This window comes from Mauremys mutica, chromosome 1 (genome assembly GCF_020497125.1).
Source record: "Mauremys mutica isolate MM-2020 ecotype Southern chromosome 1, ASM2049712v1, whole genome shotgun sequence".
Classification (NCBI taxonomy): domain Eukaryota; kingdom Metazoa; phylum Chordata; order Testudines; family Geoemydidae; genus Mauremys; species Mauremys mutica.
The window spans coordinates 364,901,491-364,973,274 of record NC_059072.1 but is presented as its reverse complement, the minus strand read 5'-3'; the positions used below and the strand labels follow the sequence as shown (position 1 = coordinate 364,973,274).

The 71,784-nt window shown below is 46.3% G+C and overlaps 5 protein-coding genes across 5 annotated transcripts; all 5 read right to left on the bottom strand.

Annotated features, from left to right (window-relative positions):
• Nucleotides 1-16,315: 16,315 nt before the first annotated feature.
• On the bottom strand, nt 16,316-17,251 carry LOC123361761 (olfactory receptor 51G2-like). Its single transcript, XM_045001887.1, has one exon. The coding sequence runs from the start codon at nt 17,249-17,251 to the stop codon at nt 16,316-16,318; it is 936 nt and encodes a 311-aa protein (XP_044857822.1).
• Nucleotides 17,252-21,006: 3,755 nt separating this feature from the next.
• LOC123362624 (olfactory receptor 52E2-like) lies at nt 21,007-21,978 on the bottom strand. The gene has a single exon (XM_045003025.1). The coding sequence runs from the start codon at nt 21,976-21,978 to the stop codon at nt 21,007-21,009; it is 972 nt and encodes a 323-aa protein (XP_044858960.1).
• A 13,037-nt stretch (nt 21,979-35,015) lies between these two features.
• LOC123367822 (olfactory receptor 52N2-like) lies at nt 35,016-35,972 on the bottom strand. Its single transcript, XM_045012121.1, has one exon. It carries the CDS (start codon nt 35,970-35,972, stop codon nt 35,016-35,018), a length of 957 nt encoding a protein of 318 aa, XP_044868056.1.
• Nucleotides 35,973-49,236: 13,264 nt separating this feature from the next.
• Nucleotides 49,237-50,175, bottom strand: LOC123361895 (olfactory receptor 52N4-like). Its single transcript, XM_045002093.1, has one exon. It carries the CDS (start codon nt 50,173-50,175, stop codon nt 49,237-49,239), a length of 939 nt encoding a protein of 312 aa, XP_044858028.1.
• A 13,117-nt stretch (nt 50,176-63,292) lies between these two features.
• On the bottom strand, nt 63,293-64,243 carry LOC123362616 (olfactory receptor 52D1-like). The gene has a single exon (XM_045003015.1). It carries the CDS (start codon nt 64,241-64,243, stop codon nt 63,293-63,295), a length of 951 nt encoding a protein of 316 aa, XP_044858950.1.
• Between the last annotated feature and the right edge of the window lie 7,541 nt (nt 64,244-71,784).

Sequence of the window (71,784 nt, the reverse complement as noted above, 5' to 3'; positions counted from 1 at the left end):
CACTGTTCCTTCCTGTAGAGATTCCAACAACTCTGCTGCTGGCTTTCAATATACAGGCATGTCATGAAAGTTTAGTTTGCAATATTTGTATTACAATGAAAAGTTTTGCCATAACATTTACACATCTGTACTTTAGCACACACACACGTCAACCCATTCTTTCCTCTCTGATCTGCTTTCAGAGATGATTTCTCAGGTTAGACTGGGAGTTAAAATGTTGCTTCTGTCATCGGGATTTCTTCAGAACCTGAAAAGATCCCAGCGTCTCACCCATCAGTCAGTCACTTGTCAGCAAACAAAAGTGTAGTAGCTCCTCTGTCCCTGGGTTAATAGGTGACTGGTTCTCCTCAGGTTCTGGTCTGTCAGTCTGTAGCCTGTATCCGGAGTGGTAACAGGCATTGGGATCAGGATATGAAATATTCATTCCATGGGCTCTCACTCTCTAGTACGAAGTAACCCCAGCACTTGCTACTGAGGGTTTGCAGGAAGAGGATTTCAAAGTCAAATGCATGAATATTCATGGAAAAGGAACTTCCTTTCACACAGGAAAGTCGTCCATTGCTCTCTCTCTCTCTCTCTCTCTCTTTGAATGTCTCTGCCCTGTATTCATAAAATCCGTAGCACCCAGAAATGGCATTGGCGCAGACATGGAGCTGAGATGCCATAATGAATGTGTCTGTTAAACCCAGTTCTTGGGATGTTTGCTGTAGAGCTACATTGGATTAACTATTGGGATGTTTATGTTATGGCTGTACTGAGTGAAACCTGCACGGCTCATCTTAGTTTAGTAGCAGGATTCTGGAAAACAGGCAAGAAGAGAAGAAACAGCTCAAGAAAAGCCATCGCTCAGTCAGCACTGAGATTTAACAGTCCGAGCTTGCTTTAAAAGTCAGATTTCTGTGTAGCTTGAATAACCCCTGTGGAGCAAGGGCAGATGTAGGGGAGGGGTTCCCAAGCTACCTAGTGCTGCCTGCCCTCCAGCCACTGTCACTGAGTCACCCTGACAGCCCAGCTGAGTCCTCTGCCGCTGCACAGAACATCTGCAAATGGAAACAACTTGCAGCCATTTCCCTTCCCTTTGCATTTTAAAGATAGTGGAACCTGCCAACGTACCCAATTCCTGCTAGAAGGGGAGCAGCTGACACCAGAGATCTTCACCCTAAAGGACAAGGAGTCATCAAACAGGTAGCACGGGCAGCAGGCAGTGTCAGTTCAGATAGGGAGGGAACTGTCTTTATGAAGCATGTCTGCACATTCCCTTGGGGCCACTTGGCCATAAGGGAACTTCAGCTGCTTGGCTTAGTTGGCACCAGCTCTAAACGGCATTGCAGCAAATGGCAAATTGGAGGAGGCCAAATCACAGCTAAAGGCTCTCCTCCTGGACTCCGGGCTTGTCATATCTGTTTGCATGGTTCCAATTAGTCATATGGCTACCATGAGGGTGGCCAAGTGATAACAATGATGTTTTCACAGCTGTGATTTTGCTGAAAGAAAATAAAATAGAATAATAAATAATAGAATAATATAGGACCCATTTTCTACCTGGCAGCCCCCTTTTCTGCATCACCAACCCAGAGTGCAGGCCAGGGGAGGAGATGTTCATGGAAATTTCCCTTGGATAGTTCCAGGAGGGAAAGTCCCTTCTCTTCTCCCTGAGGAATGAAAAGGGACCCAGGATCCAAAGTTATGCACAGATCTCAGTGATTCACTGGTACCTAGGCCCACCCACCATCTCAGTAACTTCACAAGTGCTCTAAGACCCTCTCCAGCTCCCTGCTAGGACAGGTTCAGCAGAGATGTGCTACCAGGATCTATCACAGAAGCTATTGCCCGCAGGATCTGCTGAAGGGGGCATTGTGCAGGGACCTGCACAGAGGGACTGTAGCAGGGTGGACCCTGCTCCTGCCCAAAGGGGTTTAAAAAGTGGCCTGGCAGGGCTTGAGAAGACAGCCTTCAGGCTAGGCTGATTGGGGAAGTGGCTGCAGCTGGGGCCACGCCCAAAACTGAGCCACAGGCCTTATAAAAAGGCCAGGGAAGCCAGAAGCCCAGACAGTCTCTCTCTGCCTTCAGAGAGAGAAGGGCCTGGCTGCAAGGGCCTAAACACTGGATACCTGAGTGAAGCAGGGCTGGGGAAGGATGAGGAGCTGGGGAGCTCCAGCCTAGAAAGCCCCAGGCTGCGGCCTAGCAGTGGGCCAATAGGTACTGGGGTTTACAGGGGGCAACCTAGGGGTAGGCCAAGGCAGCAGGTCCAAACCCAACTTTGCCTGTGATGAGTGGCTGATACTGCAGTCTGCCCCAGAGTGTGGGGCTAGACAATGACTGGCAGTAGCCAAATACTGAGGCAAGGTGGGGATAGAGGGTGGGGGTTCCCTGAGAGAGAAAGGGAGACCCAGAGAGAAAGGGGGTTGCTGCTAGGGGGCACCGCCCCATGTAGAAGGGCACCGGGTCCAGGGAGGGACACGGGGGCCTACAAACAGGTGGATCACCAGCCTGCAGAGGGTGCTCCAGGGCTGGACTGAGCTAAATTCGCAGAGCAACCAGTAGGAGGCGCCGCAGGCGTGAGTCCCACCCGTTTACAGGGACCTAGACAAATTAGAGGATTGGGCCAATAGAAACCTAATGAGGTTCAACAAAGACAAGTGCAGAGTCCTGCACTTAGGACGGAAGAATCCCATTCACTGTTACAGACTAGGGACCAAATGGCTAAGCAGCAGTTCTGCAGAAAAGGACCTAGGGGTTACAGTGGACAAGAAGCTGAATATGAGTCAACAGTATGCCCTTGTTGCCAATATTCGACATTGGTGAGGCCTCCTTTGGAGTACTGTGTCCAGTTTTGGGCCCCACACTACAAGAAGGATGTGGAAAAATTGGAAAGAGTCCAGCGGAGGGCAACAAAAATGATTAGGGGGCTGGAGCACATGACTTATGAGGAGAGGCTGAGGGAACTGGGATTGTTTAGTCTGCAGAAGAGAAGAATGAGAGGGGAATGGATCTAGACTTTTCTCAGAGGTAGCAGAGAACAAGGAGTAATGGTCTCAAGTTGCAGTGGGGGAGGTTTAGGTTGGATATTAGGAAAAACTTTTTCACTAGGAGGGTGGTGAAGCACTGGAATGGGTTACCTAGGGAGGTGGTGGAATCTTCTTGCTTAGAGGTTTTTAAGATCAGGCTTGACAAAGCCCTTGCTGGGATGATTTAGTTGGGAATTGGTCCTGCTTTGAGCAGGGAGTTGGACTAGATGACCTCCTGAGGTCTCTTCCAACCCTGATATTCTATGATTCCATGATTCTATGATGTGGAAAAAGCTGAAGTACTCAATGCTTTTTTTTGCCTCAGTCTTCACAGACAAGGTCAGCTCCCAGACTGCTGCACTGGGCAACATAGTATGGGGAGGAGGTGAGCAGCATTCTGTGGTGAAAGAACAGGTTCAGGACTATTTAGAAAAGCTGGACATACACAAGTCCATGGGATCCAGAGCTAATGCATCTGAGGGTGCTGAGGTAGTAGGCTGATGTGATTGCAGATCCATTGCCCATTATCTTTGAAAATTCATGTCAATCGGGGGAGGTCCCAGACGATTGGAAAAAGGCAAATATAGAGCCCATCTTTAAAAAAGGGAAGAAAAAGAACCTGAGGAACTACAGGTCAGCCTCATATCAGTCCCCGGCAAAATCATGGAGCAGATCCTCAAGGAATCCATTCTGAAGCATTTGGAGGAGAGGAAGGTGATCAGGAACAGTCAAGATGGATTCACCAAGACAAGTCATGCCTGACCAACCTGATTGCCTTCTATGATGAGATAACTGGCTCTGCTGATATGGAGAAAGAGGTGGATATGATATATCTTGACTTTACCAAAGCTTTTGATATGGACTCCCACAGTATTCTTGCCAGCAAGTTAAAAAAAGTATGGATTTGATGAATGGACTATAAGGTGGATAGAAAGCTGGCTAGATTGTCGGGATGAACCAGTAGTGATCAATGGCTCAATGTCTAGTTAGCAGCCGGTATCAAGCAGAGTGCTCCAGGGGTCAGTCCTGGGGCTGGTTTTGTTCAACATCTTTATTAATGATCTGGATGATGGTATTACTTGCACCCTCTGCAAGTTCGAAGATGAGACTAACCTAGGGGGAGAGGTAGATATGCTGCAGGGTAGGGATATGGTTCAGAGTGACCTGGACAAATTGGAGGATTGGGCCAAAAGAAATCTGATGAGATTCAACAAGGACAATTGCAGAGTCCTGCACTTAGGAAGGAAGAATCCCATGAACTGCTACAGGCTGGAGACCAACTGGCTAAGTAGCAGTACTGCAGAAATGTCCGCAGTATGCCCCTGTTGCCAAGAAGGCCAATGGCATATTGGGCTGTATTAGCAGGAGTATTGCCAGCAGATTGAGGGAAGTGATTTTTCCCCTTTTTTTGGCACTGGTAAGGCCACACCTGGAGTATTGCATCCAGTTTTGGGCCCCCCACTACAAAAGGGATGTGGACAAATTAGAGAGAGTCCAGCGGAGGGCAATGAAAATGATTAGGGGGCCTGGGGCACATGACTTATCAGGAGACGCTGAGGGAACTGGGCATATTTAGTGTGCAGAAGAGAAGAGTGAGGAAGGGTTTGATAGCAGCCTTCAAAAACCACCTGAAGGGATTCCAAAGAGGATGGAGCTCGGATGTTCTCAGTGGTGGCAGATGACAGAACAAGGAGCAATGGTCTCAAGTTGCAGTGGTGGAAGTCTAGGTTGGATATTAGGAAACACTATTTCACTAGGAGGGTGGTGAAGCACTGGAATGGGTTCCCTAGGGAGGTGGTGGAATCTCCATCCTGAGAGGTTTTTAAGGCCCATCTTGACAAAACCCTGACTGGGATGTTTTAGTTGGGGAATGGTCCTTCTTTGAGCAGGGGATTGGACTACACGACCCCCTAAGGTCTCTTCCAACCCTAATATTCTATGATTCTATGATTTTTTATCTGAGACCCCACCCACTGTTCTTCCTCTTCCACTGAGGACTCACCCCTCTGATCAGGCCTGAGATTGGTTTTGGTAAGATTTGCCTGGGGAGCCCAGGCCATGGTGGGGAGCACTGAACTCATGAACTTTCCTGGGCTGAACATCCTGGGGGATGGGGAGACAGAGTGGGGGCTTCCCTTGGGCCACCCATCCCCTGTGGAGTATCTGGGGCACCTCACAGTGGTTCTAGCTCCCTGGGAAGCTTTTATCATGGCCCGGCTCTGGCTTCTGGCCTGGACAGCGGTTGGAGCCTCGGGTAATGAGGAGGAGCAAGTGGTGGGGTCTTGGAGGAAGAGGTGGGGCACAGGAAGGGGCCTTGGAGGAGCAGGGGGTTGGACCTCAAGGGGGAAGAAGAGTAGAAGGGTTGGGTCACAGATGGGATGGGGGTCTTGCATGTGTCCTGCTTTTACCTTTTGAAAGGGGTTAACCTACAATCAATGGGCTGGGCTGGGATCGGAGATAGTTGTGCGTCTTTTGGGGAGATGAGGACTGTTTCCCTCCTTTACATTCCTGGGGCAGAATAAACCGAGGGGAGGAGGAGGGAATCTGAGCCTGAGTCTCTTGCCAGGACTCCTGAGTGTTAGATCCTCACTCACACACGCAGCTCTGCCCTGCCTCTGTGGAAAGTGGGTTCAGCAGGTGTGCTGTGTGCAGATTCATCAATGGAGAGCGGGGGTTGCGTGAATGGCTCCTCCTGCGACTCAGTCACAAGCACCTGGCTGAGGGCATAGGGGAAGGGTGGGTGTTCGTGCCCCTTGAATAGCCCCTGTCCACAGTAGCTGCAGCCCCCATAGATCATGCAGCATCCAGAGCGCTCAGGAAATACTAGAAATGTGACTCCACAACAGCTCTGCAGCTTATTTTCATGGCCCGCGGATATTTAACCAGAGACAGGACAGTGCCCAGGCAGACCGTTAAGAGTTTAATAGACAAGCTATAGATGCTGTTGACTGTGATGTCTGAACAAGCCATCTTCATGACCTCCTGGTGCAGGCAGAAGGAATGAGAGAGGACATTGGCTCGACAGTATCAGAACCGTTTCAGGAGAAAAGGAAGTGGGATGTTAAGGGCCACCAATCTTAGCACAAAGAAAAGTCCCATCCTGGCTATTCTCAGTGCGGTTAAGATGGAAGCATATCTCAGTGGGTTAGAGATCGCGACAAAACGGTCAAAGGCCATTAACAAGAGCACGGAGGATTCAATGTATGAAAGCGAGTGGATGCAGAACAGCTGGGCAAAACAGGCATCGAGGCTGATCTCCCTAGAGTTAAATAAGAATATGCCCAGTGTCGTCGGCATGGTGGATATCGATATGCCAAGGTCTGTGACAGCCAACATGGAAAGGAAAATGTACATGGGCTCATGGAGGGTTCGATCTGTTTTTATAATGAATAGAATGACTGAATTTCCTAATATTGAAATAACATATATTAGGCAGAAGGGGATAGAGATCCAGAGATGCACACCTTCCTGACCAGGTGTCCCAGTGAGAAGGAACACTGCAGAGTTGAATTTGGTGTCATTGACAGCTGACATAATGTACTGGGCACGTCTGAGGAGTTTTGAACTTTCCTTCCTGAAAGGGAAAAAAACAGGAGACTAAATATGTATTTAAAAAGATACATTTCTGCTTTCAGTGCAAGTCTAGAGACTCCTGGAAGCTCGAGGAAAATCAGCAAAAACACAGTCTTGGATTTACACCACCAACAGGAAGATAGGCACTACGAGACTGGATCAGACCTGCAGTCCATCTAGCTCCAGTATCCAGTGACCAGTACCAGATGCTGCAGAAGAAGGTTGGAAGAAGCCCTGAAATAGACAGCTGTGAGATAACCTGCTCCCAGGGAAAATATCTCCATGACAGCCACTAGTTAGACATGTTTAATGGTGTAAATCAGGAAGGTTTAGAGCCCTTCCAAGACTTTTTAAAACAATCCTCACTACTATAATAGGATTTTCTGGTTGCCCATATAAACATCCCGTCCCTCTTTGAATCCTGCTAAACTCTTGGCCCCCTTGATATCTTGTGGCCGGGAGTTCTGCAGCCTACTTGAGCACGGTGTGATTTTGCAGTTATGACCTTCCCACAGACACCCTTTCTGGCCCTCCAATTCTGAGTGTGGCCCTTTGTTGCAGCGCAGGCGTGCGTGGACAAAGCTCAACAATCAATTTGATTTGAAGCAGAGTCATTTTATTTCTCTCCAGCATACATCTTTATACACTTAAAGCAAGCAATCAAGCAATTGCTAATTGGTTAATAAAATACACACAGGCAGCAGCTGTAACTTCATTGGGTAACATCATCCTAGACAGCTTTTTAATTTATTATCCTATTACTGCCTACCAGCAGATAAGAACTAGCCTCATCCTAGAAACTTGCATATCAGTTTCCCACACTCTCATGCACAACAATCCCACACTTCCCCCCTTTTCTCATAATAAAAAAGGGAAGGCACAGCAAAACATTCCCAGCTCATAGCATCACATTACTACAATCTATTACACAGCAAAACTAAAAGCAAATCTAAACACCAGCTGCCTAACTAAACCGTAACAATATCTTCCGCAGTGCCCTACTTTTACCTAAACATCCCTCCTCCAGGTAACGCAAGTGGCCCAAGGGGCCAGGAGGGTTCTGCCAATGTGCAAACAGCCACAAAGCAGATTTCCAATAAGGGCTTCCACTGCAGCAACATGGGGCAAGCAAAAGGCCGTAGTATTTATGGCACTCTGCGCCAAAATCAGCCAAGGCCGGACCCACTTCGCCGGAATCCACCTTGCTTACTAAATTCCCATTTCCCATGCAACTTATCTGATCCCAGTTAGGCCACCTGGCATTTGCCTCGCTCTGGCAGTTCCCTACTTTCTCATAACAACTTTATCTCATCCCTCTGTTCTTGTGACCACGCTGCTGTAATTTTCCACCAAGGCAGCATAGGGAAGATGCAACCGGACATCTCCCCCCTATTCTTAAACACAAAAAAATTAAAAACATCCAATAAACTACACCAAACTTATAACAAAAGGCATACAAACAAAACAAAAAAATTAATATACCTTATGCTACAAAGCTCACCTATAACCATGCAATTCATAACATACAACACCAACAACATCAAACAAAACAAAACATAAAACATCAAAATACAACAACAACAAAAAATAATAAATTCTGCAGGATTCCCCCATACTCTATTGCACACCAAATTGTGACAAATTGCTGTTACCAATTCATCCCTCATATGTCAGGTGATCAAACTGACACTGAGGGAGGGGGGGTCCTAAAAAAAAAACACAACATAAACCACATAAAAATCTTAACAACACAACAATAATTCTGGCCAAAAACAAACATAAAACATAAAACATAAATTTAAACTCCATAATAAATGCATGGTCCTTATTAAATACTATGCAACTAACACCAATTTTCTTTAATATCTAAAAAGCAAAAACAAAACTACCCCTACTGGGCAAGCAATCATTACATACAATATACAAATACCCTCATTACTATCAAGCAAAAAAAAATTACATCATCCATTAAATCATTTACAATAATACAATTGCATCCTAATTTACTTCTAAATTCAAAGCTATTCACAGCTTAAGGGTTCTTACTAATAACTTCTACTTTTAAACCCCCCCCAAAAAAATTCACCACTTATATACCCTTAGCCTAATACAATTACAATAACATAGCACAATATACAATCTTCAACTAATACAACAAATTATTTATGACCAAACAATTGCAAACTAATTTCTTTGCCTAAATTTATATACAAACATTTCAAAAACACCAAAAACTTTTCTCTTTAGCATCTTTACAAAATTCAACTGCTATTCCCTCCAGCAACCACAGAGTTAACTTTGTACTCTGCCTAACATTACTCGCTAGTAGTTAATTACCTGTTCTATCAACTACACCCTCAAGGTTATCAACCAGTATTCCAAGCTTGTTGTCTGTTGCCCGCCGTCTGGGCCCGATCCTTTTTTCCTCTTCAAGTTCTCTATCTATTGCGTGCCTGCCTGGGCCCGATCCATATTTCCTCTTGCTAAACCATACTAGCCCCTACCTTTCTGGTATCTTCTGTGAACAACTATCTGTACTTTCCCACCATGGGGGCTACATCAAATATCAAACAATCATACAACTGCCAATAATCAGTACATAATACAAAATTAACAAAAAGTCTAAACAGACTAACAAAAACACTTTACATAAAAATTCTTAGGATCACATAAATTCAAAGCCATTCTCCCAAATTACCTAAATTTATGCCTAAACAATCCACAATTCCCCCCTTTGAGAATACTCAACAAACCCGTTGGCTGAGTTTTCTCAAACTTAAAAAACAACAAACAATTAAACTCTAAAAAGCTGGGGTAAATAATTTCACATTCATCCTCCCCATGAACCCGGCAGGGTTCGATATGTAAAAGCCCTCACCCCCCAACTCAACTGGTTTACATGCTGGGGAGGGGCACTGCAAATATTTACACTTTTACTTAAACAGTATCTAAATATATTTTTACAACTCCAAATCAAATGGTACTCCTAATATATTTGTAAGGGCAGTGGGCTATCCTGGTGCTCAAAATCACTCCGAATGGCCATCAGCTGGCCATTCAAAAATTCAAACATACTAGCTCCCACGGCAATGCTTTCTCAGCCTCAATAAAATAAGGACATATCATTTACAATCCAATTAGGGTGGGCTATACATACTAAAGGATTTATCCAAAACACAGGGCGCAGCCTGTAGAATAAACCCCGAAATTCAATTAATACCACAATTCCAAACATAAGTCCCACAAATTTCGTCCTGCCAGTGTGTAATTCTTTGTTTCTTCACCAGGGTCAGTTCTCAATGTCTTTTTAATCAGGAATTTCTGGACTTTGGCAACATCAACAACATAAGTGTTTTTCCTTGTTTTCCACCACCGGCATGGTTCAGCTTCTACGGGGGAAATTTACCAGGACATCATCCCGTAGTAATTTTGCTTCTTTCACAAAACAACAAAAAAAATTCCAAATAACACAATGGGGGCTGCCAAGGGACACCTTGTCCCTTTTTCATGCTGTCCAAAAACACAATAGGACTAAAAAATTACATAGGCCAATCATCAGTAGAAAAATTCTTCTGATGTGGAGGGGTCTTTCTGCAGTAAAAATCATGGGTCCAAGCAGTCAGTCTTTTTTGTAGCGTTTCTTTACCCATAAGAAAAGAAATCTGACACATTCCGGTAATGCCAGGCCGAGTTTTGCAGCTCTCATTAACTTTTTTGGGCCCAGTCACGCTCTCTTTAGTCTGGGCTGTTCGCCAAGTCTTATCTTTAGCTTGCTTAGTTAACTCATGCTGTTCCTTTTCCTTCCCTGCTTGGCTTCTTTTAATCTGTGAATCCTATGTCAGGACACCCAGCTATTGCTGCTCATACCGGAGAAGCACAACGGTTTTCCCGGCACTGTCCCAGGCTCAAACCAGCCAGTGTAGGACGCCTTCTCCAGGCTCCTGCCAGAACAACTTGCTTGCTTGTAGGTCCAAACGACCTCCGGGGCCACGGCACGAGCCTCTACCTGCGCCGTGCACTCCAACGTCTTCCCGTCCAGGGCTTGCTTCCAGCGGAGCACCTCCTCGTCCTGTGCCCGAAGGCCGGTCAGGAGGAGCCTCCACAACTCCCCCTCTCTTCTTAATAAGTAAGAGAGTGCAGCAGGGGAGATTCTTTTCCCCTGTCGGTTCATAATGTACAACAAAGGCTTCTGTGTTATCTTTTCTTCAGCTGATACAGCGGTACTCACGTTAGCTGCTCTGCCCTTATCCACCGCGGCTTATAGCCGCCCTTCTCCTCCGCGGCTTGTAGCCGCCGCTTATCTCCGCGACTTATAGCCGCCCCTCTCCTCCGCGGTTTATAGCCGCTCTCCTCAGGGCTCAGGTGCATCTCTCTTTTCGGACGCTCGCGGGCTTCTCCGGCACTCCCCGCCGCAGCTCCTCCCCGCCTCTGGGCTCAGGCTCCCAGCCACTCGCCTCTGGGCTCAGGCTCCCGACACTATCATCATTCGATACGAATCACGTCGGGGTCCGGGGGCTTCCCAAGCACTCCCCGCCGCGGCTCCCAGCCGCCCGCCTCCGGGCTCAGGCTCCTGGCCGTTTGCCTCTGGGCTCAGGCTCCTGACACTATCATCACTCGATACGAGTCACGTCGGATAAGCACTCCCCGCCTCTGGGCTCAGGCTCCTGGCCGTTCGCCTCTGGGCTTCTCCGCCTGGGTCAGGCCACCGACACTTTCATTCGATACGAATCACGTCGGGGTCACCATTTGTTGCAGCGCAGGCGTGCGTGGACAAAGCTCAACAATCAATTTGATTTGAAGCAGAGTCATTTTATTTCTCTCCAGCATACATCTTTATACACTTAAAGCAAGCAATCAAGCAATTGCTAATTGGTTAATAAAATACACACAGGCAGCAGCTGTAACTTCATTGGGTAACATCATCCTAGACAGCTTTTTGATTTATTATCCTATTACTGCCTACCAGCAGATAAGAACTAGCCTCATCCTAGAAACTTGCATATCAGTTTCCCACACTCTCATGCACAACAATCCCACAGCCCATTGTATCATGAAATGAGTCTAAACACATGGCCAGTTCATGGTGAAAATGGTTCTGTACCTATGTGTCCTGGAGTGAAGCTATATATATATATATATATATATAATTTTCTCCACTGCCTTGCAGTACATGAGGAACCCAAGAACAATTCCTTTTCCTGATTATAAGGCTGAGTCTTGCTTTCTCCTGAATCTGCTGAGGGACAAATCCATCGACCAGTGCTCAGAGCAGGGCCATAGTGGACAAGCAACTCCACAAGAGCTCCCAGTGTCACTCGTTAGGATATAGATTCTAGGGCTGGAAGGGATCTTGAGAAGCCATCGAGTCCAGTCCCCTGCGCTCATGGCAGGACCAATATTCAGACCTGCCTGCCTATACTTTCAGAACTTAGGTGTATTTTTATCACTTAACTAGTTACAGGGGTATAAAAACAAAGAATCAAAACCACATCTGCCTGTGTCTGGGCCTTCTCTCACTAGGATAGTCTGAGGCCTCTGAGGCTAAGCAGCAGGGGCAACCATAAGCTGGGAAGTGAACGGTCATGTCCTCACATCCCAAACCCGTCACACTGAAATAAGGTGGTATTGGGCTGTTAGGAAGATGATTCTGTCCTAATAATGCCCATCACCAGCAGATTTTTTAAAAAAAAGGCGATTAAGATGGATAAAGGAAACTTAGTTTGTTAGCATCCTGTCTGGCAAGAAACCACTTCTCAATGGCTGTGGTTGTGAAACACTGTATTGTTTTATCTTTATGGCCCCCACTTGTCTATAATTAATCTGTCTGGTTCTCTAATTGTTTCTCTCTGCTGTATAATTAATTTCCTAGGTGTAAGTTAATTAGGGTAGTGGGATATAATTGGGTAGAGTATTATTTTACAGTATGTTAGGATCAGTTAGTTAAATTTCAGAAAAATGATTGGTTAAGGTACAGCTGAGACTATTACTATATAAACTGGGGTCGAACAGGAAGTGGGGGGAAGGGAAATTGGAATCATTTTTGCTACGGGGGGGAATGGGAACAGGGGATGGGGTATGGGGACACAGGCAAGGCTTTGCGGTATCAGAGCTGGGAAGGGGACGTGGGGTAAACACTTTGCGGCGTCAGAGCTGGGATTCGCACACTGGGGAGCAGACTCAGCATACAGAGATGAGCCCGGATGGTGTGAGGGGTCGAAATATGCTTGCTTGGAAACCAACTCCAATAAACATCGCATTGTCTGCGCTTCGTACTTCTGGTCTTTTGCTGCTTGCTGTCTGCGTGACAAGAACCAGGGAAGTGGGAGGGTTGAGGGAAAGCCCTCTAACAACACAAAATGGGTGAATGTGACCTATAGGGACAAAGGCCTGGAAGGGACCACCTGGGTCAGTGACTCCAGACCTCGGCTATGGCAGGTGATCCCGACGTATCATCCAGTGTATAAACCTGTCAAGCTCCATCTTAAAACCAGCTGGGTTGTTTTCCTCCCACTGCTCCTGTTGGGAGACTGTTCCAGAACCTCCCTCCTCAGATGGTCAGAAACCTCCTTCTCCTTTCCAGACTGAGTTTAGTCCTGGCCTGTTTCTACTTATTTCTTCTTTTGCCAGCACTGTCCTTTAGCTTCACCCTCCCTGGTGTTTACTCCCTCGTCCCCCAGTGTGTTTATAGTGCAATCCCTGCTCAGCCTGTGTTGTGTTAGGCTAAACCAGACAGGCTCATTAAGTCTCCATGTAAGCCCGGTCCTCCATTGCCCTGACCATCCAGGGAGACCTTCCCTGCACCTCTTCCAGTTTAAATTAACCTTTCTGGAATAGGAGTGACCAGACTTTTACACAGTTTGCCAGAGGAGGTCTCCTCAGTGCCTGGTATAAGGATATTAACACTCCCCTATCTCGCCGGACACATTCTAGGATCTCATCTTCAGGGCCGGCCTTTGGGGTGGGAGGTATGGTTGACTGCCCAGGGCAGCCCGACAAAGAGGGCGCCATGTGCAGGGTTTGTCTCAGGACTGGATTAATAATGGTGCCAATGGTGCCATGTCTCTGGGCCCACACTCAAAATGAGTCCTGGCCTGCTGGCCCGGCCCGGCCCGGCCCTCCACTTGCTGCTGGTTCCTCTCCACTCCCAGCCCCTCTGCCCCACTCCTCTCGGCCAGCTGGCATGGGGCATCTCCCACACCCAGCCGGCCAGCTGAGGGCTCCTGCCAGTGACGGGGGCAGAGAGGAGCCCTCAGGCACGGCGGCTCTGCTCCACCCTTACCTCCTCCCCCCAGAAGCTCCTACCACTTGGCAGAGTGAGTGCAGGGTCAGGGGCGGGGAGGGGGGGGCTCGGCCCAGGTCAGGGGTTTCTGGCTGCTGCACGTTGTGGACAGCTGGGCTCCCCAGTTTCAGCTGTGTGCAACCCCTGCCTCCTCCCTGGGCTCTTGGTCCCCTGCCTGGCCTGGGGCAGCGCTGGTGGGAGGGTGCTGTGCATGCAGCTCCCCTACCCTGTTCGCCTGCCCCAGCCCCGCCACTATTCGAATGCGGAGGCCTGGGAGGGTGGGGGTCCTGGACCATGCTGGGCCGGAGGCAACACTGGCACTCAGTGAACGGGCTCCCTGACCAGTGGGTGCTCCTTGCTGCAGGTAACCCCCCCTCAGCCTGGGCCCCACAGAGCAACCGGAGTCTTTTTACCTCATCCCCCCACCAGGGCCCCTGTGGGAGACTTGAGCCCCGTGCTCCCCTGAGATGCTCCAGATCACCTGTGCTCCAGGCCCAGTGAGGAGCTGCATGCACCAAGCTGCAGCCAGGTGTGGAGCAGCCTGATCCAGGTTGGTTTGGAGGAGACTGGGGCAGATCAACAGTAGGGGGTGGCTCTGGAGTTGCGGGAGGGCAAGAGTGGTCTGGCTGGGGATTCGGGGGTTCTGGTTTGGGAATAGAGGTTTGGGAGGAGCCCTGTTCTGGTAGGCCGGGGGTTCATCAACAAGGGGGTGGGAGCTCCAAGAATGGCTTCTCCTGGGTCTCTGGCGATAATCACAAGCACCTGGCGCAGGGCGTAGGGGAAGGGTGGGGGTCTGTGCCCCATGAAAAGCCCCTGTCCACATCTGGTGCAGCCCCCATGGATCGCACAGCACCCAGAGCGCTCAGGAAGGTCCAGGACTGCGATTGCAGAACAGCTCTGCAGCTTTCTTCATGGCCCATGGATGTTTAAGCAGAGACCGGACGAGTAACAGGCCAGGTCTAATGGGAACCAGCATTCACATTCCTTCTCTTTACTGACTGTATAGGCAGGAATTTGGAGGTTAGAGTGGCCACCGATACAGCTTTTTATGGGCCAACGTCCTATCGGTGCCCTGGCTATGCACGAACACAGTCACTTTCAGCCTTAGTCTCCTTTCCCCAGTTCACTGTCCTTCCTCACCAGCGTGGGGTGGGGGAGGCAGCCCCTCTCGCATGGCTCCAGGCCTTAGACCCCTTCGCAACCTCTGTGTACAAAGTGGAGATCAGTAGCTCATGTCATCTCAGATGTAAGTGTCCAGGATGGAATAGGTGGCCTGTGTTTGTCATGGCCGTGTCACCAGTGCTGGAGCCAGGTGACCCTTTGTGATGTTCCCCTCTGGTGTTCTCTGGACCACTGATCTGCTAGGTCACTGCAGTCCTTGACTCTGGGAGCCAACCTTACCCTGCTCTGCTGTGAGAACCCCACTCCTGGGCTGTTCACGCACAGCCTCTGACTTGTAAGCTGCTCCTTGGATTGCGCAACTGAATGACACTAGTCAGTATCTCCAGTCCCAGACACAACCCTAGGAACCTCCGTCTTGCAGTGTCCTGTTATGCCTGCTGGACGCTGCAAGCTTATATGAGTTCATCAATTTAACAAAGAAATTGATATGCACCAGGCTTATTATCCCCAGGGGAGTCTCTGACACACTTCAAACCAAGTGCACTGCTTCAGGTAGAATAAACAAACAAATTTATTAACTACAAAAATAAATTTTAAGTGATTATAAGTCAGTGCATAAGAAGCCAGATTTGGTCAGATGAAATAAAAGCAAAACACATTCTAAGCTGATCTTAACACTTTCAGTGTCCTTACAAACTTAGATACTTCTAACCACAGCCTGTCTGGTCGCTCTTCAGACAGGCTCTCCCCTTTGATCAGCGCTTCAGTCGCTTGGTGGTAATGGTGTCTGTAGATGTAGGTGGAAAAGAGAGGAAGAGTATGGAAAATGTCTCTCCCTTTTATCATGTTCTTTCTCCCCTCTTGGCTTTGCCCCCTCCCCCTTCAGAGTCAGGTGAGCATTACCCCATCACAGTCCCAAACTGACCAAAGGAAGAGGGATGTCTCACCTGAGAGTCCAACAGATCCTTTCTTGTTGCCTAGGCCAGTGTCCATTGTTCCTGTGAGGCTGGGCTGGGTTTGTCCCATACATGCCCTGATGAGGTGTGAACTGCCCTTCTGCTCTTGGGGAGTTGTTGTCTGGGCTTCCTTTAATTCATGATGATACATTTTCATCCTCATAACTATATTCATGAAATTACAACCTATAACATTATTATAACATTACTGTAACAACAATTACTATAACATCACTATAACAACAATGCTCAGTGCATCATGAGCCTTCCGGAGACACTTTACATGACAAACTTTGCACTGGATACAACACAATCATATTATAAGGATGAACATGGAGGTGCAGGGAATTCCCCTGAGGCACAGAGGGTCACAACCTTCACTTGATGAACAGCCTGATTATCCTCGCACGAAGGTGTTTGCTTTTCACACTGTACACTATTGGGTTCATCAGAGGCGGGACCAGCAGGAAGACATAGCCCAGGAGAATCTGAAGGAAGTGAGAAGAGCTGTTCCCAAATCTGTGTGTGACAGACAAGCCGATCTCTGGTATGTAGAAGAGCAGGACGGCACAGAGGTGGGAGATGCAGGTGTTCAGGGCCCTGTGTCTCTCCGCGTGGGATGCGACACTCAGCACAGTTTTGAGGATTATCACATAAGAGAGAAAGATAAGCAACGAGTCCAAACCCACCATTAAGAGTTCAATAGACAAGCCATAGATGCTGTTGACTGTGATATCGTAACAAGCCATCTTCATGACCTCCTGGTGCAGGCAGTAGGAATGGGAGAGGACATTGGCTCGACAGTATCGGAACCGTTTCAAGAGAAAAGGGAGTGGGAATATTAGGGCCACCGATCTTAGCAGAAAGAAAAGTCCCATTCTGGCTATTCTCGGTGGCGTTAAAATGGAAGCATATCTCAGTGGGTTAGAGATCGCGACAAAGCGGTCAAAGGCCATCAACAAGAGCATGGAGGATTCAATGTATGAAAGCGAGTGGATGAAGAACAGCTGGGCAAAACAGGCATCAACGCTGATCTCTCTAGAGTTAAATAATAATAGCCGCAGTGTCGTTGGCATGGTCGATATCAATAAGCCAAGGTCTGTGACAGCCAACATGGAAAGGAAGATGTACATGGGCTCATGGAGGGTTGGATCTGTTTTTATAATGAACAGAATGACTGAATTTCCTACTATTGAAATAACATATATTAAGCAGAAGGGGATAGAGATCCAGAGATACACACCTTCCTGACCAGGTGTCCCGGTGAGAAGGAACACTGCAGAGTTGAATTTGGTGTCATTGACAGCTGACATAATGGACTGGGCATGTCCGAGGAATTTGAACTTTCCTTCCTGAAAGGAAAAAGAACAGGAGACTACATGATATTTAGCGAGACATCTTTCTGCTCTCAGTGCAAGTCTAGAAACTCCCAGGAGCTCAAGGAAGATCAGCAAACCAAAGTCTTGGATTTAAGAACATAAGAATGGTCGTACTGGGTCAGACCAAAGGTCCATCTAGCCCAGTATCCTGTCTCCTGACAGTGGCCAAAGCCAGGTGCCCCACACGGAGTGAACCTAACAGGTAACCATCAAGTGATCTCTCTCCTGCTGTCCATCACCACTGTCTGACAAGCAGAGGCTAGGGACACCATTCCTTACCCATCCAGCTAAGAGCCATTAATGGACATAACCTCCATGAATTTATCCAGTTCTCTTTTAAACTCAGTTATAGTCCTAGCCTTCACAACCTCCTCAGGCAAGGAATTCCACAAGTTGACTGTGCGCTGCGTGAAGAACTTCCTAGTTGTTTTAATCTTGCTGCCCATTAATTTCATTTGGTGGCCCCTAGTTCTTATAGTACGGGAAAAGTAAATAACTTTTCCTTATTCACTTTCTCCACACCACTCATGATTTTATATACCTCTATCATATCCCCCCTTATTCTCCTCTTTCCGAAGCAGAAAAGTCCTAGCCTCTTTAATCTCTCCTCATATGGGACCCGTTCCAACCCCCTAATCATTTTAGTTGCCCTTCTCTGAACCTTTTCTAATGCCAGTATATCTTTTTTTAGATGAGGGTACCATATCTATACTCAGTATTCGAGATGTGGGTGTACAATGGATTTATATAAGGACAATAAGATATTCTCCATCTTATTCTCTATCCCCTTTTTAATGACTCCTAACATCCTGTTTGCTTTTTTGACTGCAACTACACACTGTGTGGACATCTTCAGAGAACTATCCACAATGACTGCAAGATCTTTTTCCTGACTCATTGTAGCTAAATTAGCCCCCATCATGTTGTATGTATAGTTGGGGTTATTTTTTTCCAACGTGCATTACTTTACATTTATCCACATTAAATTTCATTTGCCATTTTGTTGCCCAATCACTTAGTTTTGTGAGATCTTTTTGAAGTTCTTCACAGTCTGCTTTGGTCTTAACTATCTTAGCTGCATCTGGATTTTGGGAGGTGGGTTACAGTCCCTCCCTCATGCTTGTGTCACAGGTTCCTGGGGGCCTAATTTGGGCTCTAGAGGGTATGAGTGTGATGGGTTGTCACCCCTGGGGTGCAGTCTGGGAGCCTCTAACCACCCAGCTGGACTGGCCTTTTTACCTCTTCGGCCTTGTTATCTCCCAACACAACAGCAGATGGCGCCACGCATCCAAACAGAGCTACTTAGGAGCTTACCTAAGCCACCCAAGTACAAACAGCAGACAGCAGGTGTTAGAGGGCTTTCCATTCACCCTCTCCTCTGGTTCGTGCTATACAGACTGAAAGCAGAAAACCAGAAGTCCCAAGTGCAGGCAATGCAATGTTTATTGGGGTTAGTTACTAGCAAGCATGTAAATTGAAAGCCTGTTTAGAGGAACTTCGAGTTGGGCATGAATTTAACAAAAGTGCCCTCCAACCTCAGGATGTATGTTTGGAAATAACTGAAGGAAAATACCATTATGCTATTAACCCATTTATAAGTAATAATTCTGTGTTTGTGTATCTAGAGAATCATTTTATATGTCTTAAACGTTGGTGTCCTATGCGTCTTGTTAATTTTGTGCATAAAGTAAATCATAATCCTTATAAAAAATATTTCTGTCATACTGTATGGGAATCAGGAGATGTGATTTTGAATTTCATGTACCCAAATTTCAATATAGTCGGTTTAAAGTGTCTTATACGTTGTATTCTATTGTTAGACCTGTGCCCCTTGGAATGGATCTAACTGCTTTACAAACATTGCTTTTACACCCTGATTTACAAAACCAGTCATCTACTGCAAACAGGAAGGGCGCAGAGTCTTGGTTACCGTGCATCATAATGCCAATGAAATTAAATGGGCATTTGCAAGAAATGGCCAAGACCTGTCACACCAGTGGTGGGAAGTGTTCTTGGGATAGTCTCCCACTGGCACAGGCATCTTGAATTTGGCCCTACACACCATCATAGAAATATTGGGGTGCCAAATAGTAGTGGGTTGTGTTACCAGCCTAATGAAATGGTGGACCTGGCGCAAAATCCGGCGATTTCAAGTCCCCCGACAGATGAGTCAGTGATTACTGCCACCGACACTTGTATCCCCAGGATGGAAACATATTGAACTTGTCACCTCTCCCTCAAGTGAGAGAGTAGGTTAAAATGACCACTTGTTAGTTGCTGTGCTGGTGTGCTAAGTATGGGATGCCAACAAGAATTGTATTGCTTCTTTGTGACTCTGTGTTTTATATCTTTGATTAATTTTTCATTCATTTTAATAAAGATCTTAACATTCTGGTATTGTCCTCAGTATAAGTCTCCTTGCCACACACAACCTGAGAGGCTGCTCATGTTGTTGAACATCCTGAGTTCTCTAACCCTGTAGCCTGAATTAGGACAAGAACCTAAATATCTTTTGATCAGATCACTGGTGAGCCGTAATTAAACTAGCCCATAAATTCAGGTCAACAATAAACAAACTAACATGAAGAATGTTTTCTAAAAGTTCCTTTTGCATCTTATTGCACGGTTTTGTTTTTATCAAGTTTACTTGAGAAAACAGTTTCAACTGCAGCATTGCTAAAAGGTAGTGACAGAAACAAAAGAGCAAATAAGCAAAGTTCACCAAAGTCTTTGTCCTCAGCGGCATCCGTGTGTTTGAGAACTTCAACCCAAACATGCACAACGTGACTGTTCTGAATATGAGACCAGTGCACCTCCATTAGCAAAACTCTCCACCGCTGCTCCAACAGTCCAAGGTCTCCACAAAACAATGGCAAAAATGAGATATCAGCCAATCTAGGTCGTGAAAGACTTAGTACTGCAAGTGATTCAACCACCTGGATGTTTGGTGGCAATCCCTGTTTCATATGTTTCACAAACTCCAAGATGAAATCTTGACACCTACTCTTGACATCAGGAATGGTTAGTGTGTGTTTTGAAAACCACACCTAAAAGCAACTCCAAAATCAACTGTGCAGAGCAGTAAGTAATTTGACTCAAAGGTGATGTTGTAGTTTAGCACAGCAGTCTCATTCTCAAAAATGCACAGTTTCACAACTCTCACCAATAAGCTTTAGTAAAATGTCCTCAAGTTCTGCAGCAGCTTTTGTGTATTAGCACTTTCAAACTGAAACACTTGGTTTATCATCCAGGCTTCCTGAACTATTCAATGTACAAAAATCAGGCAGATTTTGTTCACCACATCACTGCACATATGATAAAGAAGTTCAGCATTTGTAGTTTGTTTATTTGTCTTGGCTATCAGGAAGTGTATCTTCCATTTGTCACACATGAACTAATGGAGAGCCACCTTGCTTCAGAAAGCTGCAGTCTTATCTTGAGGTCTGGAAGGCACGGAAAGTCTCAATGAGAGAGTGTCTAGGGTTGGGGGCTGACGGGTGACATTGAAAGAGGTCAGGTGATGGTCAGATAGAGGGAACTCAGCAAAAGAGAACGCAGTGCTTGGCGATGGAGTGATAAGATGTTAGGTGTGAGGAACTTTTCAGACTGTGAATATCCACAATTCTGAGCTCAGCCAAACTTGGACAGAGCACCCTTGATTAATGAGGAGATATCCTTTCCTTATCTTGTCACGCAGAATTAAGGTCAATGGCCCTTGGTGAAAATATTCTGTAGATGTATTTAACCACTTTGTCACGAAGCTCTTTGGTTTTGACCCCATAAATGACAGGGTTGAGCATAGGGGGGACGAGGAAATAGAGGTTGGCCAGGATGATGTGAACATGGGGAGGGAAGCCCAGACTGAACTGATGTGTCAAGTTAGAGAAGATAGAGGGAGTATAAGAGGTCACAATCACACAGATGTGGGCTGTACAGGTGTTGAGGGCTTTCTGGTGGGATTTCTTGGAGGAGATTCTGAAGATGGCCCTGATGATCAGGCCATAGGACAGGGCAATGAGCGTCAGGTCTAACCCAATGACTACAAACACTATCACCAGGTTGTAGGTCCCGTTGACTGTGATGTCCCCACACGACATCTTCGCCACAGCTATGTACTCACAGTATGTATGGGGAATAATGTGGTTTGCACAGAATGGCTGCCTGCTGAGGAGCAGAGGTGCAGGCAGAATGAAGAGAACAGATCTTATCAAACCCACGAGCCCTAGCTTAGCTATCCGTGTATTGGTGAGGATGGTGGCATAACTCAAAGGGTTATATATGGCAATGTAGCGATCAAAGGCCATTATCACGAGGACACCTGAGTGCATAACAGAAACTGCATGAAGGAAGAACATCTGGGTGAGGCAGCCAGCCACAGTAATGCCTTTCAAATTGAACCAAAATATACACAGTGCTTTAGGGATGATGGAAGTAGACGTGCCAATGTCTGTGAGCGCCAGCATGCAGATCAGCAGGTACATCGGCTTGTGCAGGGTCTGCTCTTTGCCTACAACAAACAGAACCATGAAATTTCCCAACAGGACGATAATGTAGAACACAGAGAAAGGGATGGAAATCAGGACATGGGCAGTTTCCAGGCCAGGGATACCCATTAGGATGAATGTTGACGCGTCAGATGGGGTGAGGTTGAAAGATGCCATGAGGTCGATGCATTGATCTGGCTCAGAAATGTTCAAGGTGCCTTTGAAGAGAGAGAAGTATAATGAGGGAGCTTACACACTATATAACAAATAGTACGATAAATATTTTATAGTTATTAATAATCTAGAAAAGGGGGTGAGCAGTGCAGTGGCAACGTTTACAGATGGCACCACATTTTTTAGGTCATAATCAAGTCCAGAGAAGTCCTCAGAGGGAGCTAACCAACCAGGTGAATGGGAAGCATGATAGCAGATGAACTTTAATGTCAATAACTGCAATGTGCATGTCCATTGAGGGAAAAACTTCAACTACTCCAATGTCTTACAAGGTTCTAATTTTACCATATGAACTCAAGAGAGGGATCCTGGTGTACACAGCTCTATGAAACTTTGCTCAAAGTGCAAGCATTGACAAAAACAAAGGACAACCTTGGGTGCCAAGAGGAGTGGGATGAGGAATCATACAGAAAATACAATGCCATGGGATCAGTCAGTCAATGTTTCACCCTCCTTTAGGCTCCTCTCTGTAATACTGAGCACCTTTCTCACACAGGATATTGAAGAACTAGAGGGGTTCAGGGAAGGACAATGAGAATAATCAAGGATCATGGTAAACTCTCATATGGAGAGGGCTGAAAAGACTGGGATTGTTACCTTAGAAAAGAGAGGATATGAAAAAAGTCTATAAAATACTGACTGGTAGAGAGTAGATGGAGAATACGTTCTCTCTGCTCATGACACAAGATCAAGAGGACATTCAATTACACTGAAACATGACAAATTCAAAACTGATAAAAAAGATTGCTTTTCTCACTCAGTGCTTAATCAGACTGAGGAACTCATTGCCATAACAGGTAGTTGAGTCCATGAGCTAAGCAAGAATCAGGACCGGTTTGGACATTTGCATGTACAGTGAGGCTATCTAGTTATAATAGTTACAGCTAAATAAATATTTGGGAAAGCCTATGTGCCCATGTGTTTCAGGGCACAAGCCAATCTTTATCTGTTAGACATTAGGGAGACATCCTCATGATGGTTAGGTGGTCCCCCCATCCACCCACTGCTGGGTTTCTTACACCTTCTTCTGTAGCATCTGGGGCTGTCACTGTCAGAGAAAGGACACTGGACTAGATGGACCATATGTCTCATCTACGATTCAATTCCCATGTTGGAAAGAAGCCAAATTTTCCCCATGAAAACAGATATTATCATGGTGAGATATGACTTTGTGTTGAACAGAATGGTCATGAAGGGCACAGAGGTCTTGGTATTTAGGGCTTCAGGCCTGTACCTCTGTTACTTCCCTTATTTTTTGGTAAGACACTTTCTTACAGGCACTCAGATTTGTCTGAGACCTGTGTGATACTCTGTCTGTGAGGGGAGTGCCCGGTAACCCCATATTCCTCATTTATATATAATTGTGATATTGCATATAAAGCGTGCCATGAGAGGTGTCAGGGGAAGGGTTATGCTATTCTAAAAGTCATTGTTCTATCTAAATATGTATATATTTAGGGTATATGAAATTGTGAGATTTTGTTGTATGGTTGTCACTAAATTATGCTGTAAGTTGGGAATCAGGCACAAGGCCACATCAAGGGAATTGCTCAACCTTGTCTGGTGACTCAGCAATGAAAACCAGACATGCCTGGACTTGTGTTCTCCAAGCACATGGACTAAGGACATAAAACAGAACACAGTGGCCCCACACTTAGCCTTTTCTCCTCTCTCCTCCCCCTCCTCCCCGGCCCGACCTATGTTGTAAGCAGCAAGGATGCTCAGAAGACTGAAGACTCCAACAGAGGAGACTGGCCCAGGTTTCAAGGGTGAAACCTGTGTATTATGAACTGCAATATCCAGTGGGATGAGAAAAAGTGCTTATCTAGATGTTGCCCAGTCTAATAGGGTTGAGAGTTTAGATTTTATTTTGGTAACTAACTCTATCCCTTTTGCCTATCCCTTATAATCACTTAAAATCTATCTTTTGTAGTAAATAAACTTGGTTTACTGTTTATCTTTACCAGGAAGTTTGCCGAAGGGTTTGGTGAATCTGCTCAGGTTTACAAAGGCTGGTGTCTATCCACTTCCATCGATGAAGTGGTGAACCAATCAATAAACTTGCATTGCTCGACTTATTGCCCATCACAATAAGTTACAGTTGTTAACTGACAACTATAAGCAGAGACACGTGTCAGCAACTCAGCCGCTTACCCCCTCATGCCTGAATAATGATAAATTTTGCATATGACTCAAAAATTGGGGGATTGTAAATAATGAAGAGGAAAAATCACTGATTCAGAGCAATCTCGATTGGTTGGTAAACTGGGTTGAAACAAACAATATGTGTTCTAACATAGTTTTGTAGATATCTGCATCTAGGAACAAAGAATGTAGGTGATGATTCCGCAATGGGCGACTCTATCATGGGAAGCTCAATGACTCTGAACAAGATTTGGGGGCGTGAAGGGATAATTAGCTAAACATGAACTCCCTGTGTGACTTTGTGGCCAAAATAGCTAAAGAAATCCTGGGATGACAACCAGAGGAATCTCAAGGAGAGGTGGAGAAGTTGTTTTACCTTTGTATTTGCACCGGTGCGACTGACGCTGGAATCCTGTGTCCAGTTCTGGTGTCCACCATTAAAGATGGATGTTGGTACATTGAAGAGGCTTCAGAGAAGAAGAGTCACAAGAATTATTAAAAGATTAGAAAACCTGCTTTATTATGATAGACTCAAGGAGCTTGATCTGTTTGGTTTAACAAAGCTTCTGATTGGGCAACAAAATGGCAAATGAAATTTAATGTAGATAAATGTAAAGTAATGCACGTTGGAAAAAAATAACCCCAACTATACATATGATACGATGGGTGCTAATTTAGCTACAATTAATCAGGAAAGAGATCTTGGAGTCATCGTGGATAGTTCTCTGAAGAGGTCCATGCAGTGTTCAGCGGCAGTCAAAAAAGCAAACAGGATGTTAGGAATCATTAAAAAAAAGGATAGAGATTAAGACGGAGAATATCTTATTGCCTTTATGTAAATCCATGGTATGTCCAGATCTTGAATACTGAGTACGGATGTGGTCTCCTCATCTCAAGAAAGATATACTGGCACTAGAAAAGGGTGAGAAGGGCAACTAAAATGATTAGGGGTTTGGAACGGGTCCCATATGAGGAGAGATTAAAGAGGCTAGGACTTTTCAGCTTGGAAAAGAGCAGACTAAGGAGGGATATGATAGAGGTATATAAAATCATGAGTGGTGTGGAGAAAGTGAATAAGGAAAAGTTATTTACTTGTTCCCATAATATAAGAACTAGGGCCCACCAAATGAAATGAATGGGCAGCCCGTGACCCAACGGAGCTGGGGCTGAGGGGCTTGGGGTGTGGGAGGGGCTCAGGGCTGGGGCAGAGGGTTGGGGTGAGGGCTGTGGGGTGGGGCCGGGAATGAGGGGTTCAAGGTGTGGAAGGCGGCTGTGGGCTGGGGCGGGCGGCAGGGGTTCAGGAGAGGGTCAGGGCTCTGGCTGGGGGTGCAGGCTCTGGGGTGGGAATGGGGATGAGGACTTTTGGGTGCAGGAAGGGATTCTGGGTTTGGGAGGGACTCAGGGCTCGGGCAGGGGATTGAGGCACGGAGTTAACTCCGGCAGCTCCCGCTCAGTGGGGCAGCTGGGGTCCAGAGGCAGGCTTCCCACCTGTTCTGGCACCGCAGACCACGCTGCGCCTGAAGTGGCCAGCAGCAGGCTCGGCTCCTAGGCAGAGGTGCACAAGCATTGCCCCCCTGAGCTCACATTGGCTGGTTATCGGCCAATGGGAGTGCGGAGCCGGTGCTCAGGATGGGGGCAGCATGAGGAACCCTGTGGCCCCCCTGCCTAGAAGCCGGACCCGCTGCTCACCACTTCCGGTGCGTAGTGCAGTGTCGGAGCAGGTAGGCACTACCCTGTCTTAGCTGGGCAGCACCACCGACAGGACTTTTAACATCCCGGTCGGCGGTGCTGACCTCAGCAACCCAGTGCCCGACATGCCATGACTCAGTCCTGGGTCACGACCCGAATTTTGAAAAACGCTGCTCTACAGAAAGTCAAACGAGAAGATCACAATGGTCTCTTCTGGCCTGGGAATCTCTGAACATGTCCCCAGGGGTCAGCTGGAGGCGTTTTGCCAGCAAGCTCGTGCCTGAGCTTACTGACGGCATTTTTTCTGTTCATGACCATGGTAAATGTAGCCCTATGGGGAGAAATTCTCATGTGACTGCGGCGCTTTGAAAATGTTACACTAGGTGGGTATTTCACAAGGTTGAGGGGTCTGGTAGCACACTGCATGGACGAATATTTTAGGTGAGAAAAAAAATGACCTGACCCCATAAAATCTCCGCACTGAGGAATGAATGTACAAGTGTCACTGTGAATGGCTAACAGCTCACAAATGATCGCAGAGAGTCCTGGCTTCAGTCCTGGGGAAATTCTCTGACCTGTGGTATCCAGACAAAATGATCACAATGATTCCTTCTACCTTGGAATCTATGAACATGACCTGCTCCTGGGTTTAACATCTGTGTTGCGGTGGCCCATTGTTTTAGGCAGCAGCCAGTGGTTCCTGCACATGGCAGCTGTATTTATCTCAGCCCTTACATGTTCCAGAGTTGGCAGCTCTCATTATATCACATTCAAACATCTCAGCTTGCTAGTTGTTCCTGTGTAGCAGTCCCTGAAGCCACACACAGTGTGTATGGGTGCACCAAGAGCAGCATCACAGGTGCCCCGGCATTTGCCTTTCTCTGTGTGAGATTTCTCACCAGTGAGACACAGTCACTGATCTGCCCTCGGTGAAGGGAGCAGGTGTGACAGGAGGCACCTCACCCCCTGCAGAGGAAGAGCTGTGGGGAGCATGGGGCAGTTCAGAGGTTGTGGGAGCCAGGGATGACTGGGCAGCATGGAGAAGACACCGGTGACTGTAGTACAAACATACGGTATATAGACAATTTTATATACCATCTACAGACAATGAATTTGGCAATCAGCTAGAAACTACTGTCAGATAAGTTTAACATGTCTACTATATAAAAGCAACTGTATTATTGTTGTATTACTGTGCTATTGCTGTATTGTATTATTGCTGTACATCATTTACAATGTGTATAACATTGCTAACCTGTTTAACCAACACACAAGTAAAACTCAACAAACAAATGGCAGCAAACAACATGAAGGCATGGAAAAAACTATTGTTAAAAAAAATAAGTTACATTGTAATTACAAATTGGGTAAACAAAGTCCCTGTAGTACCAGTCATGCTTTGGGGTCAGTGACACTGAGTTCTTATTAAGGCACATGTTATTCAAAACAATCTTGTTCAGTATCTGGATATCAACAATAAATCCCAACACAGCAATATTTAATAAATTGGTTACTGTTATCTGAAAAACAGCATCCGTACAAAACAACTGGATCTATGTCAGCTATGGGTGTATCACAGATCCATGCAACCCATGGAACAGAGAAGCCGTTCCTGCTTCTTTCCCAGTAAAATTTACCAGAGGGTAACAACCAGCAGTGAGGGTAACCTACAACATGAATGGACAGTACTGTGTAGTAACTAATTGCGAGACACACATATATATAAAGGCCTCCTTTGTAATGTCACTACTCCACATTTCTGCTTTATTTATTACACACAGCACTGTGAGACACACAATAACAATGTCTATCCCACTATTTCAGAACACTCAGCCTACTGCCAATAATAATCCAGGGTAACTGTAAGTGCCCTAATGGGACTGTGTTGCTATCTGCAGTACCACAAGTGCCAAACTACGCCACCCAGACTGGAAAAGGATTGTTATGCTTGGATATAAAGTGCTGTCCTATGTACGCACACATACCCATATGTAACATACACATATATACACTATATTCATACATATTAATGATCTAAATGTGCCCCCAAGGCTCAATCATAAAACTACATTCCTCAGTCTAACATTCCCAGATCTACTATGAGTGACTAAAAACATTTGGAAAATAAAATCTGTCCATCAGTCGTACAAGGGAATATGCAGACTAAGGCACAGATGGGGCATGACTGTGTGGATGGGAAAGTAAAGTGGCCACATAACAATGTTTAGCCCAGTGGGCCATCTTCAGTCCAGGCATTATGCTTTTCGGAGATGATGGGTAAACATCCTCCCCATAAAAAGACAAAAAGTGGGGGAATATAGTATGAAGACAGCTTGAAATATAAGCCCTGAGGCCTGGTATGAGGCCTGAGGCCTGGGCTAATGTAGTAGTCAAATCTTTACTGATATAAAGCAAAGACAATCTGTGAGCAAGAGACAGGCCCTGCTCACAGAATCTGGCAAGAACAGGGCTGATACTGCAGAAATAGACATTCCTAAGAAGTGCTAGGCACAGAGTACTCACGCAAACACATCCCGATACCAAGTGGTATCAGAACATGCAAATATCAAGGATGATACAAAAACATTCCCCAAGGATAACAGGAACACACTGACCGCTCCTAAAAGATAAAGTCAGGATGACAGTACATAATAAAGATGTTTTGAAAAACCAACATGTACAAAGAGATGGGTGATAACTAGCCACATCAGGGGGCAGTAACTAACTATGTCAGAGTGGCAGTACGTAACCTGTTTGTATCGGGGTACAAAGATGTATCTCAGAGGGAGTGTCTTTGTCCAGTCTAGGCTGGAACACAAAGTCCCGCCATTCACTGAGCTGGTCCATTATTACTTGCATACGTGTATTAGTGGCCCGGTAGAGTCTGCGGGATACTAGTACCGTGCTTCATCCACAATAAAGCTGGCTGGGTGCCTTCGTACCTTAGCAGATCTTGTGGTCATTGGGCGGTTCGCTCGAGGTCTGCCGTGCCAGCTGTCTGTGCAGAGCTGGGACAGGACACAGGGAGAACACGCACACACAGCCCAACATCTAAGCACAGAAACCAGAGTGCTTTTGGAATCGGGGCAGCCTGGGATGGGGAAGGAGAGTGCACATAGGGGGGCAGAATATGCTGGGAGATTCAACCAGCTGAGGAGCAAAGATCAGTGGTTCTTTCCACCAGTGAAATGCCTGAAGTTACATAAATAACATTGAATAAGAACAACTGGAAACAAACTGAGTGAGGTTGTGACACACAGGCTGCAGTTCTGTGGGTTACCAGGGGAAAGAGACCTTGAGACCAGCCCACATGCACTTGGGGTCAGGAAAGGCTCCAGTGCTGGCCTTTGACCACGAATCACAGGCTGCCTGCCTGTCCATGTACACCCCGCTCCCTACCCTCACAACCCCCAGCGCTGCCTGCCTGTCTGAGAACACCCCCTTCCTACTTCACAACCCCCAGTGCTGCCTCTTCTCTGTGTATACCCCCTGCCTGCCCCATAACCCCCAGCACTGCCCACCTGTCCATGTACCCCCTGCCTGCCCCCACAACCGCCAATAGCCAATAAATCAGGCTATTTATTTAAGTCCCTACATGTGGATTTAGAGTGAACTCCCAGCCGTATTGTGAGTTTTACCTCTGAACTCAATGGGACCAAGATTTCACCCTTAGTGTTTACGTTTTGGCTCCGAGCTGGGAAAATCACAGCTTCACGTCCTGCTACAGAGAGCGCTGTTCTGTACGGCACTGAAAGAGGCTGAAGGAAACCCCCAGTTCATGTGGTGCTCTGAGACTGGGCATGAAAGATGGGGATTTCAAAACACAGGGGCCCTGATATTTCTCTCAGGGAGGCCAGTGTCAATCTGGAGTGACCCGGTGAAGGCAGAATGTGAGGGCAGGATCTGGCCAGTGTGTGGCCCTTGTTGTGATCCCTCTGGTAACACAAATACCCACTGCAGGGGCTTTGGCTGCACTTCTTAACCATGCAATGAAACCGCTGAATTGGAAAACTTGAGCAAACCAGAGGAAAATCCACATAAACCAAAAAAGGAAGCTACTGAGACAGATAGAAGGACACAGTAAGAGACAAGGAACTGATCTTAAAAATAAATATTTGTCTAAATTCCTGCCCAGATGATTTTTTCCTTGAACCCTCGACCTCTTAGTTCTAACTTTAGTGCAGAAACTGGTAACTCACCAAAATCCCACTCAGGAAAGAAAGGAAATCTCCTTACGGCAACAGGAAGGCAGAGCCCCAAGAATCAGTGTATGAATCTCAAATGTCTGACACTCTCTGTGTTGGACAGCAACCTTTATGATTCCCCTGTACAGTCCCTGCAGACTCTCAGGTTGGCCTGGTCTCCCAGACAATTCCCTCGGCTCCATGAGCAGTGAGAAGAGCAGAAAATAGACCCTGCAGAATTTCAGCCTAAGAGCCTCCCCCGGGAGTGAAGAAATGATTCTCCAATAACAGAGGCTCAGATTGTCAGGGCAAATTCAGTCTTGTAGACTTGGTTGAAACACTGAAACACTGGAAAGTAAAGAAGGAGCCAAGGCTTAGACGTACTTATTTATCTATCAGCATTTCTGTGTTGCTGCCATTGTCATAGAATCTGAGTATCTCCTCCTCCCCTCCCGGCTGACGAGCCCTGCCCTGAATCCATGATAATGCAACATGCACATGGAAAGGCTCTCGCACATCCGTGTTTCAAACAATAGCCCATCCCATCTGATTGCCCCTGATTAGTCATAACCCTGCCATAGGGTGATATCGTGCCAAGGGCAGGAGCAGCTTCCTGAGCCCCCTTCAGCGATCAGCATGTGCCCTGAGGCCTGGGGACTGCTAGAGTCGCTGCACAGGGTATAATTAGGAGAGGGAGGGTGGAGGGAGATGTTCAGAGGCACAGGTGTGAGTTAGGTGTCCAATGTTCATCTGCATTTAGTGGGACTCTTATGTCTACTGCCCTTGTGCCTTTGACAACCTATTACAATCTTGGTGTTCACAACATCCTCTGGCAAAGAGTTCCACAGGATAGGTCCAAAGAGTTCTTGGAAGTTAAGTCCATCCATGGCTATTAGTCAGGATGGGCAGGGATGGTGTCCCTAGCCTCTGTTTGCCAGAACTTGGGAAGGGGCGATAGTGGATGGATCACTTTATGATTCCCTGTTCTTTTAATTTCCTGTGAAGCACCTGGCATTGGCCACTGTCAGAAGACAGGATACTGGGCTAGATGGACCATTGATCTCACCCAGGATTGCCATTTTTAGGGGTTCCTTTGTCACAGGTTTTCCTTACCCCTCTAGAGTCATGCCATGACGGAAGGTATTTCCCAAGCCTGATCCTGTGGTGAATATTTAGCCAATGCATATAATTGTATGGTTGCTAGGATATATTTCTTCCACTCTACTCCACATTGATTAGGCCTCAGGTGGAGTATTGTGTCCAGTTCTGGGCATCACATTTCAGGAAAGATGTGGACAAATTAGAGACAGTCCAGAGAATAGCAACAAAAATGATTAAAGGTCTAGAGGGAAAATTGAAAAAAAAAGTGTTTGTTTAGTCTGAAGAAGAGAAGACTGAGGGGGGACATGATAACAGTTTTAAAGTTTATATAAGTTTGCTACAAGGAGGAGGGAGAAAAATTGTTCTTCTTAAACTCTGAGGCTAGGACAAGAAGCAATGGGCTTAAATTGCAGCAACGGCAGTTTAGGTTGGATATTAGGAGACTTCCTAACTGGGTCCTGGCTGCGGAATGGAGTTAGGTGTGGAGGCCTGTTTAGCCTGGATGTGGGGTGACCATCCCCACCCTTTTTTTAGCCTCACATGATCGGCTAACTCTTCTCCCAGCAGCAGGGAATGGGATAATGCTGATAGACTGCAAAAGTCCATATTCCTGACAAGCCCTTGTACTGGACATGCAACTTGGCTGTAGGCAAGTTAAAAGAGTTGGCTTTAAAGGGTTGCACCATTACTTGGGCCTCTGAGTTGATGAATTTGGGGTACACCAGGGACTGGTGGTTAGCCCCATCCTAATTCTGGCCTTTTGTTTAAAAAGTTTGTACTCGTTCATATGTTCTTTATGGATTTCAGCTGCCACCTCTGCTAAGGGTCCACTGAGTTGTGGCCTCAGCTCCACCATACACTGATCTATAGGGGTGTTGTACCTAAGGCAGGCCTTTTCAAAATTTCCTAAGAAGGCCTCTGTAACATTGCCTACCTTGTATGTGGGGAATTTTTGGAATGGGGAGTGGTACCTGGAGGAAGACTTTTAGGGTAACCTGGCTGACCTAGTTAGCCCTCTCTAGCTCTAAGCACTTCAGCTCTGTCTCTGCTTCTAAACGCTTCACCTCCATTTCCGCCTCCAAGTGATTCACCTTGCTCCTTTCCTCCGCCTCCAAGTGATTCACCTTTGCTTCCGCCTCCAAGCGCTTCTCCTCCGCTTCCACTTCCAAATGCTTCATCTCTAGGAGGAAATTCCTGTCTTCTGCAGTTAGAACTTGGTCTGGGTTAAGGGCATCCCTTCATCTTGGCACCTGGATCTCGGGTTGGGGAGGGCTGACCATTCCCTCCGGAGAAATCTCCAGTCTCCCATCCCCTCCCTGCATTTCTTTTATGGAGCTGGATCTCTGGGCTTGATGTGGGTCTGTCTTCTTCATGGCGTGCCGCTTTGAGAAGACTGGTTGCTCTAGGGTTTCGGTGCCTGACTGCAACCTCATGCACAGGACTGCCCTACTCTAGCCTAGCTATTTCATTGCCATGAAGCTAGAAAAAAAAATTGCTTGTTTGACTCCCTGTCTTGGCAGGCTGAACCCTTTTTGTGCCTGTTCCCCCTCAGGCAGCAAAGAAAAGAAAAGAAAAGAAAAGAAAACCTCCCTGGCTTTGCAGACTGCAAAAAGGAAACATGTGTCCTTTTAAAATCCTGAGGTCTGTGCCTCTGGTTCAAAATGAACCCACTGCTCTCCCACCATGTCAAGGCTGATTCCCCACTCTGGCACTTCAAGTGCAGAAGTTGGGGGCCCACAAGGATTCTAAAAATTAATACTGGCCACTCCCAGCTGGTATTAAACTCCCAAGGTTACAGCTTTTCTCTGACCTTGGATGGGTAGATGCTGCCACCACCCAAGTGCAGAACCCCTTTGAGAGTCCAGAAAGGCGCATTTGGAAATTCCTTCCTGTGGGGTACCCTCAAGGCCTTTCACCCCCCCACCTCTGCCCAGAGAAGAGCTGAGAAAGAAAAAAAAAGGAAATCAGCTGTTTTCACCACACCAGCTAACTAAAAAAAATGTGCTCAACCTCTTAAGACACAGAAATTCAATCCTGTTCTTAAAAAAGGTAAATTTATTTAAAAAAAAAAAACGAAAGAAAATAGATTTGGAAAGTCAGGCATTTGCTTGATTTTAAAAGAGTAAGTACAAGGATTAAGCACCAATAATAGCTTTCTCGTGGTCCCGCCTAAAGGTTACAAGCAAAATAAAAGCACCTGGGGTTAGCACAGAGGAGTCCACAAGCCATAAAAAGATACATTTAATTGTGTCTTCCTAGACATTTCTTCATCTACTTACATATCTGGGGATTCAAATAGGTAGTTTCTAGGTATGATACCAAGGATTTTTCATACCTGGCCCCAAGCTTCTGACAGCATAGCTGCTGCTCTGTTCACCTCTCCCTGGGGAAACAACCACAGACAGACAAAAGGAGAGTCTTGTTTCAATGTTAAAAAGTTCTAGCCTTCCCATTGGCTCTTTTGGCGAGGTGCCCACTCACCTTCTTTTACCTATGCATAGCAGTGAGACTTTTTAACCCTTTACGAGTAAAGCAATTCGAGAACAGCTACTAAGAGGGATTTTATAACTACTGGGTGGCTGGGTGTCCATAAAATGGAGCTACCTGCCACCCCACTTACATTTATCACAGCATGCATACCAATAAAAACATGAAGAATGTTTGTTTTTTTTTTTAAATTCCTCTTGCATCTTGTTGCACAGGTTTGTTTTTATCAAGTTCTTCCTAGAAAACATTCTTTGAACTGCAGCGTTGCTAAAAGGTGGCTGGTTTGGTCTTTCATTGCTGTTGCTAAGTTCACTAAGGTCTTTCTTCCCAATGGAATTAATGTGTTCAAGACTTTCAACCCAAAATGGATCTACTTGTTTTTTCTGCGTAAGGTCTCCACAAAACAATGGCAAAAGTGACTATATTAGTAATCTTTTATAACTTGTACAAAACACATAGGTCATGGTGACCCCTACTCAATCATCACTTTTCCTAACTTTCAATACACTTCTAATATCAGAGGTATCTAGACTCAAGGTTTTCATCCATTTATCTTCTTTCATTCTCACTTATTTACATTTCTGTCCACTCCTCCGATTCTGATTAGCAGAAACTGTCAGCTAGATTTTGACCTTGAATCTAAAACCCGGCTTTCCAATTAACTCCAAACTATGTGGCGTACTATTTTATTAATTTCTAGTGGCTGAATGCAAATCATATGGTTGCAATTGGCTTGATCACATTCTGGAGTACACACCCCCTCAAATCCAGGGTAACAAAGTCCAGTTCTCAAAAACACACAGTTTCACAACTCTCACCAATCAGCTCTAGTAGAATGTCCTCAATTTCTGCAGCAGCTTTCCTGTATTAGCACTTTCCAATGGAAACTTTTGGTTTATCCTTCCTGAAGGATTGGACATAGAAAAATCAGAAAAAATTTTGCTCATCAGATCACTGTACATATGTTTAAAAAGTCCAGCATTGCACTTGCTTTCCTTGTCTTCGGCTATCAGAAAGCGTAGCTTCAGTTCGTCGAACTGATCAAGAGCCCTGTTCAAACAGGCTCTAATGGAAAGCCACCTTGCTTCAAAAACCTGTAGTATCTTCTCGTGATCTTGAAGTCACAGAAAGGCCGAGTGACACGGTATGTGGAGGTGGAGGCTGATGGGTGATGCTAAAGGAGATCAGGTGATGGTCAGAGAGTGGAAACTCAGCAACGGAGAGAGCTTGGTACTTCGTGATGGAATGGTAAGACATTAGGTGTGAGGAGCTTCTCAGACTTTAAATTTCCACAATGCTGAGCTCAGCCATACTGGGACAGATCATGATGGACAAGGAAGTATCCTGTCCCCCTCTTGTCACACACGATTAAAGTCAGTGGCCCCCAGGTGAGTACATTCTGCAGGTGTATTTGCCCACTTTCTCACGAAGCTGTTTGTTTTTGACCCCATAAATGATAGGGTTGAGCATGGTGGGGATGAGGAAATAGAGGTTGGCCAAGATGATATGAATGTGGGGAGCAATGCCCTGACCGAACCGGTATGTCAGAGTGGAGAAGAAGAAGGAAGGATAGGACATGAACATCACACAGATGTGGGCTGTACAGGTGCTGAGGGCTTTCTGGTGGGCTTCCTTGGAGGAGATTCTGAGGACGGCCCTGATGATCAGGCCATAGGACAGGGCAATGAGCGTCAGGTCTGATCCATTGAATACAAATGGTAGCACCAAGCCATATGTCCTGTTGACTGTGATGTCCCCACACGACATCTTTGCCACAGCCATGTGGTCGCAGTACGTGTGGGGGATAATGTGGTTGGCACAGAACGGCTGCCTGCTCAGGAGCAGGGGCAGGGGCAGAATGAAGAGAACAGCTCTTATCAAACCCACGAGCCCTAGCTTAGCTATTCGTGTGTTGGTGAGGATGGAGGTATATCTTAGAGGGTTACATATGGCAACATAGCGATCAAAGGCCATTGTCACAAGGACAGCTGAGTGCATAGCAGAACCTGCGTGAATGAGGAACATCTGAGTGAGGCAGCCTCCTACAGTAATGGCTTTCAAATTGAACCAAAATATACACAGTGCATTTGGCACGATGGACGTAGATGTGCCAATTTCAGTGACTGCCAGCAGGCAGAGCAGCAGGTACATCGGCTTGTGCAGGGTCTGCTCTTTGCGCACAACAAACAGAAGCATGAAATTTCCCAACAGGCCAATAATATAGAACATAGTGAAAGGGATGGAAATCCAGATGTGAAAAGCTTCCAGGCCAGGGATGCCAGTTAGTGTGAACGTTGAAGGGTCAGAGGGGGTGAGGTTGAAAGCTGCCATGAGGTGGTCGATGTGTTGATCACGCTCAGAAATGCTCAAGGTTCCTGTGAAGGGAGTTAAGCACAGCAATGGGGGGGTTACAAATTTTATAACAAATAGTAGGGTTAGGGTTATTAAGAATCTAGAAAAGAGGGTGAGCAGTGAGGGGGCAACATTTACAGATGGCACCAGATTATTTAGGCCAAAGTGAAGTCCAGAGAAGGTGTTTGAGGAGTTTGAGCTTTTCTCTCCAATCGGCATGCATGAGGCAATTTTGCCATCAAAGTCCTAATTTAATTGTATGAGCTCAGGACAGGGATCTGGGTGTCATGGTACACAGCTCTGTGAAACCCTGTTCACAGTGCAGGAGGAGAGGGATGGAGAATCGTACAATAAATACAGTGCCATGAGATCAGTCATTCAATGGTTAACCCTCCTCTGGACTGCTCTGTGTAGTACTGGGCGCCCTTCTCACCCAGGATATTGCAGAGCTAGAGGGGTTCCAGCAAGGGCAATGAGAAAGATCAAGGATCATGGGAAACTCTCATATGGAGAGAGGTTGAAAAGACTGGGATTGTTACCTTACAAAGGAGATGAATTAGAGGGGACATGAGAAAAATCTCTAAAATACTGACTGGTAGAGAGTAGATCGATAATGTGTTCTCCCTGTCTCATAGCATAAGATCAAGAGGATATTCAATTACCTGGAACATGGCAAATTCGAAACAGATAAAAAAAGAATGCTTTCTCACTCAATGCTTATGAGCAAAGCAAGAATTAGGAAGGATTTGGACATTTACATGGATAATGAGACTATCCAGTTACAATAGTTACCGCTAAATAAATATTTTGGAACGCCTTTACACCCACGTGTTTCAGGGCAATCTCTAGCTGCTAGGCATTAAGGTGACACCCTCAGGATGGCTAGGTCATCCCGCCATCAACCTACTGCTGGGTTTCTTATGCCTTCTACTGCAGCACCTGGGGCTGTCATTCTCAGACAGAGGACACTGGACTAGATGGGCGATAGGTCTGATCCACGATGCAGTTCCTATGTTGGAAATGAGCCAAGTTTCCCCCATGGAAACAGATATTATCATGCCGGGCTATGACTTTGTGCTCAACAGAATGGGGTGAATGGATAAGGGCCTTGGTATTTAGGGCTACAGCCAGCACCTCTGTTACTTCCCTTGTTTCTTTTGGTGAGACACTTCCTTGCAGGCACCCAGCTTTGTCTGAGACATAAGTTACAGATGTTAACTGACAAGTGTAAGCAGAGACATGTGTCACGAACTCTGCTGCTAACCCTTCTCATGCCTGAATATCGATGAGAGTTATGTGGCCTGGTCACATGCCCTTGTAGAGTCACAGCATCCATTACTTACCGGCTGTCTGGAGCTTCCTCAGGAAGTCTCCCCAGGTGGGAGATAAGTTTCTCTTAAGGCCTATTGTTTCCCCTAATGGCTCATTGCCCTGAATAGGCCCTTCCCAACCAGCTATCTAGACTGAAGGCATCTTGCCTAGTGGGTGTTACCCAGGTGTAACTACTTTTGACATACAGATACATAGTCCATATGCATAACTTCAGATACAGAAATGATACATGCATAGAGATAGGATAATGGTATTCTGCAAATTATATCTTTTCCAAGGACTTTTTAAATGACCCATCTTGCATAAAATGCATCATATTTATGCTGTAATGATATCATAATAATATCACTATGAAGAATATGGGGAGCAGCATCTAAAAAAATCAATGGTTGTTTTCATTGGAGAAATGTCTGAAGTTACGTAACAGCAACAACAACTGGAAACAAAACTGAGTGAAGGTTGTGACCTCCCGGCTGCAGTTCTGTGGCTTGCCAGGGGAAAGCGACCCTGAGACCCGCCCACACGCACTCCGGGGCAGGAAAGGTCCCAGCGCTGGCTTTGGACCAACAATCACAAAGACAAATTTAATTTCAGCAGCTCTTCCAACCTCTTCATGTACGTGCTGCTCCCCGCCTCCACCCCCCCCAGCGCTGCTCGCCTGTCCCTGTACACTCCCTGCCTGCCTCCATAAACCTCAGTGCTCCCTGCTTCTCTGTGTACACCTTCCTCCCTACCCTCCCAGCTCCCAGCACTGCCATCCTGTCTGTGTACACGCCGCTCCCCATCCCCATAACCCTCAGTCCTGGCCACTTGTCCATGGAGGTCCCCCCACCACAAGTTCCATCCCTGCCACAGAGTGATACCCCTCACCCAGGATCAAAACCAGGTGCCAGATCCCACAGCTACAGCGCACAGAAATACCACTTCAGAGTGGGTGAAACTCAGTGTCTGCCTGCACCGGGGAAAAGGGGGAGATCAGCCTGAACTGCCTCTCTGGGGGAAAGGGAACACCAACCCCACCAGCAGCGGCAGCTCAGCCTGTGCAGGGAAGGAGAGAGGGACAGACCCAGCAGGAGGGAGAGAGGACATGGAGTGGAAAAGAAGCCAGCGTGAGTAACTCTTCCTCAAAACGACAAAAAACTTTAATGTATTGCAGCCCATTAGAAACCAGACACCCCTTTCTGAGGCTGCTTTTCCATGTTGGCAGTTGGTGACATTGTCATGAGGCTGTAGTGGGGTTGCTTGTGGGAGGAGGAATGGTCCAGATGGGAGATGGTGTCAGACACAATCTGGCACAATGTGGTCCACTTTATGTTATTGTCTGAGACACCACCACCCTGCCCCACGAGGCCTTGTTACGCCTCTTTGCTCTGTGCATTAGGCTGGATTTCCATTCCCTATTTTGCATGGTTTCAGGGCTCTGTGCAACTGGGATCTGGATACTGCATCTCTCTCTGTCTCACACACACACACACACACACACACACACACACACACACACATTTTGCATTCCTGGTCTTCCATCGGTGAGATTTCCAAGACCGCCTGGTTTCTGCTAAGCCAGAAACATGCTTTTCTTTTTACTGCCTTTTGGTGCTTCTCGTCCTCTCCAGAGGCAGAGATGTAGGGGCTCAGAGAGAGCAGACCCCTTTCTTTCCCTGAAAAAAAAAAGTATCCTCATTGTTTTAAACCTTTAGGCCGGTGGTTTGAGATTGCAGCAACTCTCCTGTCAGTTCTTCTTTGGTCCAAACGAGCTCACCCGTCCATAGAGGCCCTGGGACAATTCTAGCTAAAGTCACTGGAGTATCATGGCTGGAGTAAATCAGACCACTTATTTAAGTCACTACATGTAGATTTAGGGTGAACTCCTGGCCATCTTTGGCAATGGAACTAGATTCACCCTTAGTGTTTAAATTTCAGCTCCGAGCTGTGAAAATCAAGGCTTTGGGTCCTGCTACAAAAAGAGCTGTTCTCTTAGGGTGCTGAAAGAGTCTGAAAGAAACCCCCAGTTTATGTGGCGCTCTGAGACTGGCCATGAAGGACAGGGATTTCAAAGACAGGGCCCTGATTTTGCTTTCAGGGAGGTCAGTGTCAACCTGGAGTGACCCACTGAAGGCAGAATGTGAGAGCAGAATCTGGCCAGTGTGTGACCCATTCTTGTTGTGACCCCTCTGGTAACACAGATACCCACTGCAGAGCCTGTAGCTCCACTTCCTAACAGGGCAGTGAAGTTGCTGAATTGGAAAACTTGAGCAAACTCAAGGAAAATCCACATAAACCAAACAAGGGAGGTTACTGAGACAGATAGAAGGACACAGTAAGAGACAGGGCACTGATCTTAAAAACAAATATTTGTCTTAACTATTTCCAATACATTTGTAGTTCCAATTGTACCAGGTCAGCCCCTTGGTGTTTCTGACAATCCTATACAGTTTAAGTTGCCATGCTGGTGAATTCCTGCACAGCTGGTTCTTGGCTTGAACCCTAAGCCCTTAGCACTAACTTTAATGCAGAAACAGGCAACTCACCCAAATCCCGTTCAGCAGAGAGAGGAAATCTCCTTACTGCGACAGGAAGGCAGAGCCCAGACAATCAGTGTATGAATCTCACATGTCTGACATTCGACGTGCTGGGCAGCAACCTTTATGATTCTCTTATCAGTCCCTATGGATTCTCAGGTTGGCAGGACTCCCAGACAATTCCCTCAGCTCTGTGAGCAGCAGGAAGAGCAGAAAATAGACCCTGGAGAACATCAGCCTGAGAGCCTCCCCTGGGAGTGAAGAAATTATTTGCTGACAACAAAGGCTCAATGTGTCAGGGCAAACTGTGTCTTGCAGACTGTTCAGCCTAGCAATTGATGATTTTTTTTTCTGTGTGTAATGTACTGCCATCTGTACTATGTGTGGGAATGCTACCACAAGATGCGGGACCATAAACCATTTTCCAGTCCATTAGCCTCTGAAAATTCACTGCCACCCTGTGGAGGACAAATGCTGTAATCCTGAATTGATGCAGGCCGAAGGGCATGGAAAAGGCTTTCTTCTGCCAAAGTTACTTGCCAGTATCCCTTTGTGAGGTCAAAAGTGGATATATATCTGGCAGCTCCCAACTGTTCTTGTAGTTCATCTACTCTCTGCACTGGGGAAGCATCAAATTTCAATATTGTGTTGATCTTTCAGAAATCGATGCAGAAATGGCCTGTGCCATCCTGCATCAGACCTAGTACCATGGGGCTTTTCCACTCACTGTGTGATTCCTTCACCACTCCCGGGACCAAAATGACCTGGACTTCATCTCACATGGTATCCCACATTTTATGAGGGAACAGCCATGGAGTTTACCTAATCTTTTGCCCTGGGGCCATTTCACTATGGTGGCATTTTAGGTAGCTGTGCCCTGCTGGGGTAAGAACACGGTGGAAAAGGAATCAAAGAACTGCTGCATCTGGATCTTTTGTTCAGGCTACAGTCCCTCGCCCATGCTTGTGTCATAGGTTCCTGGGGCCTAATTTGTGCTCCGGACCACCCTGGTGTGCCTAACCACCCATCTGAGCTGGCCCATTTCCACACTGCTTTGCTGGTGATTCACCCTCTCCAGGCCCTGTTATCACCCAACACGACAGCAGATGGCACCACACACCCAAACTGAGCTACCTATGAGCTTACCCAAGTCACCCAAGTAGGAACAGCAGACACCAGGTGTTAGAGGACTTTCCCTTCACCCTCTCCTCTGGCTCTTGCCATGCAGACCGAAAGCAGAAGTCCCAAGTGCAGGCAGTGCAATGTCTATTGGGGTTAGTTACCAGCAAGCATGTGTACCAGAACTCTGACGACGTAGGGCCTTTTCCCATACCTGCCTCCCAGCTCTGGTGTCACAGAGCCTTTGTCATAAATATAAAGGGAAGGGTAACAATGCTTATGTATCCAATAAGATAAAATCTCTCCTGGTCAGAGATACAGAATCCCCTTACCTGTAAATGGTTCATCAGTTCAATTAACCTAGTTGGCACCTGACCAGAAAGACCAATGGAAAATAAGATACTTTCAAATCTGGGGAGGGGGTTGTTTGTGCTCCCTTTGTTTGTTCCCTCTCAGACAGAGAGGGAGACCAGGGCAGGAAAAAACATCTCCTAGAAACATACCTGAAATGAGCATCTAAGATTACAAAAATTGTAAGTAAAGCAAGGAAATGTGTTAGATTATCTTTTGTTTTAGCTTGTGAATTTTCCCTATGCTAAGAGGTAATTTCATTCCCGTTTTGTAACAGGGAAGTTGAGTCCAGAGAGGAATCCTCTGTGTTTAAAATCTTTTTATTTACCCTGTAAAGTTACCTTCCATCCTGATTTTGCAGGTGTGATCCTTTTACTTTTTTTGAAAAATAAAATTCTTCTTTTAAAAACCTGATTGATTTTCAGGGTCCTAAAAATTGATGGCAGCATGTAGATGTGTGTAATTTGGCCATATGCTGGTGCAGTTGTACACCCAAGTATTATATTACAGAACTGTGTACCTTCCCAGCAGAACTCTCCATACCCCATATACAACACCCAATCGTCCATTCCTTGCAACGGGCCATTGGCTGCTCCTCCATGGCTATTGGGGAGGGGCACCTTCTGCCCTACCACCCCCATGAACATGATACAGTTCTGCGGTGACCTAGAATCCTACTTTTGCCATCTCCAACTCAAGGAATATTTCCAACACGTCACTGAACAACACAATAACCCACAGAAACCTTCAAAATGCTACAAAAAGAAGGATTCTGCGTGGACTCCTCCTGAAGGTTGAAACAACAGACTGGACTTCTACATAGAGTGCTTCCACCAACATACGCGGGCTGAAATTGTGGTAAAGCAGCATCACTTGCCCCATAACCTCAGCCATGCAGACAGAACGCCATCCACAGCCTCAGAAACAACTCTTACATTATAATCAAAAAGGCTGACAAAGGAGGTGCTGTCGTCATCATGAATAGCTCAGAATATGAACGAGAGGCTGCTAGACAACTCTCTGACACCACATTCTACAGGCCATTACCCTCTGATCCCACTAAGGATTATCAAAAGAAATTACAGCATCTGCTCATGAAACTCCCTGAAGAAGCACGGGAACAAATCTACACTGACACACCCCTAGAGCCCCGACCAGGGGTTATTCTATCTGCTATCCAAGATCCATAAGCCTGGGAATCCTGGATGCCCCATCATCTCAGGCACTGGCACCCTGACAGCAGGATTATCTGGCTATGTAGAGTCCCTCCTCAGTCCCTACGCTACCAGCACTCCCAGCTATCTTCGAGACACCACTGACTTCCTGAAGAAAATACAATCCATTGGTGATCTTCCAGAAAACACCATCCTGGCCACTATGGATGCAGAAGCCCTCTACACCAACATTACACACAAAGATGGACTACAAGCCATCAGGAATAGTATCTCCGATAATGTCACGGCAAACCTGGTGGCTGAACTTTGTGACTTTGTCCTCACCCACAACTATTTCACATTTGGGGACAATTTATACCTTCAAGTCAGTGGCACTGCTATGGGTACCCACATGGCCCCACAGTATGCCAACATTTTTATGGCTGACTTAGAACAAGGCTTCCTCAGCTCTCGTCCCCTAACACCCCTACTCTACTTGTGCTATATTGATGACATCTTCATCATCTGGACCCCTGGGAAGGAAGCCCTTGAGGAATTCCACCAGGATTTCAACAATTTCCACCCCACCATCAACCTCAGCCTGGACCAGGCCACACAAGAGATCCACTTCCTGGACACTACAGTGCAAATAAACAAAAGTCACACAAACACCATCCTATAGTGGAAACCTACTGACTGCTATACTTACCTACATGCCTCCAGCTTTCATTTAGACCACACTACATGATCCATTGTCTACAGCCAAGCTCTAAGATATAACCGCATTTGCTCCAATCCCTCAGACAGAGACAAACACCTACAGGATCTCTATCAAGCGTTCTTACAACTACAATCCCCACCTGCTGAAGTGAAGAAACAGATTGACAGAGCCAGAAGAGTACCCAGAAGTCACCTACTACAGGACAGGCCCAACAAAGAAAGTAACAGAACACCACTAGCCGTCACCTACAGCCCCCAGCTAAAACTTCTCCAGTGCATCATCAAGGATCTCCAACCTATCCTGAAGGATGATCCCTCACTCTCACAGATCTTGAGAGACAGGCCAGTCCTCGCTTACAGACAGCCCCCTAACCTGAAGCAAAATCTCAGCAGCAACTACAAGGACTCCTCATTGTTTTTGCTGATACAGACTATCATGGCTACCACTTTGAAACCTGAGACTCACCAGTATTTTTGACAAGGTCAGAGACGATGCAGGGAGCAATAACATTGTTTATTAATGCCGTGCATTTAGAGTGATGCAGACCTACATCTTTCTTGAAAGCTGATCTGACAAGTTCCCCAAGGTAATTGACTAAACTAATCGCTGAGTGGCAGGCAGTGTAGCAGGCAAGTTTTAGCTCTGCTTGGTGAATCGTGGTTGAAGGTTTTGATACTGTAAATCCAACATCTGTCAGCTGCCCAGAAGGAAATGGCGTTGCGTTTGTTTTATGTTTCAGTCCAAGTGTGTTGTGCAAGGCCTGTGAGTGAACAAGAGCGGCTAACAGGGGAGTTTGGTGAGGAAGTTTACAGGGGGAGTGTGAGCAGGGGCTAGATACACCTAACATTCTTTGAACTTAAAGGTCAAAACACTGCTTGATAAAAACAAAGCACCAACAAGGGAACAAGCTTCGGGAGTAAAAAGAGAGTGCAGGCAGAAGTCCAGCAACAGAGTGGGAGCTACCCAGTTTATTGCACCCAATGCAGCATGTAGGGTTACCTGCCCTGTGGGCGGGTGGCGTATGTGTACATTTGGTCCAAGGAGCTCCTGGCCCTCAGAGACCATGTATGGACTTTGGAGACCAGGATGGCTGAGCTGGAGGAGCTACGGGAGACAGAGAGGTACATAGTTGAGACTTTCTGGGACACAGTAGAATGATCCCACCCCTGGTCTGACAGCCTGTGTGCTGTTGAGGATGAAAGCCTAAGGGAAGGAGAACATCCAGCTGGAGCAGAGGAAAAAGATCCCATAGTTGGGACCCTCCTCCCAGATGATGTTGTGGTAACCTCTCGCACTGAGGATACCTCTCCGGGGGAGGGAACTCCAGTTATTAGGAAGAGACAGGTGTTAGTAATGGGCAATTCGATCATTAGAAACATAGATAGCTGGGTTTGCGATGATCAGGAGAACCGCACGGTGATATGCCTGCCTGGTGCGAAGGTTGTGGATCTCTTGAGACATCTAGATAGGCTTATGTGTAGTGCTGGGGAGGAGCTGGTGGTCTTGGTATATGTAGGTACCAACAACACGGGGAAGGGTAGGAGAGAGATCCTGGAGGCCAAATTTAGGCTGCTAAGGAAGAGATTGAAGTCCAGAACCTCCATGGCAGCATTCTCTGAAATGCTTCCAGTACCATGCACAGGGCCAGTTAGACAGGCAGAACTGCAGGGTCTCAATGCATGGATGAGATGATGGTGTATGGAGGAGGGGTTTAGATTTATTAGGAACTGGGGAAGCTTTTGGGAGAGGGAGAGCCTATACAGGAAAGATATGCTCCAGCTAAACCAAAACAGAACCAGATTGCTGGTGCTTAAAATTAAAAAGGTCTTAGAACAGTTTTTAAACGAAGGGCTGGGGGAAAGCTGACAGGTGCGGAGGAGCATGTGGTTCGGACAGCCCTTAGGGGAGGATCTACTAATGGAGATTCCCTATGTCCTAATAAGGAGGAGAGGATGGAAAATGATAAAATACAGGGAGGATCTGATAAGAAAAATTAAAGCAACTTAAAAATACCCAAAACTTGGGAACACTCAGGGCAGGTCCATACTCACCGCGCGGGTCGACGCGGTGAGTTCGACTTCTCCGAGTTCAAACTATCATGTCTAATCAAGACGCGATAGTTCGAACTCCCCGCGCGCTCCGGTCGACTCCAGAACTCCACCACCGCGAACGGCGGTGGCGGAGTCGACCTTGGAGCCGCGGAGTTCGACCCCGCCGTGTCTGCTGAACTTGCGTACCCTAGTTCGACCCCCGCCCTTAGTGTAGACCAGGCCTCAGAGCCTGGGTCAACAGACACATAATCTTGTTATACTTAAGACCCAAAGCTGTGTGCATGTTGAGAAACCTCTGACTGGCTGGCTCCGCAAAGACTGAATACAATTTCTCAAGTACAGTTTGAAAGCCCACAGCACTATGATATACTTTACAGCACTCCATGAGGATGACGTTGAGTTTGTGTGCCATGCAATGTACATACATTGCAAATGGATGGTCTTCTTTCATTCGCTGCTGAATCCCAGCTGACATCACAGATTAGTGCCATCATAAGATTGAGCAACTGTCAGCACCTTCTGCAGTCCACTTGTCTCCAAAGCTGTCTTCATGGCATATAAATGCCATTTGCCTTTCAGAAAGATGAGCAATTGATGAAGCACAGGAAACTTTATTTAATCTCTAGGTTTTCTGCTTATATGATATGATCTGTAAATTGTTCTATCTTAAATGACCTGGCCTCATCTATAGTTACAGGAGAAAAAAATGGTCTTTTTCACTGCCTGTACAATTTCTTTGCAGACCAAATCTGCAGCACTTTGTTTTGAAATTCAGGGCTTGTGAAATTAAAATAACTTACCTACATTTTCTTGAAAGTTTTGTCATACTTTGAAAAGAAATCACAAAATTAATGGGAATTCTCTTTCAAATTAGATTCCTTTCCTTCGTTGTGCCCTAAAAACGGTAAGTTTAGAAAGTAACTTGACAATATCACAAATCTTAGTAAAGTAATCCTGGTTTCTGTCAATGGTACTTTTATGACTTGCCAAAAGCTTCACTGCTACTAATACAGTTTCTTCGCTATGTTCAAAGCAGAAAAAAAAAAACTTTTGAAGTGATAATTGAGATGACGCATAGCAGGCGTGAGGATACTTAACATGGGGAAATAGATTCAATTAGTGTAATGGCCCAACCATTCCCAGTCTCTGTTCAAACCTAAGTTAATTGTATCCAATTTGGTTCAATAATGTTTAAAAAACTTTTTTTAAAAGTTAGTTTCTTTAGCTTATTTCTCCCTTTGCTTCACCATCCCTCATAACTTCAAGTGAAACAGTAAAGTTACTGGCCTGGAGTGTGGGGAGGAACATTGCTTGTGCCTGTTTTTGGCAAGGATACATGGCCACTGAGACACACATGCACACACACACTTCACCACAATCCAGCCTCAAGCCCCTACCCCAATCTTCACACCTGGGCTCTACCCCTCCCCGTCCCTCCTTCTGTCCCCACCAACAGTTAACCCCCAAGGGTTCTCCTCAAGGACCCTGCTATTGCCCACCCCCCACCTTCACTCCAGGGCTGTCACCGCCCTCCCTTCCACTGCCCCCACACACAGAGCCAACCCCACCTTGAACCCAGACTCTCTCCTCTCTCCCTCTGCCCCCACAGCCACCCCCACCTTCACACCCCGCTTCTCCTACCCCCCAACATGGAGTCACCGCTCGCTCCCCCACCTCACCTTGACTTGCCCCACAACTGCCCCTTTCCGCCAAACTGCGCTGGACCCCTTCCCCCCTTGGAGTGCAGGCCGGGGGAAGTGGTTGGGCATTCCCACCGGCAGGGGGGACAGCAGCCAGCCCCACTGTCACCACGCCCCACTCCCCAGCCCTGTGGGATGCAGACAACCAGCTGCCCCCAGGCCACGCTAGATGGCGGCCGAGGGGACACACAAAGATACACACACCCAGAGCGTAGCTGCAGGGCCAAGACCGTGCCCAGGAGCCCGCAGCCGGGCATCACGATTGCTGGGGGCTGCACGCCGGGAGTCACAGCAGTGCTGCCGACCCAGGAGCGCAGGGGAGACTCGGAGGTGGGAAGGCCACATGGGGAGCCCCTACCCTGTGTCCCATGGGGAGGGTGGTGTGGTGGGATCAGCGCCTCAGCACCGGGAACCCTCTTCCTAAACCATTTCCCTTCCTTCAACCCACTTCAACTGGGGCAGCTCACAGCATGGTGCAGGGCATTCTGGGTTAGCAGTGTAGCTGTCAGTGCAGCTCCAAGGGCCTTGGTGGAAGGCAGGAGCGTGCAAACTACAACTCCCAGTACACCTGGCAGTGCATTGCTTGGTTATGGCCAGGGCTGGATTAACCCTTTGTGGGCCTCCAAGTAGTTATTATGGGCACCTTACAAATGTGGGCCTGGCACCGGAGCGGTCCTGGCACCATTGTAAACCTAGTATTGTTCCCCCTAGGTGCAGCTGGTCTGCGCTGCCCCAGATCTTGGCTCTGGCCAATCCATGCTCTGCCTCAGCACTGCGGCTCTGCCTCTCGTCCGACTCTGCCTCTTTACTGCCGTTGACAGATTTCTACTGCATTAATAGCCCCAAGTCACTTAGAAACTAACCCAAAGTAGCCCAGTCTATTTATGGAAACAAAGGGGGTTTTTATTAACACATTTTTTTACTAACACATCAAGTAACCAATGAAAGCTATGAGATGAAAATCAAATTCAAATTCAAAACCCCAATACTGGTACTTGTATCCCGAATGAGTGTTGGCAGATGTTTCAAACAAAAAATGGGAAATGTTAAAAATAGCCCCAAAGTAGCTCAAAATATATATCTAGTGGAAAAACAAATATAACATTATTATATATTAAATAATGTCCATATTTTGAGTTGAATTAATCTGTTACTGTTAGTCTTCAAAAGGCAACATTTTATCCTTGCTGTCTTTGTCAGACGTAAAATCCCTCTGCTGCTGGTCATACATCAGCAATGACCAGTGCAATCATTTCTTTCATTAGTGTAAACTGTTCACAACAGATTTTGTATTGTTGCATATATGCCGTAACATGGGGAATGTTTTCTAAAAGTTCCTCTTGCATCTTGTTCTGCAGTTTGTTTTCTTAGATGAACGTAATAAAAACAAATCTTTTACTGCAGAGTTGCTAAAAGGCAGCAACAACAGTGAAAAAGCAAATAAGCCAAGTTCACTAAAGCCTTTGTCCTCAGCGGCATCCATCTGTTGGAGAATTTCAACCCAAAACTGCTCAACTTGGACGTTTGGTGGCAATCTCTGTTTCACAAACTCCAACAGGAAATCTTGATACTTCCTTTTGACAGCTTCAACAATGAGAACGGTTATTGTGTGTTTTGAAAGTTCCAGGTGAAAAGTCATTCCAAAATCAACTGTGCAAAGAGGTAAGTTATTTGACTCAAAGGTTCCGAAAAACACTAAGTTTCATAACTCTCACCAACAATCTCTAGTAAAATATCCTCAAATCTTGCAGCAGCTTTCTTGTATTAGCACTTTTCAACTGACATTTTGTTTATCCTCCAGGCCTCCTGAAGGATTGGAAGTAGAAAAATCAGGTACATTTTGTTCACCGGATCACTGCAAATATGATAAAGAAGTTCAGCATTGTAGCTGCTTTATTTGTCTTTGGCTAAGTGAAAGCATAGCTTCTGTTTAGCCAAACTGATCCAGAACCCTATTCACACAGAGACTAATGGAAAGCCACCTTGCGTCAGAAAGTTGCAGTATCTTCTGGTGGTCTGGAAGTCATGGAAAGGCCAAATGACAGAGTGTGTGGGGGTGGGAGCTGACAGGTGATGCTCAAAGAGGTCAGGGGATGGTCAGAGAGATCAAACTCAGCAATGGAGAGAGCAGTGCTTGGTCTGGAAGTGGTAAGACAACATTAGGTGTGAGGAAGTACTCAGACTGTGAACTTCCAAAGTGCTGAGCTCAGCCAAACTGGGACAGAGCACTCGATGACTGTGGAGATATCCTGTCCCCCTCTTGTCACACAAGTTTAAAGTCAGTGGCCCTAGGCAATCACATTCTGCATATGTATTTGCTAAGTTTGTCACGAAGCTCTTTGGTTTTGATCCCATAAATGATAGGGTTGAGCATGGGGGGTATGAGGAAATAGAGGTTGGCCAAGATGATGTGCATGTTGGAAGCGATGCCCTGTCCGAATCGGTGGGTCAGGTTAGAGAAGAGGTAGGAAGCATAAGACGTCAGTATCACACAGATGTGGGCTGTGCAGGTGTTGAGGGCTTTCTGGTGGGCTTTCTTGGAGGAGATTCTGAGGACGGCCCTGATGACCAAACCATAGGACAGGGCAATGAGCATCACGTCTAACCCAATGAGTACAAACGCCATCACCAAACCGTACATCCTGTTCACTGTGATGTCCCCACACGACATCTTCGCCACAGCTATGTGCTCGCAGTACGTATGGGGGATAATACGGTTGGCACAGAATGGCTGCCTGCTCAGGAGAAGGGGCAGGGGCAGGATGCAGAGAACAGCTCTTGTCAAACCCACTAGCCCTAGCTTAGCTATTCGTGCATTGGTGAGGATGGTGGTGTATCTCAGAGGATTACATATGGCAACGTAGCGATCAAAGGCCATTATCACAAGGATGGCTGACTTCATACCAGAAACCGCATGAAGGAAGAACATTTGAGTGAGGCAGCCACCCACAGTAATGCCTTTCAAATTGAACCAAAATATACACAGTGCCTTCGGCATAACAGAGGTAGACATGCTGATGTCTGTGAGCGCCAACATGCAGAGCAGCAGGTACATTGGCTTGTGCAGGGTCTGCTCTTTGCCTACAACAAACAGAACTGTGATATTTCCAAACAGGCTGATAATGTAGAACATAGAGAAAGGGATGGAAATCCAGATGTGAGCAGCTTCCGAGCCAGGAATTCCCATTAGGATGAATATTGAAGGGTCAAACAGGGTGAGGTTGAAAGCTGCCATGTGGTGGTTGAAGCGTTGATCAGGCTCAGAAATGCTCAAGGTGCCTGTATAGGGAGAGAAGCGCAGCGAGCGGGGTTACACACTTTATAACAAATAGTACGGTAAATATTTTATAGTTATTAACAATATAGAAAGGGGGATGAGCAGTGAGCTGTCAAAATTTACAGATGGCACCAGATTATTAAGGTCAGAGCCAAGTCCAGAGAAGTCCTCAGAGGGAGCTAACCAAGCCAAGCTCTGTCTGAGAGACAAGTTACATGTGTTAACTGACAAGTGTAAGGAGAAAATTGTGTCAGCAACTCAGCTGCTAACCCTTCTCATGCCTGAATATTGATGAAGTTTGCAGATGACACAAAAATTAGGGGATGGTTAATAATGAACACGATAGGTCACTGATTCAGACTAATCCAAATTGGTTGGTAAACTGGGTCGAAGCAGCCAAACTGTGTTCTAATATAGCTATATAAACATCTACATCTAGGAACAAAGAATGCAAGTGATGCTTACACGATGGGGGAATCTCATGGGAAGCAGAATGAGTGAACAAAATTTGGGAGGGGGGTGAAGAGATAATTAGCTAAACCTGAGTTCCCAGTGTGATCCTGCGGCCAAAAGAGCCAATGTGATTCTTGGATGATAACATGGGGAATCTCTAGGAGAGACAAAGAAGTTATTTTGCCTCTGTCATTGGCACTGGTGCAACTCCTGCTGGAATCCTGTGTCCAGTTCTTGTGTCCATGATTAAAATGCTGATATACTGAAGAGGGTTCAGAGAAGAGTCACAAGTATTATTAAAAGATTAGAAAACCTGCCTTACAGCGATAGACTCAAAGATCTCAATCTATTTAGTTTAACAAAGATGGTTAAGGGGTGACTTCATAACCATCTATAAGTACCTACACGGGGAACCAGTGTTTAATAATAGGCTTTTCAGTCTAGCATACAGAGGTGTAACATGAACCAGTGGCTGGAAGTTGAAGTTAAAGAAATTCTGACTGGAAATAAAGTGTACATTTGTTAAACAATGAGATTAATTAACCACTGGAACAATTTACCAAGGGTCATGGCAGATTCTCCATCACTGAGAATTTTTAAATCAATGTTGGAAGTTTCTCTAAAAGATCTGCTCTAGGAATAGTTTTGGGGAAAATTCTCAGGCCTGTGTTATACAGACTAGATGATCACAATGGTCCCTTCTGGCCTTGGAATCTACAAACACGTCCCCAGGAGTCAGCTGGAGACATTTTTCCTGCAAGCTTGTGCCTGAACCTAATGAAGGCATTTTTTCCATTCATGACAATGGGAAATTTAGCCCTATGGAGAGAAATTCTTATGTGACTGCGGTGCCTGGGAAATGTTACACTAGGTGGGTATTTCACAAGGCTGAGGGATCCCGTGACGCACTGCCAGGACGAACGTTTCAGATGAGAATAATGATGACTTGACCCCATAAAAAATTGGACAACTCTTGCCATTAATGGCTAACAGAGCTGGCTAACAAATGGTCCCGGAGTATCTGGGGTTTAAAATGTGGGTCCCAGTGACCCACTGTTTCACACAGATAGCAGTGGCTCCTGCATATGGCAGCTGTATTTTTCTAGGCACTCACATGTCCCAGAGCTGCCCGCTATCATTATGTGCATACTTCCTAGTTTCTGAGTGTTCCTGTTTACCAGTTGCCAAAGCTGCACATGGTGTCTGTGGGTGCACGAAGAGCAGCAGCACAGGTGTCTTGGCATTTGCCACTAGTGTGGGAGATTTCACACATTCCCCATTTCACCCGGTTTCAGGACTCTGCGCCACTGTGATCTGCATGGTTTTATTTTTACTGCCTTTTGGTGCTTCTCATCTTCTACAGATGCAGAGATGCGGGGGCTCAGAGGGCAGACCTCTCTCTCTCCTGCAAAATGATTGTTTTCCTAATTGTTTTGAACCTCTAAGCCTGTAAATTTGAGATTTCAGCAACTCTCCTGTCAGTTCTTCTTTGGTCCAAATGAGCTCACCCGTCCTTAGCGTCCACAGGACAACTCCAGTTGAAGTCACTGGAGTCTCATGACCGGTGTAAATCAAGCCATTTATATAAGTCCCTACATGTGGAGTTAGGGTGAACTCCTGGCCACATTGCCATTGAACGCAATGGGACCAGATTCACCCTTTGTTTTTAACTTTTGACTCCCATCTCCAAAAAAACACGGCTTCATGTCCTGTTACAGAGAACGGTATTCTGTTAGGATGCTGAGAGAGTCTAAAGAAAAACCCCAATTTATGTATCATCCAGAGAGCAGGCATAAAGGGCAGGGATTTCAAAGCCCAGGGGCCGTGATTTTGTTCTCAGGGAGGCCAGTTTCCATCTGGAGTGGCCCATTGAAGGCAGAATGTGAGAGCAGAATCTGGCCAGTGTGTGACCCATTCTTGTTGTGAACCCTCTGGTAAGAGAGATACCCACTGCAGAGGCTTTGGCTGCACTTCTAAACAGGGCAGCGAATTTGCTGAATTGAAAAACTTGAGCAAACAAGAGGAAAAACCACACAGCCCAAAAAGAGGAAGCTACTTGGACAGCTAGAACGACACAGTAGGAGACAAGGAACTGATCTGAAACAAATATTTGTCTAAACAGTTTCCAATACATTTGTAGTTCCAATTTTACTGGGTAAATACCTTGGTGTTTCTGACAACGCTAAACAGTTCAAGTTGCCATGCTGGAGAATTTCTGGTTCTTGACTTGAACCCTGGAGCCCTTCCTGAGCCCTTAGCACTAACTTTATACAGAAACAGGCAACTCACCACAATCCTGCTCAGCACAGAGAGGAAATCTCCTTACAGCGACAAGAAGGCAGAGCCCCGAGAATCAGTGTATGAATCTTACATGTTTTATCCTCGGCGTGCTGGATAATGATATTTATGATTCCCCTGTACAGTCCCTGCAGACTCTCAGATTGGCCAGGACTCCCAGACAATTCCCTCAGCTCCGTGAGCAGCTGGAAGAGCAGAAAATAGACCCTGGAGGACTTCAGCCTGAGAGCCTCCCCCAGGAGTGAAGAAATGATTCTCTGTTAACAGGGATTCAGACTGTCAGGGCAAACTGAGTCTTGCAGACTGTTCAGCCTAGCAACTGGTGATGGCTTCCTTTTCTCTGTGTAGTGTACTGCCCTCTGCACTATGTGTGGGAATGCTGCCGCAAGATACGGGACCAAAAACTAGGAGGCAAAATACTTCCAGTATATGACCAAATTAGGAACTTCTGTACATTGCCACCTGGACTCTGGTGCACCAATGGGTCAGTGGACTTAATTGTTGTAAACAATCAAACCAGCACCTACTATCCCAGGCCGTACCAAGTAGTTGAATTGGTTTGGACAATACCAAATTTCACTGTGGATATTCAGTGGACACACAATATGGACAAAGTACACAAAGATTACAAGAGCAACTTGCTGCAAGAGCCAACAGTTGGTCACACTTACAATACACACTACAGGATGGGGCTGACAAACTTTTAACCCTATCAAAGGAGGAGAAGCAGTGTTTTTGGTGGTGGCCAGGATGTTGGACCATACTGCAGTGGTCAGGCCTCTCAGTGTTGCTGTGGATTATCATAGCAGTTGGTGTATTGTTAACTGTATTTGTGTTATGTTGCATATGGAAATGATCAAGGGGGGCACAACCCCTCAGTGAACAGCCACTAATTATAACCTATACGTAATGCAGTAAGCCCTCCCCCGCAGTGCACTAGACAACCCGGACCCAACCTCTCAGGCCCAATATAATGGGAAGTCTGGGACACTAATTGGAATAGGTGTGGTATGTCCGTACGAGAGAAGGTGCAGAGCACGGTACTACACAAGGGGCAGTGGGACAAATGGAATATCGACACCTTCCACCTTGATGCCTGGCCCTATCGGGAAATGTGTCGCCATATGTCCTGTGCTTTTCCAGGGATACCTGGGCAGGAGCATCCCAAAAGAAAAAAAAGGGTATAGTGTTAGGATATAGATATTCAGGCCTGTCTGTAAAGCCCTATACTTTAAGAATATCAGTGTATGTTTATCATTTAGCTAGTTATAGAGATATAAAAGAAAGAATCTGTGTAAGGGCCTTCTCTCCCTGTGATAGTCTGAGGCCCTGTTCTTAAGCTAAGGCCTTTGGCTAAGCAGCAGAGGCAGCCATAAGCTGGGAATTGAATGGTCACATCCTCACATCCCAAACCCGTCATACTGAAATCAGGCAATCTGGGGCTGTTAGGAAGGTGATCCGATCTATCACCTCCAGATAAAGGGAAGAGCCTAGAAGATGTAAAAGGAAACTTAGTTTGACAGTTTTCTGTCTGGCAAGAACTCACTTATCAATAGACACAGCTGGGAAACCCTCATGTCTGTACAGATGTAGTTGTGAAATCCTCACTTCTGCATTGTTTTGCCATTATAGTTCCCACTTCCCTATTGTTTATTTGAATGGTCTCTGTCTGGTTCTGTGGTTGTTTCTGTCTGCTGTATAATTAATTTTGCTGGGTGTAAACTAATTAAGGTGGTGGGATATAATTGGTTAACTAATCATGTTACACTCTGTTAGGATTGGTTAGGCAAATTTCAGTAAAATGATTGGTTAAGGTATAGCTGAGACTATTACTATATAAATTAGGGGCAAACAGGAAGTAAGTTGGGATTTGAAAATAAGGAAAAGGAACTTGGATTTAAGCTGCTGGAAGTTCACCCCAATAGACATTGGATGGTTTGCACCTTCGGACTTCGGGTGTTGCTGGTCTCTGTTCACGCGAGAAGGACCAGGGAAGTGAGAAGGTGAAGAAATAAGCCCCCTAACACCTTTCTCTGGCCCCCTCACTGGGGCAGGTGTTGTCCTGTCACTGGCCCTAGGGTGTCAGTCCTTCCCTTAAACAGGCTCTGGGTTTTGTGTGTCTATCTCCCTGCTGCCTCCGGCCTTACAGCACTTTCTCTCTCCTCACCCTCTGTCTCACCAAGAGAGGTTTCAACGGGATTCAGGCAGCCCTTAATTGGGCTCAGGTGTCCATAACTGACCTGAAATAACCCCTTCCCCGCTTGTAGGAAAAAGGGCCTTGAGCATTCTAGGGCTAACATACCTGTTTTTCCAGACCCTCCTGCAGCCATCCGGCCTGACTTTGCCATGCTTTCAGCCAATTCTTATTAACTAAACTAAAATTTATTTAAAAAGAAAAGAGAGAAGGAGTATTGGTTAAAAGCGCAGTATACAGACAGACACGAGGACAGTTCTGAGATCAGATTCATAGTAGAGATGGTGATCTTGGTAGTTGCAAAGAGTTCTTTCAGAATTAGTCCATAGGTTATAGTCCAATGTTCATATTCAGGGTGATCCAGAAAGGACTGGAGATCTCAATCTTAAGACTTAAGCTTCCCCTGCATGAAGCATCAAGGAGATCTGAGATAAAAATGATCAGTCCCAATACAGTTCCAGGTCTTCTCTTGCCAGCTCGGAGTCCTTAGGTGAACAATAGGCAATCATGGAGATTTTGAAGTAGACTTATTACCTAAGCATCACCGGTAATTAGCTACACAGATTAACATAAGGCAATTGCCTGTTCTCCACTGTTGGCAGGTGATTTGCTAGACGTTTCAAAGAGAGATGAATACAGTGATATCTGTATTAACTGAATTATTGTCCATTTCACACCATTCCATCCTGCCCATCTACTCCTAGTGGCTCCCAGCGAGCTCCTCCCTGTCTCATTATTCCCATAGTGCTCATGGGGACCACCTTAGTAGCCGTCCCATTCCAGGGTACCACAGTAACTATTACACAGGTGCTATTTGTTTATATTCATCCCTTGTAATTTGACCTAGTTTCCACTTTTTCTACGACTCTTTTTGTATTTTTAGATCATTGAAGACTTTTTTCCTATGGGATCTTACCTACCAACTCCCAGAGTTTGCGAAAGTCTGTCTCCTTGACATTCATTGTCTTTATTTTGCTGCTCTTCCTCCAACAATTCCCTAGAATCACAAATTCTATCATTTCATAATCACTTTCTCCCAAGCTGCCTTCCGCTTTCAAATTCTGAACCAATTCCTCACTATTTGTCAAAATCAATTCTAAAACATAGACTCATAGAATATTAAGGTTGGAAGAGACCTCAAGAGGTCATCTAGTCCAATCCCCTTCTCAAAGCAGGACCTACACCAATTAATCATTGTCATTTTGTCAAGCCACGCCTTTAAAACCTCTAAAGATGGAGATTCCACCACCTCCCTAGGTAACCCATTCCAGTGCTTCACCTCCCTCCTAATGAAATAGTGTTTCCTAATATCCAGCTTGAGACCATTGCTTTTTGTTCTGTCATCAGAACAGCCTCTCCTCTAGTAGATTTCTCCACCTTGTGAAATAAAAATGTGTCTCCAATACTCTCCAAAAACTGGTTGGATAATCCGTGTCCTGCTGTGATGTTTTCCCAACGGATGTCTGAATAGTTGAAGTCCGCCATCACCACCAAGTCCTGTGCTTTGGATGTTTAAAAAAAGCCTCATCCACCTCTTCTTCATGGTTAGGTGGTTTGCAGTAGACCCCCTACCATGACATCACCCTTATTTTTTGCCCCCATTATCCTTACCATTAGACCGAGAGACTTTCAATAAATCTGTCCCTTATTTCCATCTCAACCTCAGTCCAAGTGTATACCTTTTTAATACATAAAGCAACACCTCCTCCCTTTTCCCCTGCCTGTCCTTCCTGAGCAAGCAGTACCCTTCTATGCCAATATTTTGGTGAAGCATATTATCCCACCACGTCTCCGTAATGTCAACAATGTCATAGGTGTGTTTATTTACTAGCATTTCTGGTTCTTCCTCCTTATTCCACATACACCGCTACCTCGATATAATGCCACCTGATATAACACCAATTTGGATATAATGCGGTAAAGCAGTGCTCGGGGACGGGGCTGCGCATTCCAGTGAATCAAAGCAAGTTCAATATAACACAGTTTCACCTATAACACGGTAAGATTTTTTGGTTCCCAAGGACAGTGTTATATCGAGGTAGAGGTGTACTTCTCGTATTAGTATACAGACATCTAAGATACTGATTTTATACCCCACTCCACCCCACTTCTGTCTTGTCTATCCCTTACTGCTGTTATAACAGCCCATGCTCCCCCCAAATTCCAACCCTACTCCCAGGTCTCCATGTTTTTCACTTACCATGTATCATTGGTCTGCAGGGGAGGGATGGGAGCAGGCTCCAGTGCCCTCAGTTAGTGTGGAGCTCCCTTTTGTGTGGAGCTAGGTGTGCACTCCCCCACCTGCCGGCAGTGCCAGGGGGAAGAGCAAGCCCTTTCCTGAGCAAGTGTGGACACTTAGATCTGCTGGCGTGTGCACCCCACCTCCTCTTGCACTGCACCAACCTCAGCTGCCCATCCCATGGATCAGATAGGAAGCCTCTTCCAGCCCAGCCCCACACCAGACATGGCTTCTAGTGCAGGTGGCCCCGTGTCCCTGCTTTGACTGGAGGAGTTACCTGACTGAGTGCCTGCCTGGTGAAGCTCCAGCTTGGGTCCACCCTCGCCAGAGCTGTGTGTCTCTCACCCGGCTGGCTGGTTCCTGCCCCTGTAAGCCCAACTGGCTCTTGGTCGGAAGGTCAGGTCATGCGATAGGGATCAAACCAGATCGTCTTCAGTATGTTGGCCTGAGCCCGGCCCTGTGTTTGACCCCTATTTTCATTGTGATCACTTAGGACAGGGGCTATAGTGTCCTGACTCAGGGGCACTCTCTCAGTACCAGGGGGAGGGATAGCTGAGTGGTTTGAGCCTTGGCCTGCTAAACCCAGGGTTGTGAGTTCAATCCTTGAGGGGGCCACTTAGGGATCTGGGGCAAAAATTGGTCCTGCTAGTGAAGGCAGGGGGCTGGACTCGATGACCTTTCAAAGCCCTTTCCAGTTCTAGGAGATTGATATATCACCAGCACTTCCCTGACTCACTGCATTATGTTCAAACCACATACAATTTATTAAACAGCAACTGTAAGAAAAATAATGAACAAATGGAAAAAAATATATGAGAAAAAAGGAAACCCACTCTATGGGCATAGGAAACACCAAAAAACATCCATCTCTGGGATGTAGGAAAAAATACTGATCTATTTCTCACACGTAACAGGCCTCCCTCCCAGCTCTGGATGCTCTGTGGTGATACCATGGGTCAGACACCTGCTCTGACAGTGTCCTCACTCCCTCAGGCTCTAGGTGGCAGGACCCTTCCCCCCAGCATCAGCCCCACCCCATTAGGTTCACATCCCCCACTCTGAGTCCAGCCTTCAAAGCCCTCCTGTCTAGCAATGTCTCTCTGTGCTGGGCCCTCTGCCCATGGCCCCACCTTGCTCTCCCCAGTAATTCCTCATGCTCAGCAGCCATGTTACTTGTGGCACATCCGGCACCCACTATCCTGGTTGTGGCCCTGCAGTTCCCTGCTGTAGCTCAGCCCTAGTTATCCATAGGTGCAGCAGGTCTGCGCTGCCCCAGCTCCTTACTCTGGTCTCCTTCAGGCTCCCAGCTCTGCCTTAGTGCTGCTGCTCTACCTCCAGCCCAGGTCTGGGCTTGTGGTTGCCAGGTTTCTACTACGTTAATAGCCCAACGTCACTTAATAAAAATGGGCTACTTTGGGGTTAGTTTTTAACTATATATCAAGTAGCAAATGAAAACTTTTGTTAGATACCTAGTACAGATTTGATAACAAAAATGCTATAAGCCCCAGCAAGAGTTCACATTAGCCACAAAGCAAGATGAAAATCGAATTCACATTCAAAGCCCCTGTCATAAGCAGACAGTTAAGGGTTAATTCCTCTTTTACCTGTAAAGGGTTAAGAAGTTCACCTAGCCTAGCTGACACCTGACCAGAGGAACAAATGCAGGGACAAGATATTTTCAAAGAGGGAGGAGGGAAATCAGTCTTTGTCTGTATAGAAAAGTTTGTGCCAGAGTGAAGGATCCATGAATCAGCCAGCTAACATTTCTTAAAAGTAGTAAGTGTTTAGAGAAGGAATGTATTGGATTATGTTTATTTTCTTTTGTGACTTCTTTTTGCATAGAGGGAGAATCAAATTGGGTTTCTTTGTGTAACTAAGGTTTTGCCCAGAGGGAGAAGCTCTGTGTTTTGAATCTGTTGTCTGTGAGAGTAGCTTGCATGCTAATCTCACAGAGGTATTCCTTTCATCGTTTTTTCTTTAATTAAAAGTCTTCTTTTAAGAACCTGATTGATTTTTCCTTGTTTTAAGATCCAAGGGTTTTTTGGATCTGGGCTCACCAGGAATTGGTGGGAGGTGAAACAGTCTCAATCATGCCAGGAAAAGGGGGATAAAGACTGGGGAAAATTTTGCGGGGAAGACAGAGTTTCCAAATGACTCTCCCATAAACGTTTGTTTAAACTATTTGGTGGTGGCAGCTACTAGATCTAAGCTGATAAATAAGCTTAGGGGTTAACTCATGCGAGTACCCATGTCTGTACCCTAAAGTTTAGATTGGGGTGACACCTTGACAGCCCCAATAATAGTTCTTGTATCTCAGTTCAGGGTCAGCAGATGTTTCAAACAAAAAATGGAGAATGACAGTGTTAAATAATATAAACAAATATTTTTTTGCACTACATACTTTTTGGGCTACTTTTTGCATTATTTTTATTTCTAATGCATTCAGTCATAGTAGTCAATGTCCATATTTTCTGTTGATTTAGTTTGTTACTGTTAGTTTCTAAAAGGCAACATTTACTCCTCGCCGTCTTCGTCTGAAGTAGAATTCTTCTGCTGCTGGTCATCCATCAGCAGTGACCAGTGCAATCATTTCTTTTGTCAGTGTAGAAAAATCAGGTACATTTTGTTCACTGAATCATTGCACATACAATAAAGCAGTTCAGCATTGTAGTTTCTTTCTTTGTCTTTGGTTATGTGAAAGCATAGCTTCCGTTCATCCAAACTGATCCAGAACCCTGTTCACACAGGGATTAATGGACAGCCACCTTGCGTCAGAAAGCTGTGAGATATTTTGGTGGTTTGGAAGTCACTGAAAAGCTGGTTGACAGGGTTTGTGGGGCTGAGGGCGGAGAGGTGATGCTGAAAGAGGTCAGGTGATGATCAGAGAGCAGGAACTCAGCAACAGGGAGAGGAGTACTTGAGTGATAAGATTTTAGGTGTGAGGAAGTTCCCAGACTCTGAACTTCCACAATGTTGAGCTCAGCCAAATGGGGACAGAGCACCCTTGATTAATGAGGAGATATCCTTTCCCCCTGTTGTCACAGAGGTTTAAAGTCAGTGGCCCCAGGCAATCACATTGTGCAGCTGTATTTGCCCACTTTGTCACAAAGCTCTTTGGATTTGACCCCATAAATGATAGGGTTGAGCATGGGGGGGACGAGGAAATAGAGGTTGGCCAAAATGATGTGAACATGGGGAGCGATGCCCTGACTGAACCGGTGGGTCAGATGGGAGAAGAGGAAGGGAGTATAAGATGTCAGCATCACACAGATGTGGGATGTGCAGGTGTTGAGGGCTTTTTGGTGGGCTTTCCTGGAGGACATTCTTAGCACAGCCCTGATGATCAGACCATAGGAGAGGGCAATGAGCATCAGGTCTAACGCGAGGACTACAAACGTTATCACCAAGGCACATATCCTGTTAACTGCGATGTCCCCACATGATATCTTCGCTACAGCTATGTGATCGCAGTATGTATGGGGGATAAAGCGGTTGCCACAGAATGGCAGCCTGCTCAGGAGAAGAGGAAGGGGAAGAACGACGAGAACAGCTCTCAACAAACCCACAAGCCCTAGCTGAGCTATCCGTGTGTTGGTGAGGATGGTGGCATATCTCAGAGGGTCACATATGGCGACGTAGCAGTCGAAGACCATTGTCACGAGGATGGCTGAGTTCATCATAACACCCGTGTCATAAACAGATAGTTAAGGGTTAATGTCTCTTTTACCTGTAAAGGGTTAAGAAGCTCAGTAAACCTGGCTGACACCTGACCAGAGGACCAATAACGGGACAAGATACTTTCAAATCTTGGTGGAGGGAAGTCTTTGTTTGTGCTCTTTGTTTTGGGGGTTGTTTGCTCTTGGGACTAAGAGGGACCAGACGTACATCCAAGCTCTCGAAATCTTTCTGAATCAATCTTTCATGTTTCAAAATTGTAAGTAATAGCCAGGCAAGGCGGATTAGTCTTATGTTTGTTTTCTCAGCTTGTGAATGTTTCTTTTGCTGGAAGGATTTTTACCTCTGTTTGCTGTAACTTTGAATCGAAGGCTGGGTGCGGGGGTCCCTCTGGTCTCTATGAATCTGAGTACCCTGTAAAGCATTTTCCATCCTGATTTTACAGAGATAATTTTTACCTTTTCTTTCTTTAATTAAAATCTTTCTTTTTAAGAACCTGATTGATTTTTCCTTGTTCACGCCCTTTTTAGCAGTATAAAATAAAGTAGTGTGGGTCATGCATGGTGCTCACATTATCTGGGTGTATTAGCAGAGCGCTGTGCTAATAAACAGAGTGGTCTAGCAAATTGTGAGTCCTGAATTTACCTTTGACAGTGTCCTTGTTTTTCCTTTGTGGGTCCACCTGTAAATTGCATGCAACAGAATTTATTCATCCCCAGTTTTAACCCCCATTCTGTGCCTTTTTATTTGCGTGCAATCAACCCATTTCTGTTCTCCATTTTTTTGTATTTAATAGCAGCAGGCTGGGCCCCAACTGATTAAAAGCGAGGTAAGGAACCCTCCTTTTAGGAACTGGGAATGGATGGTGTTCTCCTGCATTGCAGTACATTACTTGATTTCCCTCCTCACCCCGATGGGTAGACCGAGCTCTCCGGGCAGGTTATACCATGCACGGACCTTGCTGCTATATGCGTTAACCCTCCTTGTACAATGTTCACCAAAATAACAGTGACAACAAGACAAACAACACAATCTTTGTCGTGACAGTAGACCCCTGGTGTTCTGGGTTATTTTCCCGTTGGTGCCAGCATTTCCCATCTCCCTGAGTGGGGACAGATTATTGCTTAAGAATATCCCTTCCTTTTACAAAACTTTTTATTGACTGCAGGAAAAACAGAGGAATTATGTTCATATTTCCCTTGTTTTGTTCTATAGGCAGGCTAGGTTTTTACCATTAAAGGGAAAGGGTGACTTATCCCACTGTTCATTTATAAAATTTATGAGGTTGTGTACCCCAGTTTCCCCCTTGTACAACAGACCAGGTTTGTAATGGTTTCTCTGCTGTGCCAAGCTTTACATTTATTCACAGGTAATAGCTTAGAGGCAGTATTGCCATGAGACCTTTAATATGAAACGCGCTTTCAATTACCCTTTTTAGCATGCTTAAAAAATTTCCCCCCAAATCATACACATTATACATTGTTACGGGATTACTCACTAGCATTTATTTCACGGTTTAACATTGTGACAGTGAGATTACTCAGAGCCACCTCAAGGCTCAGTGTTTCTGACGTTGCTCCTTTGTACATTGCACCCCTGCCTTTCCTTCGCAGGTACACTGTCTTAACTTTTGTTTCCCTCCTGCAGTTCGTAGCTGCTGCTTATTACAAAAAAAGGATCTGGTATCTTTTTCCATTCTCCCTGTTCTGGCTGCCCCAGCCAGGACCACATTGTCTGGTCCTTGTTAAAAATAGCAAAGCCACATTGCACTAGCTGCCTGTGTCTATGACAGTGCTGCATCTTTGAATGAGAGATTCAAATGGAGTTTCCGTGACATTGGATTGTTTTTTTTATTTAAAAACAAGGAAGGCAAGTCGTTTCTGAGCATGCTCTTCCTCTGTGCTGGGCTAAAGGGACATCATGCAGCTCATAGAACTTTTGGGATTCCTCCCAAAAGCATCCCAGTTAGCTGGGAGGTTGTAAGAATTGCTTCATGTTGTGATAGATGGCGCCAGCATCCCCTCTCTCAGAGCATCAACTAATCCTAGAAATCATTCTTTAGTTCCAGATTTTCTGTGTTTCTCACACAAACTCTCATTCCTTCTGGTTTAAAACTGCATGCTTCCGCAACACTAATAGTAGAAAATCCACGGGTACAGAGCACCCTTGATTAACGACGAGATATCCTTTCCCCCTCTAGTCATACAGGTTTAAAGTCAGTGGCCCCAGATGATCACCCAGATGTATTTGCCCACTATATCACGAAATTCTTTGTTTTTGACCCCATAAATGATAGGGTTGAGCATGGGGGGGATGAGGAGATAGAGGTTGGCCAAGATGATGTGAACATGGGGAACAGTGCCCTGACCGAACCGGTGATTCAGAATGGTGAAGAGGCCGGCAGTATAAGAAATCAGTATCACACAGATGTGGGCTGTGCAGGTGTTGAGGGCTTTCTGGTGGGCTTGCTTGGAGGAGATTCTGAAGACGGCCCTGATGATCAGACCGTAGGACAGGGCAATGAGCGTCAGGTCTAACCCGGTGAGTACAAATGCTATCACCAAACCATATATCCTGTTAAATGTGATGTCCCCACATGATATCTTCGCCACAGCTATGTGCTCGCAGTACGTGTGAGGGATAATGTGGTTGCCACAGAATGGCTGCCTGTGTAAGAGCAGGGGCAGGGGCAGGATGCAGAGAACAGCTCTTGTCAAACCCACTAGCCCTAGCTTAGCTATTTGTGCATTAGTGAGGATGGTGGCGTATCTCAGAGGGTTACATATGGCAACATAGCGATCGAAGGCCATTGTCACAAGGACGGCTGACCGCGTAGCAGAAACCGTGTGAAGGAAGAATGACTGGGTGAGGCAGCCACCCACAGTAATGCTTTTCAAATTGAACCAAAATATACACAGTGCCTTCGGCACAACAGAGGTAGATGTGCCAATGTCTGTGAGCGCCAGCATGCAGAGCAGCAGGTACATCGGCTTCTGCAGGGTCTGCTCTTTGCCTATAACAAACAGAAGTGTGAAATTTCCCAACAGGCCGATAAAGTAGAACATAGCGAAAGGGATGGAAATCCAGATGTGGGCAGCTTCTAGGCCAGGGATGCCCATTAGGATAAATGTTGAAGGGTCAGAGGGGGTGAGGTTGAAACCTGCCATGAAGTGGTTGGTGCATCAAGAGGTCTCAGAAATACTCACGATGCCTGTGAAGGGAGAGAAGCACAGCGAGTGGAGTTACACACTTTATAACTGTCATGAATAGTTAGTAAAGGGTTAAAGCATAGTACCTGGTGGGCATCTGACCTGAGGACCAATCAGGGAAGAGAATTTGAAACTCCTAGGAGGGAACTTTTCCCTCTGTTTGGGGGGGTCTTGGTCTTTGGCCGTTTGGAGTTCAAGAGACCAGACGAGTTAATCAAGTCCCTACAAGTTCCTCCTTTCTGAACTAATTTCTTCTAGTCAAGATAGTGAGTATTAGAAAGATACTTTGTGTCCTTATCTAATAATCCTATGTTTGCAATTCTGTGTGTTTGTTATTGATTATTCTTAATTCTGCTTGTACTGGTTGTACTGAGAAAGAGAGAGGATTCTCTCCAGAACTTAGCAAGGTTATACCCTATGAGTGCCCAGCTTGGATTCATAGAGATTCTATATTTTCTTTTGTTCTCTTAATAAATTCTTTTCTTTTCTTTGGACTTGGTTAATTCCTTCCCTTGGGGAAATTCAGGGGAAGGGGAGGGGGAAGTGGGCTGCTTCCCTGTGTGTGTGAGATTCAAGGCGTTTGAATCCAGGCACCTCTGTCTCCAGAGCAGGCTGGAGAGAGGGAGGAGGGGGGAGGTTCCTCCTCTGTGAATTGATCTGTGTTCCCAAGGGGGGAAACAGGGGTGTCCCGGCCCACGGAATTGACCGGGTGGTGGCAGCCGAAGGGGAGACCTACCCTAGGATTTTGGGGTGGGGGAAGACATGCGGGTCCTCACTTTGAAACCGCCCAGTTTCAAGTGAGGGTAGACTCCTGACATGGTGGCAGTGGTGTTTCGGACCCAGAGAGAGAGGCTAGGCTTTTCTACCAGAGGCACTCTGAGGCAGTTTCAGGGTTACAAGTATTTTCAGTTTTTTGCAGGGCTTTCTGTTACAAAGCCTCCGGTGGAGAGGTACTGGCGTCCATTGTGATACAAGGTACCACTCAGGATTCCTGAGGTGGGGGGAAGTGCTCGCCAAAGTACATTCCCATCCAACAGGAAAAGCAGGTTTGGGGGTTGCAGAGAGAAAGCCTCCAGCCAGGTTTTTTTTTTTTCTCTCCCTGTGTCTTTTGAAAGGATCAGAAGACAGGAGAACACAAATCCCTAAGGAATAGACCAGATTTTTCTCAGGGGTATTGTTAGCAGCAGCCTTTCAGCTGGGCTGCTGAGTACAGCAACTCAGAGCAGAGGGAGACAGAGAAATTTTTTTTTTAACTCTTTCCCTCTTTCTCAGTACAAACCAGTAACATTACACAAACCACAATTTGCTATACAGAGGATTGATTTCTCTTTCTTTACTCAAGTTATCATAGGCAGGGGTAGGGACTGTCAAGCAACACATACGGTTCACTGACTGCAGAGGGGTGTGACCAGCACCTGAAGGCACAGACATGACTGACTCAAAGACCGAACTGGAAATTGCTCAAGTAAATTTAAAAATCCTACAGGCACAAAAAGAGAAGGAGGAAGCTGCCCATCAGAGAGAGATGGAAAAACTAGAAGCTACCCAAAAAGCCAAAGAGGCAGAACACAGGAGGGCCATGGCAGCCAAAGAGGCTGACCGGGAAACCAAAGAGTTAGAGCTACGAATCCAGACACAGGCTTTGGAATTAGAAAAAGCTAAACAGCAAACTCCACCCAATCCAATCCCTCTTCAACCTACTGATCAACCTTCTCAGAGAAAATTTCCCGCCTACAGGGCCGGGGATGATGTTGAGGCCTTTTTAGAAAACTTTGAGAGGGCCTGTATTGGATACCATCTTCCTAAAGATCAATACATGCTGGAGCTGAGGTCACAGCTCAGCGGACAATTATCCCTGGTGGCAGCTGAAATGCCTAGAGACCTGATGGACGACTTTCCACTGTTCCTAACCAAGGCCAGACTCAGAATGGGCATCACCCCTGATCACGCCCGTCAGCGTTTCAGAGCCCAGAAATGGAAACCAGAGATGTCATTTCCAGAGCACGCTGCTTACCTGGAAAAACACTATTTCTCCTGGATATCAGGATCCAAGGTTAAGGAGCTAGACGACCTACACCTCCTGATATTGATGGAACAGTTCCTAGATGGTGTTCCTGAGAACATTAGACGCTACATCCAAGATGGTAAACCAAAAACTCTCACTGAGGCAGGAGAGATTGGAGCCAGATGGATGGCATCGGTAGACAACACGAAAGCTACTGCCAAGGGGAGCGAATCCAACAGGGTACACACCGACACTAAACCCTACCGTCGCGGACCAATCAAACCCACACCTACAACCCACGGACAGTCAGACTCTACCTTTCCTTCTACCTCACCAGTCTCCAGTAGACCAACACAAACTGGTGACCCATCAACTGGGCGATGTTTTCAATGCAATGAATTGGGGCATATCAAAGCCAAATGCCCAAAGAACCTAAACCGAGTGCAACTCCTTGCACCTTCACACCAAGGAAAGCCGGACATAGATGTATCTCAAATACCCTTAGAACATAGGGAAACTTTGAGAGTGGACGAAAAGGAGATCATCGCATGGAGAGACACTGCAGCACATGTGTCAGCTATCCACCGAACCTTCGTGGACCCCAAATTCATCAACCAGAAAACCAAAGTGACAATTCGACCCTTCATGTCAAAACCTGTAACATTACCTACAGTGCGTTTACCTGTCCAGTACAAGGGCTGGTCAGGGAAGTGGACTTTTGCTGTCTATGACAACCATCCGATTCCCATGCTACTGGGGAACGACTTGGCCCGACACATTGAACAGCAAAAAACAGAGGGAGTGGTTACACGCAGCCAAGCCAGACGAGCTGCCGGACCCATCCCTGTTCCTGAGCCATCCACCGGGACCCCGTCTGTGTTACCAGAGACCCAGACAGAGGTGGTGGAACCGGATCCCAGGCCAACACCTACAGCAGCCATAGTACATCCAGTCCCAGAACCGGAACTGGAAGAGCAACCAGCGCCAGCACCGGCGCCAGCGCTTGCAACTCCACCGCCAGAGGGTGCCAACGGGCCTGAACTGGCAGAAGCAGCAAACAACCCTACCCAAGAGGCTCAGCCGGAGCCTGAAATGACACTTTGTGCACCAGCGGGGAGCGGTCCACAGTCAACGGAAACAACCTCATCACCTACATCGCTTCCAGAGGAACTGGTGTCTCCCGCCTCAAGGGAACAATTCCAGAGAGAGCAGGAAGCCGATGACAGCCTCAAGAAAGCATGGGCGGCGGCACGCAGCAACCCACCGCCTCTCAGCTCTACTACCCGATCCCGGTTCGTTGTGGAGAAAGGACTGTTATACAAGGAATTTCTTTCTGGTGGACACCAGGAGGGCTGGCATCCTCAAAAACGGTTGCTCGTTCCGACCAAGTACCGGGAAAAGCTCTTAAGCTTAGCCCATGATCACCCTAGTGGCCATTCTGGGGTGAAACGAAGCAAAGACAGGTTGGGAAGGTCCTTTGACTGGGAGGGGATGGGCAAGGACGTTGTCAAGTATGTCCGGTCTTGTGAGGTATGCCAAAAGGTAGGAAAACCTCAAGACCAGGTCAAGGCCCCTCTCCAACCACTTCCCATAATGGAGGTCCCATTTCAGCGAGTAGCTGTGGATATTATGGGTCCTTTCCCAAAAAAGACCCCCAGAGGAAAACAGTACATACTGACTTTTGTGGACTTTGCTACCAGATGGCCGGAAGCAGTAGCTCTAGGCAACACCAGGGCTAACACTGTGTGCCAGGCCTTAACTGACATTTTTACCAGGGTGGGTTGGCCCTCTGAAATTCTTACAGATTCGGGAACAAATTTCCTATCAGGGACCATGAAAGACCTGTGGGAAACTCATGGGGTGCATCACTTGGTTGCCACCCCGTACCATCACCAAACTAATGGCCTAGTGGAAAGGTTCAATGGAACTTTGGGGGCCATGATCCGCAAATTCGTCAATGAACACTCCAATAATTGGGATCTAGTGTTACAACAGTTGCTGTTTGCCTACAGGGCTGTTCCACATCCGAGTTTAGGATTCTCACCATTCGAGCTGGTGTATGGCCATGAGGTTAAGGGGCCATTACAGCTGGTAAAGCAGCAATGGGAGGGGTTTACACCTCCTCCAGGGACTAACATTCTGGACTTTGTAAGCAACCTTCAAAACACCCTCCGAGACTCTTGGGCCCTTGCTCGAGAGAACTTAAGAGATGCTCAAGCGGAGCAAAAGGTCTGGTATGATCGACATGCCAAGGAGCGGTCCTTCAAGGTAGGAGACCAGGTCATGGTCTTGAAGGCGCAACAGGCCCATAAGATGGAAGCGTCCTGGGAAGGACCATACATGGTCCAGGAGCGCCTGGGAGCTGTTAACTACCTCATAACATTCCCTGATTCCTTTTTAAAGCCTAAAGTGTTTCATGTTAACTCTCTAAAGCCCTTTTATCCCAGAGAATTACAGGTCTGTCACTTTACAGTTCAGGAAGGAGATGACACCGAGTGGCCTGAAGGTGTCTACTACGAAGGTAAAAGAAATGGTGGTGTGGAAGAGGTGACCCTCTCCACAACCCTACAACGTCTACAGCGGCAACAGATCAAGGGACTGTGCACTGACTTCGACCCCTTGTTCTCAGCCATCCCAGGACGGACTGAGCAAACCTACCACTCCATTGACACAGGTAATGCTCACCCGATTAGAACACCACCCTACCGGGTGTCACCTCATGCCAAAGTTGCTATTAAACAGGAGATTGACAACATGTTGGAGATGGGTATCATCCGCCCTTCTACCAGTACATGGGCATCTCCAGTGGTTCTGGTTCCCAAACCAGATGGGGAAATACGCTTTTGTGTGGACTACCGTAAGCTAAATGCTGTAACTCGTCCAGACAACTATCCAATGCCACGCACTGATGAGCTATTGGAAAAGTTGGGACGTGCCCAGTTCATCTCTACCATTGATTTAACCAAGGGATACTGGCAGGTACCACTAGATGAACCCGCCAGGGAAAAATCTGCCTTCATCACCCATGCAGGGGTGTATGAGTTTACTGTGCTTCCGTTCGGACTGCGGAATGCACCTGCCACCTTCCAAAGGCTGGTGGATGGTCTACTAGCAGGATTGGAAGACTGTGCAGTTGCATACCTCGATGATGTGGCCATTTTTTCTGATTCATGGCCCGAACACCTAGAACATTTGAAAATGGTTTTAGAGCGCATCAGGCAGGCAGGACTAACTGTTAAGGCCAAAAAGTGTCAAATAGGCCACAACAGAGTGACTTACCTAGGACACCAGGTGGGTCAAGGAACCATCAACCCCCTACAGGCCAAGGTGGAGGCTATCCAACAGTGGCCTGTCCCAAGGTCAAAGAAACAGGTCCAATCCTTCTTAGGTTTGGCCGGATATTACAGGCGATTTGTACCACACTACAGCCAAATCGCTGCCCCACTAACTGATCTGACCAGGAAAACCCAGCCAAATGCAGTTAAGTGGACTGATGAGTGTCAGAAAGCCTTTACCCAGCTTAAGGCGATGCTCATGTCGGACCCTGTATTAAGGGCCCCAAACTTTGACAAACCCTTCCTAGTTACCACTGATGCATCTGAATGTGGGGTAGGAGCGGTACTAATGCAGGAAGGACCGGATCACAACTTCCATCCTGTCGTGTTTCTCAGCAAGAAACTGTCTGAGAGGGAAAGCCACTGGTCCATCAGTGAAAAAGAATGTTACGCCATTGTGTATGCCCTGGAAAAGCTACACCCATACGTTTGGGGCCGGCAGTTCCAGCTACAAACTGACCATGCTGCGCTAAAGTGGCTTCACACCAACAAGGGAAACAACAAGAAACTTCTCCGCTGGAGCTTAGCTCTCCAAGACTTTGACTTTGACATTCAACACATTTCAGGAGCTTCCAACAAAGTTGCTGATGCACTCTCTCGTGAAAGTTTCCCAGAATCAAGTGGCTAAAAACTGTTCTTAATATGTTTTCATGCTTAGTAGTCGATGTAATAGTGCATGTGTTTTATTACTCTGGTTGTTTTACAGTTCTAGGAGGAAATCGCCGCCAGTGGATCCCACTGTGACGATTTGGGGGGCGTGTCATGAATAGTTAGTAAAGGGTTAAAGCATAGTACCTGGTGGGCATCTGACCTGAGGACCAATCAGGGAAGAGAATTTGAAACTCCTAGGAGGGAACTTTTCCCTCTGTTTGGGGGGGTCTTGGTCTTTGGCCGTTTGGAGTTCAAGAGACCAGACGAGTTAATCAAGTCCCTACAAGTTCCTCCTTTCTGAACTAATTTCTTCTAGTCAAGATAGTGAGTATTAGAAAGATACTTTGTGTCCTTATCTAATAATCCTATGTTTGCAATTCTGTGTGTTTGTTATTGATTATTCTTAATTCTGCTTGTACTGGTTGTACTGAGAAAGAGAGAGGATTCTCTCCAGAACTTAGCAAGGTTATACCCTATGAGTGCCCAGCTTGGATTCATAGAGATTCTATATTTTCTTTTGTTCTCTTAATAAATTCTTTTCTTTTCTTTGGACTTGGTTAATTCCTTCCCTTGGGGAAATTCAGGGGAAGGGGAGGGGGAAGTGGGCTGCTTCCCTGTGTGTGTGAGATTCAAGGCGTTTGAATCCAGGCACCTCTGTCTCCAGAGCAGGCTGGAGAGAGGGAGGAGGGGGGAGGTTCCTCCTCTGTGAATTGATCTGTGTTCCCAAGGGGGGAAACAGGGGTGTCCCGGCCCACGGAATTGACCGGGTGGTGGCAGCCGAAGGGGAGACCTACCCTAGGATTTTGGGGTGGGGGAAGACATGCGGGTCCTCACTTTGAAACCGCCCAGTTTCAAGTGAGGGTAGACTCCTGACAATAACAAATACTATGGTAAATATTTTATAGTTATTACCAATCTAGAAAGGGAGGTAAGCAGTGAGGTGGCAGTATTTGCAGATGGCTCAAGATTATTTAGGTCATAGTCAAATCCAGAGAAGTCCTCAGAGGGAGCACAGAAAGCCAGGTGAATGGGCAGCATGATGGCAGATGAACTTCGATGTCAATAACTGGAGGGAAAATCTTGAACTCCTCAAACAGCTTACGGGGTTCTAACTTAACTGTATGAACTCAGGACAGGGACCTGGGCATCACAGTACACAGCTCTGAAGAACCCTGCTCACAGTGCAAATACGGATAGAAACTAAGCAAATCTCTGGGATCCAGGAGGAGGGGGATGGAGAATCTTACAGAAAATACAATGTCATGAGATCAGTCAGTCAATGTTTCACCATCAATCTTTTTAATTTAACAAAGATGGTTAAGTTTACTAAATAACAGTCTGTAAGTACTTACACAGGGAACCAATATTTAATAAGAGACGTTTTAGCCTAGCATATGAAGATGTAACAGTATCAAGTGGCTGGAAGATGAAGGTAAAGAAATTCTGACTGGAGATAAGGTGTACATTTTTTAAAGGGTGAGAGTAATTAACCACTGGAACAATTTACC

Coding starts and splice junctions, on each gene's coding strand:
- LOC123361761 (XM_045001887.1), bottom strand. CDS start 17,251: ATGTCAGCTGTCAATGACACCAAATTCAACTCTGCAGTGTTCCTTCTC.
- LOC123362624 (XM_045003025.1), bottom strand. CDS start 21,978: ATGGCATCTTTCAACCTCACCCCATCTGACGCGTCAACATTCATCCTA.
- LOC123367822 (XM_045012121.1), bottom strand. CDS start 35,972: ATGGCAGCTTTCAACCTCACCCCCTCTGACCCTTCAACGTTCACACTA.
- LOC123361895 (XM_045002093.1), bottom strand. CDS start 50,175: ATGGCAGCTTTCAACCTCACCCTGTTTGACCCTTCAATATTCATCCTA.
- LOC123362616 (XM_045003015.1), bottom strand. CDS start 64,243: ATGGCAGGTTTCAACCTCACCCCCTCTGACCCTTCAACATTTATCCTA.